Consider the following 66,329-nt stretch of genomic DNA (forward strand, 5'->3'; position numbering starts at 1 on the left):
GGTAGGAAGGAGCAAAGGGGAGGTGCTTGATGAGGTGCATATAGGGGAGGTGCATGGGGAGGTGCATGGAGAGGTGCATAGGGGAGGTGCATCGGGAGGTGCATAGGGGAGGTGCATGGGGAGGTGCATGGGGAGGTGCATAAGGGAGGTGCATGGGGAGGTGCATAGGGGAGGTGCATGGGGAGGTGCATGGGGAGGTGCATAGGGGAGGTGCATATGGGAGGTGCATGGGGAGGTGCATAGGGGAGGTGCATAGGGGAGGTGCATAGGGGAGGTGCATGGGGAGGTGCATATGGGAGGTGCATAAGGGAGGTGCATGGGGAGGTGCATAGGGGAGGTGCATGGGGAGGTGCATGGGGAGGTGTAAAGGGGAGGTGCATAGGGGTGGTGCATGGGGAGGTGCATATAGGGGAGGTACATAGGGGACATAGCGGAGGTGCATAAGGGAGGTGCATGGGGAGGTGCATAAGGGAGGTGCATGGGGAGGTGCAAAGGGGAGGTGCTTGATGAGGTGCATATAGGGGAGGTGCATAGGGGAGGTGCTTGATGAGGTACATATAAGGGAGGTGCATGGGGAGGTGCATAGGGGAGGTGCGTAGTGGAGGTGCATGGGGAGGTGTATAGGGGAGGTGCATGGGGAGGTGCATGGGGAGGTGTATAGGGGAGGTGCATGGGGAGGTGCATGGGGAGGTGCATGGGGAGGTGTATAGGGGAGGTGCATGGGGAGGTGTATAGGGGAGGTGCTTGATGGTGGGCTGGCTAGCTCTGTTGCAGGTCAGTGATCTTAATGTGCACGAAAATGGAGGAAGGAGCGATGCTGGTGCCATCCTTGGAGAGGAGATGAATGTGACGATAACCTGAGAACAGAAAACGACAAGAGGAAACATCGTTAGGCTAATTAAAGCAGCATAGCTCTCTAACTTTTTCGTGCCAAGGCCCCCCAAAATGATATATATTTGGGCGCAAACCCCCATCTGAAAATGTTTTGTGCCAGCCAGAAAAGAATAACGTATAAATGGCTAAAGTGGTTAAAATGATTGTGATACTATGTTAACTACTTTAGCTGGGGACAGCTAAAGTAGCATAAAGGCAGTGTGTACTGGTCTCACCTTGCTGAATGCAGCATAAAGGCAGTGTGTACTGGTCTCACCTTGCTGAATGCAGCATAAAGGCAGTGTGTACTGGTCTCACCTTGCTGAATGCAGCATAAAGGCAGTGTGTACTGGTCTCACCTTGCTGAATGCAGCATAAAGGCAGTATGTACTGGTCTCACCTTGCTGAATGCAGCATAAAGGCAGTATGTACTGGTCTCACCTTGCTGAATGCAGCATAAAGGCAGAGTGTACTGGTCTCACCTTGCTGAATGCAGCATAAAGGCAGTGTGTACTGGTCTCACCTTGCTGAATACAGCATAAAGGCAGTGTGTACTGGTCTCACCTTGCTGAATGCAGCATAAAGGCAGAGTGTACTGGTCTCACCTTGCTGAATACAGCATAAAGGCAGTGTGTACTGGTCTCACCTTGCTGAATGCAGCATAAAGGCAGTGTACTGGTCTCACCTTGCTGAATGCAGCTGAAAGGCAGTATGTACTGGTCTCACCTTGCTGAATGCAGCATAAAGGCAGTATGTACTGGTCTCACCTTGCTGAATACAGCATAAAGGCAGTGTGTACTGGTCTCACCTTGCTGAATGCAGCATAAAGGCAGTGTACTGGTCTCACCTTGCTGAATGCAGCTGAAAGGCAGTATGTACTGGTCTCACCTTGCTGAATGCAGCATAAAGGCAGTATGTACTGGTCTCACCTTGCTGAATGCAGCTGAAAGGCAGCGTGTGGTCTCACCTTGCTGAATGCAGCATAAAGGCAGTGTGTACTGGTCTCACCTTGCTGAATGCAGCATAAAGGCAGTGTGTACTGGTCTCACCTTGCTGAATGCAGCATAAAGGCAGTGTGCACTGGTCTCACCTTGCTGAATGCAGCTGAAAGGCAGCGTGTACTGGTCTCACCTTGCTGAATGCAGCATAAAGGCAGTGTGCACTGGTCTCACCTTGCTGAATGCAGCATAAAGGCAGAGTGTACTGGTCTCACCTTGCTGAATGCAGCATAAAGGCAGTGTGTACTGGTCTCACCTTGCTGAATACAGCATAAAGGCAGAGTGTACTGGTCTCACCTTGCTGAATGCAGCATAAAGGCAGTGTGTACTGGTCTCACCTTGCTGAATGCAGCATAAAGGCAGTGTGTACTGGTCTCACCTTGCTGAATGCAGCATAAAGGCAGAGTGTACAGGTCTCACCTTGCTGAATGCAGCTGAAAGGCAGTATGTACTGGTCTCACCTTGCTGAATGCAGCATAAAGGCAGTATGTACTGGTCTCACCTTGCTGAATGCAGCATAAAGGCAGTGTGTACTGGTCTCACCTTGCTGAATGCAGCATAAAGGCAGTGTGTACTGGTCTCACCTTGCTGAATGCAGCATAAAGGCAGTGTGTACTGGTCTCACCTTGCTGAATGCAGCATAAAGGCAGTGTGTACTGGTCTCACCTTGCTGAATGCAGCATAAAGGCAGTGTGTACTGGTCTCACCTTGCTGAATGCAGCATAAAGGCAGCGTGTACTGGTCTCACCTTGCTGAATACAGCATAAACGCAGTGTGTACTGGTCTCACCTTGCTGAATGCAGCATAAAGGCAGCGTGTACTGGTCTCACCTTGCTGAATGCAGCATAAAGGCAGTGTGTACTGGTCTCACCTTGCTGAATGCAGCTGAAAGGCAGTATGTACTGGTCTCACCTTGCTGAATGCAGCATAAAGGCAGTGTGTACTGGTCTCACCTTGCTGAATGCAGCATAAAGGCAGTGTGTACTGGTCTCACCTTGCTGAATGCAGCATAAAGGCAGCGTGTACTGGTCTCACCTTGCTGAATGCAGCTGAAAGGCAGTATGTACTGGTCTCACCTTGCTGAATGCAGCATAAAGGCAGTGTGTACTGGTCTCACCTTGCTGAATGCAGCTGAAAGGCAGTATGTACTGGTCTCACCTTGCTGAATGCAGCATAAAGGCAGTGTGTACTGGTCTCACCTTGCTGAATGCAGCTGAAAGGCAGCGTGTACTGGTCTCACCTTGCTGAATGCAGCATAAAGGCAGCGTGTACTGGTCTCACCTTGCTGAATGCAGCATAAAGGCAGTGTGTACTGGTCTCACCTTGCTGAATGCAGCATAAAGGCAGTGTGTACTGGTCTCACCTTGCTGAATGCAGCATAAAGGCAGTGTGTACTGGTCTCACCTTGCTGAATACAGCATAAAGGCAGCATGTTGTACTGGTCTCACCTTGCTGAATGCAGCTGAAAGGCAGCGTGTACTGGCCCACGAAGTCGTTCTTGGACGTCTTGTCGTAGTCCTCCACCACGAAGCGCACCAGGGCCAGCTCTGGAGTGTGGATGGTGAAGCGCAGCGTGTCGTACCACACGGGGTTGAATCCTGGGGAAAATGACGGCCACAATGTCAGGCAAATAAGAATCGATTTTCAGTATTAACTGGTTGTAGGTGTAGTGTTGCAGTGATAAAAAAGTGTCATATTTGTATGTGCCACACTATTAATTTCAGTATTGATACTTTTATTTAAAGAGGTGGTGCCATGGTTTTGCACTTTTTCTGTTTTTCATGTGTCTGAGGTTGATAGAACTTCATTAAGCCCCCTGGTGGTGTTTTTATGGTGTTTTATGTCTTCTCTGACTATTTTGAGTTTCTTCCTGGAGGCTGAAACCTTGAGGGTCAAACGTGCCAATAGAAAAACAGCCCTTTAGTGACATAGTAAAAATCAACCCGATCGCCAGAGGAAACGTTGTCTTTGAACGTTTTTCAAATACCGTGCATAGACAACTGGAAAACCCGAAAATCCGTGCATAGCCGCCTCGCATCTCCCCCATTGACTCTAAACCATTTCGGAGGCGCGCAGTCTCAAGGGAACTGTCGCCACGTAAGGGACCACCGAGTGAGCTAAAGCGAACGAGTTGCCGTCCCGAACGTTGCGACGTTCCCTTGAGCCTACTCAGCGCCGTTTGAGTTACGTACCGATAGGCACAGAATCGTAAATTCTGTTGTGGGGACTGCTCTGCTTCCGGGTTTTTCCGGGTTGCAACTGGTTACGCCCACCGTGGGACTCGCCGTACATAATATGCACAGAATTTCAGGTTTTCTAGGCAACTATGCACGGAATGACATGCACTGGGTCCGTGCAATGTATACTAAAAAGGCTGGAGATCAGGTGTGGGCATGAGGAGGAGGAGGGACTAGGACAGGTGGGTGGTGTTAAGGTGGTGGAGGAGGTGAGAACCAGGTATACTTAATGAACCGGAGGCGTGTCCACATAAAAACATAATTTTAACACTTTTTGTACACTTTTTTTGAAAAAAATCTTCCTCCTAGTATAACCATAATACCTGATGATTATGTTTTAGGGGGGGGGGGGGATCACTGAAAATCACGGCACCCCGTCTTTAAGTAATCAATGTGAGTACTTTTCCCACCACTGAATGTACAATGTGTGTCTGTAAGTGACCACCGGGCCTGGTCGTTGTTGTTTATTTATTATACTATGTGTGTGTGTAAGTGACCACAGGGCCTGGTCTCTCCAGGTACCGTTGTTCTCCACGTATCTGGTCTCCTGCTTGGCCTGGTCCATGGGGACTCCGTGGATCTCCACTCTGACCAGCGGGTCCACGATGGAGTCCTCCTTAATGTTCACCTTCGGCAGCTGCTGCCCGCTTATCACCTTGGAAAGAAAACATGCACGCACGCACACACACACACACACACACACACACACACACACACACACACACACACACACACACACACACACACACACACACACTCCTGCTTTATCAGAGGAAATCGTCTTTGTGAACGGGTTACAGAGAATTGATCAGCAGTTCCCAAAACCTTTTCTGCATCGGCACCCCTTGTTAAAACGTCTTAAAACCGTGAAAGCATTATTTTAGATTTGAGCAAAAATTATATAGCAACGATTTAGAACAGTGGCTCTCAAAAATAGCAGATATACACGCTCGAGCTTGTGACTAAAACATTTTCTATCGATTAGTCACCCCATGGAGAATTCATATATATATTTTTTTTTGTCGCATTCCTAAGCCAATAATTTGATGACCAGGAGCGGTTCCGGTAGGAGACACAAAGAGTCTCCTTTGTATCACCTACTGGAACCGCTGCCTACCGGTCCACCGGTCATCAAATTATTGTTTTAGGAATGAGACAAAAACAAACAAATATCTATGAATTCAAGTCTCCATGGGGTGACTAATCCATAGGAAAAAAGTCATTTCGGGGGTGAACTATCCCTTTAAATGACTTAGGCCAATTTGTGTTTTGACTTAGACAATTATAAACCTTCTGGAGTAAAGCGGTCTTACTCCAGACCTATGGGCCAATTTAGTTTTGCCTAAAAGTCACATAAAAGTTTACCTGAATGTCGAGAGTGAGGGGCCGGTAGCCGTCCCGGTTCTGGGCCACCTCGGGGTCGAACCTCCTCTCGGCCCCCTGCTGCCTCGTGGGGTCGGGCTTCAGGGCGTCGGCCCCCTGCTGCCTCATGAAGTCGGGCTTCAGGACGTAGCCACAGCGGCCGTTCTGACTGAACAGGCCGTCGTTCAGGTCCATGCCGTCTCCGGCCGTCTGGAAGTTCAGCGCAACTACGGGAGCAACGCAAGGGCAGGAAGTCAACAAACCCACTAACATAAGAGAGAGTGTTCATCCTTTACAGCAGGGGTGATGCAACTTTGATGATGGAGAGGGGCCACTATTTTTCCACAATCACTCCAGAGTAGCCTCGGAAACCCATGCTTTTTTTTTTTGTTACAAAAGAAAAAAAGCCTGGGGGAGCCATGCAGGAACGATGGTCTTAGGACCTTGTTATCTCCTAACCAATCAGAGTGCAGAGGGGCGTCGCTCTAAATTTGGTGACGTCAGCGTGCTCCGGCGGGGACATAGATTGGTGAAGCAATAGGAAGCCCCGCACGAATCCGTGCGGCTGAGTTTGGATCCGCCCTTAAAGACCATCGATTGGGCTCGTTCTCTCAGTCTACTCCAGAGGGCCACATTGCATTATACTGTGGGGCCATTCTATGTCACACAAAAGTAGCAAAAATAGCAGATCTACAAGCTCAAAACGCGTCGCAGCGCGACGCGTTTTGAGCTTGTAGATCTGCTATTTTTTGCTATTTTTTAATTGGAATCCTGATTTTTTTTTGGCTATTTTTGAATTGGAATCCTGAAAAGTAAGATTTACATTTAATTTCAAAAGCATTTAGTTTAACTTTATGAACTTAAATACAAATACATTGGACATAAAAAAGACAATAGAATTTTAATACTAGTCATTAAGCTACTAATATAGACTGAAGTAATTAAAGCGGGTCATGTTTTGCATGTTTGGAATTGTAACAGCTGAAAACAATAATATATCAGTATTCCGTTATTAACCAGCGGGCCGCATTAAGTGAAGGTGGGGGCCGCATGTGGCCCCCGTGCCGCCAGTTGCCCATGTATGTTCTAGGATGGAGATACACTGGACTCTATCTATGGGGTTCTTCTTGGCAGGAGGAGATGCACTCACCGATTTGGCAGCCGGTGTTCCACAGCTCCTGAGGGTTGAAGTTGGAGGAGTCGGTGCGGAAGCCACTGGGGTAAACCCTGGTCAGCTGCCGACAGTTGTGGTGCACGAACTCTGCCCCTGGGGGACAGAGGAGGCACGTTTCATAAAGGCACGCTTCATAAACCGGACATGATAACATGTTTTTCTGGACTGTTTGGTGCTATTGTACTGGCAAAAAAAACAAAAACGAAAAACTTCTATAATGTTTATTGTCTGACACTGGCCTAACTTTTGGGTTTTAGGCAGGTCTACTCTACTCTGGGTCTATGTGTACAGGGCTAAATCAGTGCTATGCATCTTTAGTTTGACCGCAAGACTGCATTTATCCCACTAGAACGGTGGTTGTCAAACTTTTTTAGGCTCAGAGTTCCCCTGTAAACAACTTTTTCATCCACGGCACCCCTGAATTACACAGTGGTGGACGAAGTACTCAGATAATGTACCGTGCTTATGTAAAAGTAGCAATACCACAATATAAAAATACTCTGTTACAAGAAAAAAGCCTGTGTTCAAAATGTTACCTGAGGAAAAGTACCAAAGCATTGGCGTCAAAATATACTTAAAGTACCAAAAGTAAAAGTACTAATGTTTGAAAATAGCAGATCTACAAGCTCACAACGCGTCGCGATGCGACGCGTTGTGAGCTTTACACACTTAGTTACTTTACACCGCTGGAATTACAATTTTACTTTGTAGCACCTTACATTTATGTCATATTACGGTACATAAATTAAATATGTCAATCTTTCCCCATAAGTTACAGTATGTCACGAGGCAAACGTGAGAGAATATCAGCTTCCATTTAGGACAGATTGATTGATTTTATTCTTGACGTTTAACCACTTGAGCCCTATTAGCATCACCATTCTGGGGGGAACATTCACCAACGTGTCGCGCTGCAACGCGTTGTAAGCTTGTAGATCTGTGTTTGGAGAAGAGATTTGGCGTGACAGTACATTGAAAAATAACTCACCAAGTACAGTGCAACTCGGGTCTGTTTCATTCAGTATTGAGGGTCAAACTACTTCAAAAACTGTCAATCAAGTTCACAATCACAACACCAGAGGGAGCTCCATTAATCACGTCCAACCCAGATTTGGCTCAAACAAGGGGTTCAATTTGTTCTCCTGCTATGCCACGGACATGTGGAACGCCCTACCAACAACAGTCATAAAGGAGTGTGAATCCCTACTCTCCTTCAAACCCGCTCTAAAAGAGCACTTTACAGGTGGCTGCAATTCGAAACTGGCCCAAGTCAAAGCCTAGACTCCCCCCCGAACTGTTTACTGTACATATTTTTGTTTTTGTTTTCTAACTGTTTATCCCCACGGCGGGGAGACCCAGCCTAGGTCCCACGACCGTGCGGTGGTGGCGAGGTGCGGGGGACTGGATAAGGATAGGATAAGGATAATTCCTTTTAACAGGACGTTCATGAAAGTCCTTGCGGACTTGTTTCCAATGAGGGCCTGTGAGCAATTAGGGGTTAAGAGTCTTGCTCAGGGACAAATTTCATTTCATCGACTCATATGCTGGCGTGGCCTGGAATCGTACCTGGGGCAACCAGGGCCTCTGGCTCCCTAGGCGGGCTCACTAACCACTCAGCTATGGCCGGACTGAATCTTTTTCTTTTTTTTCGACCGGACTGAATCATAGGGGGACACAGTGTCTTAAGACCTGAAGCCGATTCTACAAATGTCTTCTAAATCCCAACAGTTTTCTGAAAAAAACGTATGTTTCTATATCAGTGGTGCTCAAACTTTTTCATGTCAAGGACCCTCAAAATGATATGAATTTGACCGCGGACCCCCATCTCAAAATATGTTGTTCCATGGACCCCATGGTGCCGCGCTACGAGCTTGTATATCTGCTATTTTTGAATAGCCCAAAGTGTAAAATAGTGTTTTTTTTAGCTCAAATCAAAAAAATGACACAGATGCGTCCCAGGTCGTAATGGGTTAATTAAACGGGCGGCGGCGCCACTGACTAGAACACACCATCTGTTCTGTTGCTAACGCAGCAGAGAGAAAGTACCAGAGAGACGACAGACAGAGTGACGTCATAAGAGGAACCCACCAGCCTCTTTGAGGTGCTTGCGGGCCTTGTACTCGGTGAAGGAGCAGATCTCGTAGAACTTGTTGTGGATGCGGGAGTGCTTGAAGCTGCTGAAGTGGACGCTCTTGCAGTAAACCACGCAGTCCGACAGCTCCTTGGCCAGGCCTTGCTTGGACTTCTGCTGGAGAGTGGGAGAGACACGCATCTGTGTCATTTTAACATTTATTTGGCTATTTTTGGGGGGGAAATTATGAAAATTTGGAAAAAACGTATGTTTCTATGTCAGTGGTTCTCGAACTTTTCCATGTCAATGACCCCCAAAATGATTTGAATTTGGCCGCGGACCCCCATCTCAAAATGGTTTGTTCCAGGGACCCCCCAGAACTCCAGATCGGAGTTAAAAATGTTCGCTTTAAAACATACATGTTAAAAGATTTGGCCAAATTTTCCCAGATAAAAAAACAAAAATCTGATCTACGAGCTCATAGCGTGGCACTCGGTGCTGCGCAATGAGCTTGTATATCTGCTATTTTTGAATGGCCAAAGAAATCTGAAAATGACACAGATGCACATGACCTGAGGCCCATTCTACTAAATGTCTTCTAAATCCTATTTTTTTTTTTTTTTTTTTAACTTACTGTATGTTGTAGAGGTGTAACGATATAGTAACTGCATCGAAAAATCGTTTTGAATTTTCAACGATCTACTACATCGATATGCAAACAGCAAATAATCAATTATAGCAATACTAAGTACTTTTAAGAAGTAAAAAAAGAGAAAGAGGGGTTTATATCCAGTATCCAGGTATTTATTTTTCACACAGAATTTTTGGGTAAATAAATAGTTACTATATCGATTTTAAATCATTGAATCGAATCGTATCGTTCTAAATGAACCTGTATCGTTCATGTATCGTATCGACTAAATCACTGAATCGAAACATATCGTATCGTTCTAAATTAACCTGTATCGTTCATGTATCGTATCGACAACCGAGTATCGTGATACGTATCGAATCGTTGTTAAAACGTATCGTTGCACCCCTAGTATGTCGCTATAATATCAGTGGTTCTCAAACTTTTTCATGTCAAGGACCCCCAAAATGATATGTATTTGGCCGCGGACCCCCATCTCAAAACAAAATGTGTTCCAGGGACCCCCAGAAGCAAAGATTTGAGTTAGAAAAGTTCGCTTTTAAAAAAGTGCATGTTCAAAGATTTGCACAAAAAAAAATAGCCAAAGTATAAAATAATGGTTATAGCTGCTAAAGTATAAAATGACACAGATGCGTCCCCGTATCGAGTGGGTTTAATTGAAAGGGTTAATTAACCCAGTAAGACCTGAGGCCGATTCCACAAGTCAGCAGTTCTCTAACTTTTACGTTATTCAAAACTATTCAAGGTTTTTCAAACACTTTCAAGACTTTTTTTTTATCTAAACATATCAGATGTACAAGCTCGCAGCGCGGCCAAAGTGACGAACTGTGAGCTTGTACGTCTGCTATTGTTTGTATAGCCAACGCTAAAATCTAATATGACACAGATGGCTCTCCCAGTTTTCCCCAGCCATTACAGGCTGCACCATTACAGGCTGCAGTCAATCAAATATTCAATCTATCGATCAAGATGTTTGTCCAGCCGACTGGGGTGTGGGGGCGTTTGAGATCAGAAAGAAAGGCTCGGTCAGAGATTCCAGACCAGCGTTCACTTGAAAACAAGGCAGGTGCCTCTTCGTCATAATCACTGACATATTGTATAACTTCTATTCATTCATCATAGACGGATGACATTTTCTAAAGCTTGCCACAAGGCATTTTGCTCGGCTGCATTACGTTTCCTACATGAACTAAGAATGATGTACATTTTGTGGCGCAACTGGGTTGCTCTTGTGTTTACATAATATGAACATTAAACATAAAAATGGAGAGAGAGAGAGAGAGATAAAGATCTTGTCAAAACAAAGCCATAGCTGCTACTGTATGTCCACAGAGTGGATTACGCTCTTGGACACTGTGTTGTGTGTGTGTGTGTGTCCTCCTGGACACACACACACACACACACACAACACAGTGTCCACAGAGTGGATTACACTCTGTGAACACTGTGTTGTGTTGTGTGTGTCCCCTCCTGGACACAACGTTATGGGAAGTAAGACTCTAACCCAATCCTAAAAGCAGGCTGGTTGCCAAAGCTCAGAGGTGTCTCAGAGGGCCCCGGGCCCCGGGCAGAACACCGACCGCGAGCAAACAACGGAAAACCTCATGGGGTTCCTCTCGGTTGATTGATTGATTGAATATTTTATTAGGCAAAAAATGTAAAACAGCACAGTTACATTTAAAATACTTTGTCTAACAGGTCCGTTCATAAAAGTCCTTGCGGACTTGTTTCCAATGAGGGCCTTGGTATTTAATTCATAGGCATATATAGTGGCACCACAGTTCAAATATCATTACAAAATAACCAGCCAAAAACAATATATAACACTATGTACAACAAAAAAAATAAAAAAGAGGGGAAAAAAAATATGTACAAAAACAGGGGGGGGGGGGGGTCTGCTGTCTAACGGGAAAATGGTACTACCTCCACCTTTGGCCTCCTGAAAGGTGATTTTTTAAGGCTCTTTTAAATGAGCCCAGCGAACTGCATTTTTTGAGGGATGGAGTTAGACTATTCCAATCCTGGGTGGCAGTGCTGTAGAAGGAGAATTTGCCCATGTTTGATTTATGGGTGGGTGGTACCAAATTGTTGTTAACGCTCCCTCTGGTATTGTGACTGTGGGTGTCGCTAACCTTTTGGAGGTATTTACTCAGATATGCGGGAATTGGGGGCATATCGGGCAAATTTGCATTTACAATTTTGAAGGCCAGTCCCATTTTTAGTTGTTTAACCCTGTCTTCCACCCTGAGCCAGCCTAGGCTGGCAAAATGGGTGGGAGAAAGGTGGGTCATGGGCCCCAATCCGAGGAGTAGCCGAATCAGTTTGTTTTGGGAGGTTTGAAGCTTAGTCTTCAGTGACACTGAGGTGTTGGAGTACCAGGAGGTGCAAGCATAGTCAAAAAGTGGTTGAATCAGGGCCCCAGAGAGGGTCCTGAGGGCCTGAGGGTTGACAAAAGAGGAAACTCTGCCCATAAATTTGGTTCTCTGGTTTACTCTTTTGACCACCTTTGTAGCCATGCTATCACCTGTCAGGTATTTGTCAAGTACACAACCCAAATAGGTAATCTCTTCTTTGCTAGAGATAATTGTGTCATCGACTTTGACCTTGAAATCATTTACATCCATCTGTCTGAGGGAATGTTTGGTCCCAAAGAGAATGGATTCAGTTTTCCCAAGGTGTAGTGACAGTTTGTTATCGGTAAGCCAAGTACGGGTTCATGAAAGTCAATCAGGCTGCAGTGCAAGCAGTGGTGAAAAAGTAACTAAGTACATTTACTCAAGTACTGCACTCAAGTACAATTTTGAGGTACTTTTATTTTGCTGGAGTATTTCCGATTTTCAATACTTTTACTTCTACTCCACTACATCTCAGAGACAAATATTGTATTTTTACTCCGCCACAATTATTTGATAACTTTAGTTACTAGTTACTTTGTAGATTTTGATTATCATTACAAAACCACCTTATATGCAGTATAGCCTACATACTTTGGCAATTTGAAAATAGCAGATCTACAAGTTCATCACGCGTCGCTTTGCGACGCGTTGTGAACTTGTAGATCTGCTATTTTCAAAGGATTTTTATACATTTCACACATTAGAAAACTTGTAAAATGGGACCTTCTGCATAATGAGTACTTTTACTTCTGGTACTTGAAGTGCCTTTTGACACCAATACTTTTGTACTTTCACTCAAGTAAGTGTACAAAAGTACAAAACTCTGCACTTTCACTTGTAACAGAGTATTTCTCCATTGCAGTACATTGATACTTTTACTTTCAGTAAAATAAAAAACGTGAGTACTTTTTCCACCACTGTCAAGCTGCCCCGTACAAGACTTTTCCATACCCCCCCCCCCCCTCCCAGACAGCCACGGCCAAAGTCACTTAAACCCGTGGCCAAGGGCACTGCCGAGCCCATTCACGTCACTTTCAGAACCCGATGCCCGGCTCGGCCGGCTGGCCTCTCCTGACCGTGTTGACATGCGGTCCCAGCAGGCAGTGTGGCGTTTCACGCCCTTCTCAGATGCCTACTGAATAATCATGCATCTAACCGGCACCGCTGTTTCGTTTACACGCTCCGGCATGTCGTCGTCGTGTTGTTGACGCTGTCGCTATGCAGCAAGTTCTGCCTTTTTTTTGTAGATTTATATAACATCGGAGTTAAAGGAGTAGTTTCACCACAAAAAAAAATGACTTATGTTCTATCAATTACACACCCCATGAAGACTTGAATTCATGGCGATTTTTTGTTTGTTTTTTGTTGCATTCCTAAGCCAATAATTTGATGACCGGGAGTCTCAAAGAGTCTCTATTGACCGATGACCTGGTCATCAAATTATTGGTTCAGGAATGAGACAAAAAAAAAAAAAAAAGATCAAGGCTTCATGGTGTGTGTACTTCATGGTGTGTGTACTCCTTTAATGGTGTGTGTACTCCTTTAAGGCTACTGGGGGATGTATGGAGGAACTTGGTATGTGGGAAAAAATCGATTCATACTCGAATCGAGATTCTAATGTTGGACGATTCAGAGTTGATTCTCATTTTCCAAAAACCCACGTGGCAAGTTATGGGCTGAATTGAAGAAAAAAAAACATTTTTGAATCGAGATTTCGAGTTGAATCGAGTTTTTGAAAGTTTTTTTTTAAACGATTGACGATTCACAGCCCTACTTGCTATGCTCTGCTGAAAGCAACAGAAAACGGAACGAAAGGACGACCACACATTTGATCGGAACGCTTCTCAGATTCACAGCAGGTCGGCGGCCAGAGCCAAACGACACGGAAAACGGTTCCGTCCGTCCGTCCTTAACGGGCTCGTCTCGGGAGTTTGAACACCTGCTTGGTAGCGAGCCATCCAAAGTGGCCGGGGCTGGTAATCCGTCACCTTTTTGTCCAGTGGAAAAGGCTCTTGCATGAGGCCCGTCGTCTTCTCTCTCATCCCCTCATGAAAGATACATGACGGTGACAGAAAGGCCATCGGCGAGCAGACATGGTGGATGTTAGATGAGCCGATCTGTTTACCGTGTGCCATACGAGCACGAGTGGTGGAAAAAACGTACTCACGTTATTTTTTTTTACTTAAGTAAAAGTATCAATACTGCGATGTAGAAATACCCCTGTTACACGTGAAGGTCCGTCATTCAAAAATGTCCTCGAGTACAAAATAATTTTAAATATACTTAAAAGTAGTCAATATGCAGAATTTCACGAGTTTTCAATGTATACACATCTTTTGAAAATAGCAGATCTACAAGCTCACAACGCGTCGCACTGAGCTTGTAGATCGGATATTTTCAAATAGCCAAAGTAAATATAGGGTTAATATAGGGCTGAAGTGGTTAATGTATGTTTTGTAGTAATGATCAAAAACAGCAAAATAACTAACTAGTAAATAAAGTTTACTTAAGAGAGAGCGGGAGAGAGAGAGAGAGAGAGAGAGAGAGAGAGAGAGAGAGAGAGAGAGAGAGAGAGAGAGAGTCAGAGACAGAGACAGAGACAGAGTCAGAGTCAGAGTCAGAGACAGAGAGACAGAGAGACAGAGTCAGAGTCAGAGTCAGAGTCAGAGACAGAGTCAGAGTCAGAGACAGAGACAGAGTCAGAGACAGAGACAGAGACAGAGTCAGAGTCAGAGTCAGAGACAGAGACAGAGACAGAGTCAGAGACAGAGTCAGAGTCAGAGTCAGAGACAGAGTCAGAGACAGAGACAGAGTCAGAGACAGAGACAGAGTCAGAGTCAGAGTCAGAGACAGAGACAGAGACAGAGTCAGAGACAGAGACAGAGACAGAGACAGAGTCAGAGACAGAGACAGAGTCAGAGTCAGAGACAGAGACAGAGACAGAGTCAGAGACAGAGACAGAGACAGAGTCAGAGTCAGAGACAGAGACAGAGTCAGAGTCAGAGTCAGAGACAGACAGAGACAGAGTCAGAGTCAGAGACAGAGACAGAGACAGAGTCAGAGTCAGAGTCAGAGTCAGAGTCAGAGTCAGAGACAGAGACAGAGACAGAGTCAGAGTCAGAGACAGAGACAGAGTCAGAGTCAGAGTCAGAGACAGAGACAGAGACAGAGTCAGAGACAGAGACAGAGACAGAGACAGAGTCAGAGACAGAGTCAGAGACAGAGACAGAGACAGAGAGAACGAGAATGAGAGATGGAGGGAACAACTGACAGGCATGGATGGTAATAGAGAGGCTGACAGACAGACAGACAGATCGTCCTTTTTTCTCTCTCTCTCTCTCTGTCTTCTGCGTGTCGTCCTGTATTTCTGCCACATGAGAGGGCCAGAGGGCCAGAGGGCCAGAGGGCCAGAGGGGCCAGAGGGCCAGAGGGCCAGAGGGGCCAGAGGGCCAGAGGGCCAGAGGGCCAGAGGGGCCAGAGGGCCAGAGGGCCAGAGGGGCAGAGGGGCAGAGGGCCAGAGGGCCAGAGGGCCAGAGGGCCAGAGGGCCGGGCTGGGCGGGGCCGGGCTGCAGGAGAAGGTTGTGGGCACGGATTCCTGGAATGTGACACCTGATCTGAACGGCGCTAATGGCAGGCAAAGAATCACCTCATTTGCTAAACACTGAAGTGCTATTACTTATTACTGCTCACCCATCATGAAGCCGAGCTCAACACTACTTTATTCATCCCTGAGGGGGAGGGGATTCATTCTCTGTGTTTGACCCCCCCCTTAACACCTTTACCGCCGGGCCCGTAGTTCTACGGGCCGTTAAATCCAACGGTTAAGCGCCGAGCCCGTAGTCCTACGGGCTGCGGTCTTTTCGCGCATGCGCGGTCCGGGTGCACTTTCGGAATTTTTTTGATCCACTTCCGTTTCCGGTTTGATGACAGGAAATAGAATTATTTGGGATCCGGTTTCGACGATCACGCCCGCTCCCATTCTACAGACGAAACTGAAACTCAATTCTCTTCCTGTAGTTTTTTCTCCTCGCATTTCACTGTTTAACGTAATCCGCTCTAACTCAAACATGGATGCCCCGTTTGACACGCGATCTTCACTGGGAGATACAGGGAGATCTCGCGGATGTAAACAGACCGTTCACGGCTCAATCTTAAGGATTTTAACAAGATCTATGGCGACATGAAAAAAACAAAAAAACAACAAAAACACCTTGGCACTGGTGAGTACATTATGAGATTAACCTCTGGCGGTGGATGTGTTAAAGGGATAGTTCACCCCCAAAATGACTTTTCTATCGATTTAGTCACCCCATGGAGACTTGAATTCATGGATATTCTTTTAGTTTTTGTCGCATTCCTGAGACAATAATGTGATGACCGGCAGCGGTTCCGGTAGGAGACACAAAGAGTCTCCTTTGTGTCTCCCACCGGAACCGCTGTCTACCGGTCCGCTGGTCATCAAATGGTTGGCTTAGGAATGAGACAAAAACATACCCATGAATTTAAAGGTAGGGTAAGTGATTTAGTTTGGTTAAGATAAGTGTTAAATAGCTCTTTATTCTGATAGTACTCATTGCTATAGAGTGTTTGTTCAGTTAAAGGAGTCTCCCATGTCTCTCCAGCTCTTTATTAAACAGAAAATGCATTTTCAGTGCTCTCTCCTGATTGGCTTAAATGTTGTCACCTACCTGAAAATGTACATATATTCTGTTTACTAAAGAGCTGTAGAGACCCCTGTGACCCAACAAACGCTCTGTAGCAATGATTACTATCAGAATAATAGTACTTTAACCTTTTTAACAACAAAAAATTAATTACCAAAAAATATTACCCTACCTTTAAGTCTCCATGGGGTGACTAATCGATAGAAAAAAAGATTTTTTTGGGGTGAACTATCCCTTTAAGGCTCCTTTAACAGTTTAATCCCCTGGGGCTTCACCCAGCCTTCCCACAGCAGAGCGATCAGGGGTTACTGTATGTGTCTTGCACAGAGACACCTCCACATTGCCGAGGCCGGGAATCGAACCCGGGACCTTCTGCCTTCAAATACAAATATCGTACCTTTACATTATTTGAAAACTGTAGTTACTAGTTACTTTGCCGATATAAATTATTATATTATAAAACATACATGAACCACTTTAGCCCTGTTTTATACCTACGCTATTTGAAAATAGCCGATCTACAAGCTCACAACGCGTCGTATCGCGACGCGTTGTGAGCCTTTAGATCTGCTATTTTCAAACAATTTAGTACTTTTACTTTTGGAACCTTAAGTACATTTGGATACCAATCATTTTGTACATTTTGAATTCCGGACTTTTACTCGTAACAGAGTACTTCTACGTTGCAGTATCGATACTTTCACATAAGTAAAACATCTGAGTGAGGTGGAGTTGTTGGGGGTCTACAGACTCACCAGCCTGTGCAGAGAGGTGGAGTTGTTGGGGTCCCTGGGCTTGCGGCGGACACTCCCGCGCTGGACGGTGTCGTCGTCGGTGTCGGGACCCTCGTCCTCGTCGCTGACCTCCGTGGTCAGAGAGTCGTCCACCGTCCAGTCGGTCAGGCTCTCCTCCAGACCGCCGATCTTCTTCCCCTTCAGCAGGATCTTCCCCTTCAGCTCCTGGAGGGGGCGATAGAGGGTTTTGTTTCGTCAAACAGACTATACTAGACCAGTGGTTCTCAAACTTTTTCATGTCAAGGACCCCCAAAATGACATGTGTTTTGTGTGCGAGGGAGTTTTCAAAAATATCTGAGCTTGTAGACCTGCTATTTTTGAGAAGCCAAAGTATAAAATAATGGTTAAAGTGGTTAAAATGATTGTGACGCTACATTAACTAATTTTGCTGGGGACCAAAACAAAATTTTGTCACTAGATACTTTGTAGATTTAATTTTAGATTTTGTAGATTTCATAATTATTGTAATTATTATTACAAAACATACATTAACCACTTCAGCCCTATTTAAACGTTGTTGGCTATTTGAAAATAGCAGATCTACAAGCTCACAGCACGTCACGATGCCACGCTTTGTGAGCTTGTAGATCTGCTATTTTCAAATGATTTTTTATACATTTTACACCTTTGAAGACTTGTGAAATGGGACCTTCTGCGTAATAAGTACTTTCACTTTTGGCACTTCAAGTACATTTTGATACCAATACCTTTGTACTTTTACTCAAGTAAATTTTGAATACCTTACTTTTACTTGTAACAGAGTATTTTTTACATTGCAGTATTGATACTTTTACTTAAGTCAAAAATGTGAGTACTTTTCCCACCACTGCCCCTAAGCGTGTATAAGTTCAATAAGGAATATCTCTTTGAATCAACTTGATCTCCCCTTTATTGAAATGGAGACGTAGCAGGCCTGTCATATTCTCTCTCTGGGCACGGCAGGAGTGGAACCATATTGTGGTTGTTTAATAATTCAAGGCCGGTGTCATTTTAGATTTGAGCTACAACCATTATTTTATACTCTGGCTATTAAAAAATAGCACCGAGTGGCGCGCTATGAGCTTGTACTGTAGATCTGCTATTTTTTTTTCTTAAATCGTGAACATTTTGTGCAAATCTTTGAATATGTATGTTTTTAAAAGCGAACATTTGTAACTCAAATCTTTGCTTCTGGAGGGGTCCCTGGAACAAAATGTTTTACAAATGTTCTCTTTAAAATATTCAAAGATATTTCAAAAATAACAGATCTACAAGCTCATAGCGCGGCCATATGTTATTCGTTGCCGCAGGTTGTCTACCTCTGCTCTAAAGAAACGATTATTATCAAAATGTAGAGCTTTAACCTTTTAACAAAACACTTTTTGTTTTTAAACAAAACATAGCACTTAAGGCGTCTTTAACAGCTTACGCCAAATATTACCTATTCTATCCCACGGGGGAAATTCAGGCACCGTGCCTAACGTAGCAGGCCTGTCATATTCTCTGGGCACGGCAGGAGTGGAACAATATTGTGGTCGTTTAATAATTCAAGGCCGGCAGTGTTGCATGCATTGCACACACAGATCATATGACCCAGGGGGCTCTCTCTCTCTCTCTCTTTCTCTTTCTCTCTCTCTCTCTGGAAGGCCGTGGGGAGAAAGTGAAGGTGTCCTCTGGGCTCTAGCTCTGCCAGTACACCCCCCCCCAGGGACCCTCTGCTGAGCGGCCAGGCGGAAGACAAGAGTCCATTAACTACTTATAAGGCCCCACACAGTATGCTTTGTTGACTGGGGTGTTCCCATATGCACCTGTACTGTGCTCCCTCCTTTTTTATACATTTGCACGAATGATTTGGAGCACATTTGGGTCTAGACGTGCTTGTCGTATGAAATGTGCAAGAGGCTAACTGTCTAATCTATGAGTGTGTGTGTGTGTGCATCTTTCACTCAAGCGGGTTGATGATGTAATTTGTCTATGTGTGGTCCAGCTCTATGGAATTTATTGAATGCATGTGCAAATAAAAAAAACAACTTAATACATCAAAACAATATTTAATGTTTTATTTGCACATGCATTCCATAAATTCCACAGGGCTGGGCCACACTTGGACAAATGAAATGACATCATCAACTTGCGACGGGCGTTGTCCCGCTTGAGTAAAAGATGCACCATTTCTGAAACAACTAAAATATTTAAAGTGTTTCTAAATTTTTAATTTGAGTTATAGAGGTCAATTATAATGCATGAAGGCTTATTTGGCTTATTAGCCAGGGATAGCCGTTTAAACTAATCCTCTAGGGGGGGACCCCCCCCCCCCCCCCCCAAAATCATTGGGGGGTCCACACAGCTGCGCTCACCTCAGGCGAGGGCAGGGCGATGGGGGGCTTGCCGTCCAGGGTGCCCGTCAGCAGCTTGTCGCCCAGGATGTGGGTGAGGTGGCGGGCCATGACTCTCTGCTGCTCCACCCCACAGTGGTTCTCCATGGACAGGATGACCGGGTACTCTGACACCTGACACGGCATAATGGAAGGACACGGTGTGTGTGTTTGTGTGAAGGAGAGCGCGTGCAGTAACTCAACACTGGAGCGGCTCTACTATCACAGGGGGGGCAATACCGGGACAATACCCCCCCCCCCCCCTCCCCCCATGCTCTGCATCCGTGGGTTCCACTCGGCCGTTGGAAGAAGAAGTACTCCGTACTCATGTGGCCCCATAGTCACTTCTTTTCGGCTGGTTTTCCTAGACCTGGTTTGCTTGTTTCTCTCACAGAATCTGGCAACGCTGACTCCGGTTTTGGCACAGAGGTATAATATAACTAGAGGGCGGATTGCCCCGCCCCCCAGCTATCATTTCAATGAATGTGCTCAGTGGCGTTTTGAAGCACCCAGAAGTAAGAATATAGGAACCAATATGGAACCAATATGAACCAATGGAATCGCTCCATGCGTCGTGACGCGTCAGTTAGCATGCGCACAAAACGGGAGACGCACGCGCAGTAGCATTTAAGTGCATTCTCAGATTTGAGCTTGTAGCTTTGTTCAAAAACTATTTTTGAATAACCCAAAAAAACGGGGCTTAAAGGAATAGTTCGATTATTCACCCCATGCAGTGTTTTTGTCTCATTCCTAAGCCAATAATTTGATGACCAGCTGACCGGTACGCAGCGGTTCCGGTAGGAGACACAAAGGAGACTCTTTATTCTGTCTCCTACCAGAACCGCTGCCGGTCATCAAATTATTGTCTTAGGAATGCGACAAAAAACAAAAAAATACTTCAATAGGAAAAAGAGTCATTTTGGGGTGAACTATGCCTTTACGTGGTAATATATGCTTTGTAATAATAATCTAAATCAGCAAAGGTTTTTTAAAAATGATTGTGAATTAAAAAAGTATAATATTTGCCTCTGAGATTGGGAGTGGAGTAGAAGTATAAATCATCGAAAAATACTCAAGTAAAGTAAAACATGAAACATTGAACCCAAGTACAGTCAGGGGCGGATTTTAGAAGTTAGGGGCTCCAAGCAAAGCTCAGGTTGCCCCCCCCCTGCGCGAAAAAACGATCTGGGAAAATGTTTTGTTTTTTAATTATTTTTTTAATTAATGTATTATTATTTTTGCCCTCAAAACATTAAGTCAGGTGTCTTTGCGCAATTTCACGTTGTAATGTATCTTCATGAGATTATAAATAAAGATATATATTTTTTAAAAGCCTCGGGGCTCCACGCAAGTGCATGGTCTGCGTAGTGCAAATATCCGCCCCTGAGTACAGTTAGCACAGTGGTTACTTTCCACGACTACAGTTCCACTCAGCCGGGCCGACAGACAGACAGACAGACTGACAGGACGAGAGGGGGGGGGTTTACGAGGCCACGGTATTCGACCGCAGACAATCGCGCGGACATTGGCGGTGAGCCCCGACACGCACGTTGGAGCTGGCTGGCAGCCGCTCCGCCTTGGCACGGCGCCCTGCGGCGGATCCATGGCGAGGTCGCTCAGCCATCCGAAGTCGCTTATAATAAGCAACACTGCATTGCTGATTGGCAGGGCCAAGCTGTCAGATAATGCTGTGGCTGTCATAGGGCGGTCGTACTCCCTTACACATAGACAGACAATGAGACGCTGAGTGCTGTGTTGTTACGGCAAGGCAGAGCACAATGAAAGCACAAACAATCACCATGCCAGCGTTTGAGAGGATGTCAAACTAGCCTTCATTCTCAATGCAATTGATTTCTCCCAAGTCATTACAAAGTAGAAAAGGTGCAGGTCTCTCCGCCAGGTCAGGTAGGTTATTGTGGGGCAGCAAAGTCAGATCCGTCTTTTTTTTATAAATATATTTGTTGGGCTTTTCTGCCTTTTTTATTGATAGTATACAGCAGGGGTGATGCAACTTTGATGATGGAGAGGGCCACTATATATTTCCACACTCACTCCAGAGGGACACACTGCATATACTGTCGGGCCATTCTGTCACGCAAAAGTAGCAAAACTAGCAGATCTACAAGCTCAAAAAACGCGTCGCAGTGCGACGCGTTTTGAGCTTGTAGATCTGCTATTTTTTAATTGGAATTCAGATATACAGTATATATTTTTTTAATTAGATGTTTTAATTGGCTCCCCCAGAGTTAGTGTGGAAGTGTCCTTGAGCAAGACGCTGAACCCCTAATTGCTCCCGATGAGCAGGTTGATGCCTTGCATGGTTTCCTCCTCCATCGGTGTGTGAATGTGTGTGTGAATGGGTGAATGTAATGCACAATCTATGTAAAGCGCTTTGGATAAAAGCGCTATATAAATGCACCATTTACCATTTACCCTAGGGGACACGGGGAGAACATACAAACTCCACACAGAGAGGCCCCTTCACCAACCCCACCACTGCTACCTTGAAGGCGTAGTTTCCCAGGGCGGTGACCACGTCCTTGAACAGGATCTTGGTGGTGAAGGTGTGCCCGTGGTACACGATGGGCTCCCCGTTGGCGCCGTCCCAGCAGTCCACCTCCACGCAGCGGCAGCCTCGTTTCAGAGCCCTGCGCAGTGGTGGAAAAAGTACTCAAATGTTTTACTTAAGTAAAAGTATCAATACTGCAATGTAGATTTAGAAGTAAAAATGACTTGAGTAAAAGTACAAAAGTACAAAAGTATTGGTATCAAAATGTACTTAAAGTACCAAAAGTAAAAGTACTAAACTGTTTGAAAATAGCAGATCTACAAGCTCACAGTGCGTCGCGATGTGATGCGTTGTGATCTTGTAGATCGTCTATTTTCAAATAGCCTATGTATAAAATAGGGCTAAAGTGGTTAATGTATGTTTCATAATGATTTATACTTGCAAAGTAACTAGTAACTAAAGTTTTCAAATCATTGTAGTGGAGTAAAAGTACAACATTTGCCTCTGAGATCGATGTAGTGGAGTAGAAGTAAAAGTATAGACAATTGGAAATACTCCAGTAAAGTCAAATTACCTCAAAATTGTACTTAAGTGCAGTACTTGAGTAAATGTATTTAGTTACTTTACACCACTGCGTGATGATGCCGGAAGGACACAGCGTGTTCACTCACTTCAGAACAGTCTTATGGGATTAACATGGATTTATTATTCATTACGTTAAAGGGCCGCAGTTAGAGTGATATTGTTTTTTTTTGTTAAAATAAGCGTTTACCCATTAAAACCGGGGAAAACATCTTTGTCCACTTTAAGCATTATTTTATACTTTGGCTATTCAAACGATAGCAGATATACAAGCTCATAGCGCGTCACTTCGTGCCATGCTATGAGTTTGTAGTTTTTTTGAAAAATCATAAATGTGTGCACATCTTTGAATATATTTATTTTACATTTTTTGTTTTGTTTTTTTTACTCATATCTTTGCTGCTGGGGGGTCCCTGGAACAAAATATTTTGAGATGGGGGTCGGCGGCCAAATACATATCATTGTGTGGGTCCTTGACATGAAAAAGTTTGAGTACCACTGATATACAGTAGCAACGTAGGTTTTTCAGAAAACATTTAGAAAACATCTCCGGTGTTAATATGGGTTAAAGACCTCTACATTCTGATCGTAATGATTTGTTTGTTAAGGGAAATTGGAAGTGACACAAGGAAACGAGCTGTCAAAATTGGAACTGAACAGGAACACTATAAATGTGAAGCTGATGAATGGCTATGCTCTCTCCTGATTAAATAGAGAGGGAGGCCCCTGTGTTACTGAACAAACACGCAATAGCAATGATTACCAGTGTTGTAAAAAGTACTCACATCTTGATCTTTTACTTAAAGGGCAAGACCACTTTGGTAGAGGTTCGGGTTGTGTAGTTACCTTGCCATGATGTAACTCCAAAGGTGGGCAAGAAATAAAAAATAATTGCTCCATTGATTAGAAATTGATAATTCAAAATATGCTCCTCATTGACTTACATTGTACGGTAAAACTGCTCTCAAAGTCACTCTTTTAGCACAAAAACGAACGCAAACAAAGTTGATTCAGACAATATAGAACATCACCACACCCAGTACTGTTTTTTTTTAAATAAAATTGTCAACTTCCTGTTGATTTTGCCATTTTTAATAAGTAGAAAACCCGGACTGGATCGGCGGATCCAGATCCAGATCTTCAAATAGTAAAATCAACAGGAAGTTCACATTTTTATTAAAAAAACAAACAGTACTGGGTTTGGTGATGCTCTATATTGTCTGAATCAGCTATGTTTGGGTTCATTTATGTGCTAATAGAGTGACTTTGAGAGCTGTTTTACCGTACAATGTAAGTCAATGAGGAGCATATTTTGAATTATCAATTTCTAATCAATGGAGCAATTATTTTTTATTTCTTGCCCACCTTTGGAGTTACATCATGGCAAGGTAACTACACAACCCAAACCTCTACTAAAGTGGTCTTACCCTTTAAGGAAAAGTAGCAATACCACGATATAAAAATACTCTGTTACGAGTAAAAGGCCTGTGTTCAAAATATTACTCGAGTAAAAGTACAAAAGTATTGTCATCAAAATATACTTAAAGTATCAAAAGTACTAAAATGTTTGAAAATAGCCGATCTACAAGCTCACAGCGTGTCGCGATGCGACACGTTGTGAGCTTGTAGATCGGCTATTTTCAAATAGCCTAGGTATAAAATAGGGCTAAAGTGGTTAATGTATGTTTCATAATATAATAATTTATATCTGAAAAGTAACTAGTTTTCAAATAATTGTAGTGGAGTAAAAAGTACAATATTTGCCTCTGAGATGTAGTGGAGAAGCAAAAGTATTGAAAATTGGAAGTACTCCAGTAAAGAACAAATACCTCAAAATTGTACTTAAGTAATGTACTTGAGTACATGTACTTGATTACTTTCCACCACTGAAATGGATCAAATCATTAGAAAAGCCTTACTTGATGTATCCCTCCACACTGCTGTGTCCCCTGAGCTGGTCCTCCATCAGGTAGGTGTTGTGGGAGGAGGAGATGAAGTAGTCGCACAGCGGCCGCGTCATGTCCTGGAAGACGCCGCTCCGCCGCGGGTCAAACACCGAGCCGTCCGGCGAGCCCAGGTACATCAGGAAGCCGTCGAAGGTCATGGCGTTCAGCAGCTTGGCTGAAAAGACGTCACACAGAGAGAGAGAGAGAGAGAGAGAGAGAGAGAGAGAGAGAGAGAGAGAGAGAGAGAGAGAGAGAGAGAGAGAGAGCACCATTTAGAACAGGGGTGATGCAACTTTGGTGATGGAGATGACTACTATATTTCCACACTCACTCCAGAGGGACACATTGTTGCATAATTATACTGTCTCTACGTATTTTAACTTTTCTGGCTTTTTTTGTATGACACACAAAAGTATCCAAAATAGCCGATCTATAAGCTCAAAACGCGTCACGTTTTGAGCTTGTAGATCTGCTATTTTTGCTATTTTTGAATTGGAATCCAGATTTCTTTTTGCTATTTTTGAATTGGAATTCTGAAAAGCAAAATGTTTTATTTAATTTCAAATGCATTTAGTTATAAAATACAAATACACTGGATGTGAAAAAGACAATAACATTGTAATACTAGTCATTAAGCTACTAATATAGACTGAAGTAATTAAAGCAGGTCATGTTTGCATGTTTGGAATTGTAACAGCTGAAATCAATAATATATCAGTATTCCCATATTAACCTGTGGGCCACATTAAGTGAAGGTGTGAAGGTCGGGCCGCCAGTTGCCCATGTATGATTTAGAACCTCTACCTCCGCTGTGTAGCTCCGAGATGAGGTCCCACGCAGCTCGGTGCCGTTTGAGTGGGACATTTTTGAATATTTTCCACTATGCTTGATTCTTACCCTTTTCCGCGCATCGTATCCAAAAAGTAAAGGTCTTCTGCACTGCTCTCAGATGTTTTAACTTCTAGCGGCAAAGAAAAATCGAAGTGACGGGTTGAAATAAGCATTTAAATGGCTTAAAATGTCAGCCTGTGGCCATGTTTTCCCAATGCAATCTTACGGGAGCAGTACTGCACATGGGAACGGGGGTTGACTGGCCACAGGCTGACATTTTAAGCAATTTAAATACTTGTTCCAACCCGTCATTTAGATTTTTCTTTTCCCCTAAAAGGTAAAACATCTGAGAGCAGTGCAGAAAACCTTTACTTTTTGGATACGATGTGCGGAAAAGGGTAAGAATCATGCATAGTGGAAAATATTCTAAAATGTCCTGCTCAAAAACGAGCTAAGAGGGACCTCATCTCGCAGCTATAGCGGAGGGAGAGGTTCCGATTGGAGCTAACAGAGAGAGAGAAACAGTGGTGTAAATAGTACTAATATTTTGTTTTACTTAAAACGATAAAACGATGGCTCCTTAACGAAAAACAAAATGTATAATGACAAATCTCCCACCCCTTTACACCTGTAAACCTGTGAAATGACAATAAAAGTTGATTCGGAATTCTGATATTGTGATGATAAAATATTGTTTTCAGTTTCATTTTTCAAACATTTTTTCAAAAATAAAATTGCTCACAATGCATCAAATTTAGAAAAAACAGGGTTTAGCAGTTATACTTTGCATCACCATATTACAATATCCGCAATCGCAGACAATATCTAGTCTCATGATATTAATATATGGATATATTGCCCAACCCTATTAGTTACCACAATGTGGTATTTTTCACAGTGTAACTGAATATATATATAACAAAAAATAGACATGGGCTGTGTCCGAAATCACTCTCACATTTCACTACTCCCTGTCCCTAGTGTTGCCAGATTTCACAAGAGAAATAAGCAACCAGGTCTATGAAAACAAGCCCAGAAACAAGCGACTTAGGGCAAGAGCACTTTAAACCTATATACATCGGCTATTTGAAAATAGCTGATCTATACGACGCATCACGCATCATGAGCTTGTAGATCTGCTATTTTCAAAAAGAATATCTTGAAAAAAAAGTCAAATATTGTGGAACGCTTTTAAAACATTTTAAATACACACGTCATGTATTGGGGCGTCTTTGTTTGAGAACCACTGGTTTAAACAGCATTAGAAAGCAAGCTCAAATAAGCAGCTACACCTTTAGAAACAAGCCCAAAGAACCCCCAAGCGACTTTACAGAAAAAAACAGGCCTAAAGTCGCTTATAATAAGCGAACATGGCAACACTGCCCCAGAGATCAATGTAGAGCTGTGATTCTCATCCTGTGTGGGCTGTGAGGGCATCACAACTGGGCCCCAAAATAATATTGGCAAAAAACACTACGATTTGAAAGATATTATGACATTAAGATAAAATAAAAAAACACAGAAAATTTATTTTCATTGTGATACCGGTAATAAAGAGCTTCAAACAGGTTGGTTCCACTGATCCAAGACGGGACAACAATCGATCATTAAAATAAACATGCTCGTGCACTGCCGTACAGTGTTGCCAGATTCTGTGAGAGAAACAAGCGACCAGGTCTAGGAAAACAAGCCCAAAAGAAGCGACTAAATACCGACTATGGGCCACATGAGCACTTTAAACATATACATCAGCTTTTTGAAAATAGCAGATCTACAAGCTCACAACGCGTCGCGAGCTTGTTTTTGTGCGATTTTCAAGCGCAGGCCCTGATCCAGACAAAGAACCACTGATGACTATGAGGACTATGATCGTCTCTGTCCAAAACTGTTACTTTTCAGGATTCAAATAAAAACAGTATCAAAAGTAGCAGATCTGCTACTTTTGGCGCTTTCATGTGACGCTGTAGTAATGATCAAGTAGGGCTGTTAAATTTACGAAAAAAACACAAACAAGTTAAAACATGGAGATAGAGGTTTCTGCCCGAGAGCAATGGTATAGTGAACTCATCTGTGAGATTAAACGGATCGTTCACCCCAAAAAATGACTTATTTTCTATCAATTACCCCATGAAGCCTTGAATTCATGGCGATTTTTTGGTTTTTGTCGCATTCCTGAGCCAATAACTTGATAACCGGCGGAAAGATGCTATGGTCTCCGGTAGGAGACTCAAAGTTGACACTTTGTGTCTCCTACTGGAGCCGCCGCCGGTCATCAAATTTATTGGCAAAAACAATAAAATATCTCCATGAATTCAAGTCTCCATGGGGTGAAGTGGGGGGTGGGTGGAGCCCCTTACTCGTCCTCGGTGTGCTCGGGGATGCCGGTGGCGACCAGAGCGGCGCGGTACCGTGACAGCACACTTTGGATGCTCTTCACGAAGCCCTTGGACAGCGGGAAGAGGGGGAAGCCGGTGTCTGGGTATCCGCTGCGCCCGGGAAGGACGCTCTGACTGTGACTCCTTCTCCGCTTCTCGGTGGACTCGTGGAGCTCCAGCCAGACTTCGAGACGGTGCGCGAAGCGCCAGCCACTCGTGGAGAAGTGCTCCCGGATCTCCTGGCCGAAGACCTCGACGGGGGACTGCAGAAGCTGGGTCATAGACTGAACCAGCTTGATCAGGGCCATCTCGTTGTAGCAGCGGCTGTTCTCGTAGCCTTCCTGCAGGCCTCGGTCGCTGTCGAAGCCCGGCTCGTTGTAGTAGGGCTCGTTGACAAGGATCAGGCCTTGTATGGAGATAAGAACCTGCAGAAGGCTAGACTTGCTGGTCCATCTTTCAGTGCCCTTGCCAGTCCAGGTGCCCAGCAGACTGACACAGACCTTGCCATCGTCGTAGAGGTTGGGGTTGAGGGCACCGCTGCACTGGGACAGGTAGTGGAATTTGGGCGGTTCCGTAGGGTAGACTTTGTCCAGCTGGATGTCAAACAGGAACAAAGCGTCCTCGTAGGGTGTGCGGCTTGGACCTTTGATCAGCGCAGAGAATATATCCATGCGATCCTCAAAGGTTTTGACCACGATGCCGTCGGGCAGGGAGCTGGCCAACATAGCCATCTCTTTCCTCACTGTGCTGAAGAACTTCTTAGGCTCTGCTGGCTGGAACTCCGTCTTCTTAAAAGTGTGCGTGTCTGGTGCCTGCTCCAGCACAGAGAAGGCCTCACCCTTTGCATTGGTGGCGACTCCAGGTTTTCCCCCGCTCTGCCGGCACAGTACTGGTGTTTCAACGGGCCACTCAGGACCACCGATTGGTGTCTGGAGTTCCGGCTGGGGGTGATCCTCCCCGGTTTTCTCTACTTCTGTTTCTGCTGCTGCACTACTGCCTGCACCTCCCACCACAGTGGTCTCCATCTTCTCCTCTAAGGGGGCCACATTGTCCAGTGTCTTCCTCAGGTTCTCCTGGAGTTTCATGTCATCCATGAGGCACTCCTCTGTGGGTTTTTCAGGCACAGCGGTCACCACGTTGGTGGTGGATGCGGGTTCAATGGGGGTGGGTGAGGTGGCCAATCCGCCAGAAAACAGTTCTTCCATTGTTGTCATGTTTATCCACTCCTCAGTGAATGGGCTACTGCTGGCCTCCTCTATGGAATCTTCATCCATGGATTCTGACTCCACGGACTCATAGTCTGACTCCACCAGGTCAGACTCCACGTTGTCTAGGTGCTGTAGGTGCTGCGGTAGGACAAGGGACGTGGAGTTGTCAACCCACACCACCTCCACTTTGCTGCTCACGTCCACCCTGGTCACCTGACCTACTGAAGTCTCGTTGGCATTGGTCTGTCCGTCCTCAGAGTTCCATATTCTGACGACAATGTCGTTGGTACGGAAGTGGAAGTCTGGGTGCTCCGCAATGTCGTAAACACTCACATCCTCCTCCTCGCCTATCACCTCCAAATCATCGCTGGAGGAGTTGAGTTTGAGCCACTTGAGATCGCACGTCCTGCCTTTGTGATCGCCAGACTGGATCACTCCATACACTGCTGGGTCTTGAGAGGCGTGAGGTCGCTTGTCAACAACCAAGTTCCCTGGAAAGAAGTCATGACTGTCATGGCGCTGGACGGGGATGAGGTTGTTGGATCGGATCCCCTTCTCCATCAGACCATCCTTCCAAGTTACGTCTGCTGATGTCTTGGTGGACACCACCTCCACTGTCACCCTATCTCCAGGCCTGAACTCACGGGATAATTTAGTCCCCTTCTTCTCGTGCTTCCTCTTCAGGCTGCGGATGGACATAGGGCTGCTCCTCTTGCAGTCGGTTCCCAGAACACCGCTCTCAGAGGAGGCCGTGGAGCTGGCAGAGGAGGTCAGACAGCTGGTGTTGTCGGTGTCCTCTTCAGCGTTGTCATCGGCATCCTGCTCCCCGGACCAGCCATCAGCAGGGTGCTGGGAGTCGTGAAAGGTGGATTCCACTGGACCGTTATTGTTGGGATCCTCCATCTGCACTGATTCATAGGCCGCCTCAAGTTCCTCTGCAGAGTGTTTGTTGTCACTTTGTGTGTCAGCATTCTCAGTCGTCTTTTCCCCTGAATCCTCCTTGGACATTCTTTTCATCTTCTTGGTCACTGAGTCTTTGGACGAGATAGGAGCACCTTCGGGTCCTTCGCAGGGGATGCGTGTGGCATCTCCCTTAGCAGGGAACATGTAGAGCGCCCTCTGTCCCAGCTGCCTCTTCTGGGTTTGGTTGTAGAACCCCAGACGCCGCAACCTGCAGACGTTCTCCTGCGTTATGGTGGAGGGAGGGGGGTCGACGCTACTGTCCGCGCCTTTGGGGGAGAAGCTTTTGGTGATCCACGTCACCTTCAGCTCAACCACCTTGACCTCTTCGACCAACACCCTGAACTTGCACTTCTTGCTGAGGACAGGTTTGACCCCCGACAGCCACTGTACGCCGTGGAAGACTTTGGCGGGACCGACCAGGACCTGACCCGGGTAGAAATCGACCTCGTCGAAGAACAGACCCGAGTCGCCGACGCGAGGATAGACGTCGTGCAGCGACGTTTCCGCCTCGTCCACACTCATGGAGCACCTGGCTCCGTTGGACATCTTGAGGACGATGTGATTGGTCAGGTCATACACTGACCCCAGCCAGGAATCACAGGCTACATAGTCACCATACTTGAAAGTGCACATGTGCTGGAGGTCTTTGCTGCTGACCGGGTACAGTACACAGTTGGTCCCCATGAGCTTCACTGCATACTCTATGTCGACGCTGATCACGACACCGCACTGGTTGTCGCCGGAGTTTGCCCGTCGCACGATTTCACTGACGCCTATAGATCGATCTTCGAGATTCAGCTTGGTCTCTTTGACGATGTCTTGCTTTGCTCTGTCAGGGTACCACTGGACGCGCACAAAGCCTTTTCCAAGGGGCCGACTCTTGAACCCGTAGTTGGGATACGGAGAGTCTCCGCGGTCGCCGCCACCTCCTCCATCTCCTCCCCCTCCTTCTCCTCCTTCTCCTCCTTCCCCTCCTTCCCCACCTCCTTCTCCTGCGCCTCCTGCGCCTCCTCCTACGCCTCCTCCTCCTCCTGCCCCTCCTCCTTTTCCGTTGTCGAGGTCCGAGTCAGAATAAAAGTCGTCGTCTGAATGGTAGAAATAGTCTTCTTCGCCGTGGATCATTTGCACGACGCCGAACCGGACGGACCCTTGATGCCGCCCCGAAACCAGGTCGTTGTTGAAGAGCAGCCGCTGAGAGGAACCGCCCGCCGCGGGAGAGAGCGCCGCGGGCCGAGGTTCGGATCCCACGAGGGCCGTCGCCGCCGAGGTCGGTGCGGCTGCTGCTGGACGTGCTGCCGTCGAATCCGCTTCTACGGGCTCCGCCATATTTACCGCTGCTGTTGTCCGGAAGGCGGGGCTATAGTTTGTAATGCCAGTGTCCGTCTGATCAAAGTACTGGGATGCTAGTCTGGAGCCGCGTGTAACTCAATATTTGGACAAGTCCGACGTCATCGACATGACGTCAGTACTTGGAGGCGGGTCTCGAGTCGTGTGGAACTCCATATTTGAGCCACAGACTTTTGTCTTGTTTACGATTAATGACGCTTTTATCCAAAGCGACTAAGTGCATTCAACATAGGTAGGCACGAAAACTACTAATCACCGGAAGTCTTAAGTGCATTCTCTTCTATTAGAGAATGCACTTTTCTCTTCACTATTGTACAATGAAGTATACTGTATAATGCAGAGCTTTGATTTGATTCGAAATGTTTATTTCGAATAAAGCAATTTTAAAAACAATATAACAAATGAAAAAAAGGAACTCAGAATAACAGTAAATTAAAAAAAATGCATATTCGAGAAAAGGAGTGAGAAGAGGCATAACGTTTTGCTCCCATCCCTTCTCCATCAATAATAAATATCAATAATAATCTATAATAAATACTTATCTATCTGTGATATTTATACATATATTACATACCTACACAATACACTTACATACATACAGTACGGTATTCTAGTAGTAGTCTAGTTTTAGTCGACTAAATCTACAGTTGATTTAGTCAACTAAAATGTATTTTTGGCAGGCCTTGATGGTGTCGTATTGCATCATTTATACTTAGCTGTGTGCCAAAAATAGCCGATCTACAAGCCCACAACGCGTCGCTGACAGGGGCGGATTAACCCTTCGTGGTGCCTGGTGCATGGACCCGGTTCGGTGCCCCCCGGGAGCGTTTTGTCAAGGGGGGGGGGTGATGCGCGCCGTTTTTCGCCGTTTATTTCGGCGTTTTTCGGCGTTTATTTTTTTTTCACTCTGTTTGGTCCCCCCCCCCCCCCCCCCAAGGTTGGTGCCCTGTGCTTCAGCACCTCAAGCCCGTTGGATAAGCCACCACTAGTCGCTGACACGGCTATTTCCGGAGTGCAACACACACGCGCAATAAGATAAAATGACTCGTGCATCTCTTCTCCGCTAGTCCCACCCTAACATTTTTATTCGTTGACGAAATTGTCAACATATTTAGTCTATTATTTTAGTCATCATAGCTTAGTTTCTATTTAGTTTTAGTCAATGAAAAAAAGGTAGTCGACAATTCTTGTTTCCTTTTAGTAGAGTTTAGCTTTAGTCGACATGATGAACACTGCTTGCCTTATATCTCACCTGGCCACGGATTAAAGTTCTCAGTCGCCCCAACTGATTTCAGTCCATAAGTCAGCTCTCTTTCCCAGGTGTTTCGCCCAGGTGGGCCCCAAACAGTGGGTCGGGACCCAAGTGTGGGTCACGTGACGGACCCATTTGTATGGGTCGCGACTCGCAAGTTAAACGTTTTCTTTTTTTACTTCTTATTTGAAAAATATATATATATTTGAAAAGATTGTCAATTTATTTTTAAATTTTTTCTCCATTTATTAAATTCCATTTAAAAATACATTAAAACAAATACATGTAAAAGTAGTGAAAATAGCCGATCTACAAGCTCACAACGCGTTGAGCAGCAAAAAGTGCCGATCTACAAGCTCTCAACGCGTCTGCGACCGCACAAAATGTCATCGGTCGTGAGATTTTTGAGTGGTACCAACCACTCCTACACTTGACCGTGTGTGTGTGTCTGTCCGTCCGTCCGTCCGTATGTTTGAGCACGGCCTCAACAGCTGCAGCTGATTGCAACACAAAGATGCAACCAGTTACACTAATTAACTCATCAAAGGCACCACTCTCTTCACACTGGGTGTGATTTTTTAAATGTTTTTTGCTTGAACCCATACCTGTGTCAGAGGGCTCGTAGAGCTGGATGAGCGTCTTGGCGTACTGCTGGACGTCTGGTCCCTCCAGCTGCTCTCCGCGGAGGAAGTCCTCCAGGTCCCTGTGGCTCAGCTTCTGTCCGTCCCCGGAGTAGTCCTGGAAGACCCGCAGCGCGTCCTCACGCTGCGTCAGCATCTTGTAGAACAGCACGAACTCGTCGTCCTCCAGCGTCCCCGACTGGGACTTATCGGCCATCTGGGGGGACACCCGTGGGGATACAGACAGACGTAAGGGTTTTTGTGACGGTTATTCAGACTAATCGATAATAAAAAAACCACTCTCACAGTGAAGAGACGGTGCGTGTTGTGCTGGTGACCCTCACCGCCAAGAGTGGTGAGAGTCCAGGGTTCCCAAACCTTTCAGGCCGCGACTCTGCAATATAATCATATTTGAACTGGGGACCCCCCATCCTGACAAGCACTTGGAATGGCAGGCGTTTACAAGTCTAGTTTGACTCGGTTCCACAGATAAATGTTGTGAAAATAGCCGATCTACAAGCTCACAACGCTGTCGTGAACATTTTTGCAAATCTATGAATTTATATATTTTTAAAGCAAACATTTTGAACTCAAATCCTTGCTTCTGGGGGTTCCTGGAACAGAATATTTTTAGATGGGTGTCCGCGCCCCAAATACACATCATTTTGGAGGTCCTTGACATGATAAAGTTTGAGAACCACTGATTATACAGTAGCAACATACGTGTTTCAGAAAACTGTTAGGATTTAGAAGACATTTGTAGAATCGGAACCTCAGGCCTTAATCGGTTAAAAAGGTCTCCAAAGTCATTAAATTGTAACTTTTTATAAATGTGCAGATACCCTGTGTACACTTATAAACTGTATGTTGGTTTGTTTACTGTTGAGTGAGAAAACAATGTTGCACATTAAGCTAATCATCTGGGGACCCCACCCCCAAAATAATTTGGGCGCCACTGGTGGTAGCAGTGGTGGAAGAAGTACTCAGATATTTTACTTAAGTAAAAGTAGCAATACCACAATATAAAAATACTCTGTTACAAATAAAAGGCCTGTGTTCAAAATCTTACTTGAGTAAAAGTACAAAAGTATTCGCGTCAAAATATACTTAAAGTACCAAAAGTAAAAGTACAAAAATGTTTGAAAATAGCAGATTTACAAGCTCACAACGTGTCGCAAGGCGACGCGTTGTGAGCTTGTAGATCGGCTATTTCCAAATAGCCTATGTATAAAATAGGGCTAAAGTGGTTAATGTATGTTTTATAATATATAAATTTATATCTGCCAAGTAACTAGTAACAATACAAATACAATATTTGCCTCTGAGATGTAGTGGAGTAAAAGTACAAATATTGAAAATTGGAAATACTCCTGTAAAGTAAAAGCACCTCAACATTGTACTTAGTACAGTACTTGAGTAAATGTACTTTACACCGCTGACATTAAGCTAATCATCTGGGGACCCCCCCCCCCCCCAGAAATAATGTGGGGGCCCCCCTCTGGTGTTCTAGTGCGTCTCACCGTGAACAGGCGGTGTGCGTGGTGCTCGTTCATGTCCACGTTCATCATCTTGAGCAGGTCCCGCACCTCTTTGAAGTTCATCCTCCCGTCGTTGTTCTTGTCGGCCTTCTTGAACCAGTCCCCGATCCATCTGGGAACGCCACTTAAGGACTGACTGACTGATTCATTGATTGATTGATTGATTACGATTGATACATTGGTACAGTTGCACACCAACATCAAAAAGATTAAAAAAAACGCAATAAAGCTAAATAGTTTATTTCCATTGTGGTCCTGTAAAGGGATAGTTCACCCCAAAATGTCTTTTTTCTATCGATTAAGTCACTCCATGGAGACTTGAATTCATGGATATTTTTTTAGTGTTTGTCTCATTCCTAGGACAATAATTTGATGACCAGCGGACCGGTAGGAGACTCAAAAGTCAAAAGCAAATAAATATCCATGAATTCAAGTCTCCATGGGGTGACTAATCCATAGAAAATAAGTATGTTTTTGGGTGAACTATCCCTTTAAATTTAAATGTATGTGAATAGTGAGAGTAAATATTTTTTAAACATTCTAACAAGACAAATCTTGTAATAGGTGTCCCCGGCACACTTTTCAGATGAGGGGGGGGTCCGTGGCCAAATACGTATTAATTTGGGGGTCCTTGGTTCTCAAAGTGGGGTCCAGGGGGTCCCCTGCAAATTGTGTTAATACAGCATCACAGAAAAACCCCGGTTTCCAGTCATCGTCTGTCTATTTAATCACCCCCCCAGAGTCAAATGCAAAAGTGAAAAACGCTGGGGGTGCTGTTTTTCCTTTTTATTTGACGATGGGTTCCCAGATTGGGGGGGTCCTTGACACGAAAAAGGTTGAGTACCACTCCCTTTACACGATGTTCAAGCGTTAGTACTGCTAGGTGTGTGTGGAAGGATACTGGTCGAGCTTCTCCCACTCGTCCATGTTCTCCAGGTTGTAGATGAGCTTCCTCATGCCCTGGATCCAGGACTGGGCCTCCTCGGCCGACTCGGCCACGAGGTCCAGGTTGGCCCGCCGGCCGCGGAACACCAGCGTGAAGCAGCGGTCCGCCGGGAACTCCTCGGCGATGCTGAGGAGAACCTCGGACTGGTGGCCCTCCCTCACCGCCTCCACCTCACTGACCGAGACTAGACAGAGACACACGCACACGCAGGCACGCGCACACACACACACACACACACACACACACACACACACACACACACACACACACACACACATTTTGGATATGGTTTTGTAGTGATATGACGTAAGTGATTTAAAGGGATAGTTCACCCAAAACATTTTTTTTCCTATCTATTAGTCACCCCATGGAGACTAGTACAGATCTAGACAGATCTACAAGCTCACAACGCAGAGCTGCTATTTTCAGCATGCAACCAAGTGTAAAATCAGCCATTACGACGCCATCAAGGCACCGGCAAAATAACATTATAGTCGACTAAATCAACTGTAGATTTAGTCGACAATAACCTTATGATATTTAGTCGACTAAAACTAGACAAAAAATGAAAACATTTCAGATGACTAAAATATGACTAAAACTAAATGGAATTTTATTCAAAAGACTATGACTAAAACTGAATCAAAGTTTGCAGTCAAAATGCCCACTGCCCTGTGCTTACACGTGGCGTGTGTGTTGCCGGCCTTCTTGGACTTGTACCAGATGGTCATGCAGTCGTCCTGCAGTCTGAAGTAACGCTGCTTCTTCCAGCTGCGAGACTTCACCTTCCTCATCACTGTGCCCACCAGCATGGACTGGAGGTTATCGTCTCCCTGGATACCTGCATGGGAGAGAGACATAGAGTGAGACAGAGAGAGAGAGAGATATCACTGTCCCCACCAGCATGGACTGGAGGTTATCGTCTCCCTGGATACCTGCATGGGAGAGAGACATAGAGTGAGACAGAGAGAGAGAGAGAGAGAGGTATCACTGTCCCCACCAGCATGGACTGGAGGTTGTCGTCACCGTGGATATCTGCATGGGAGAGAGACATAGAGTGAGACATAGAGAGAGAGATATCACTGTCCCCACCAGCATGGACTGGAGGTTGTCATCACGGCGTGGATACCTGGGGAGAGAGACACACTCTGTAGAGCTACAAGCTCACAATGTGTCGCAAAGCGACGCATTGTGAGCTTGTACAGTAGATCGGCAATTTTTTGCCGAAGTATTCTGTTTAGATAGAAGAAGTGGTCACAGTACAGTTGTAACTCAAGACTAGAAGGTTTACTTAAAGGGCAAGACCACTTCGGTAGAGGTTTGGGTTGTGTTGTTACCTTGCAATGATGTAACTCCAAAGGTGGACAAGAAATCTAAAAAATAATTGCTCCATTGATTAGAAATTGATAATAAAAAATATGCTCCTCATTGACTTACATTGTACGGTAAAACAGCTCTCAAAGTCACTCTTTTAGCATGTAAACAAAACGCAAACAAAGTTGATTTAGACAATATAGAAAATCACCAAACACAGTACTGTTTTTTTTATATATATATAAATGTCAACTTCCTGTTGATTTAGCTATTTTTATTAGGATAAGGAAACCTGGACTGGATCCGTGGATCCGGATCCTCAAATAGTAAAATCAACAGGAAGTTGAAATTATTATAAAAATAAATAAATAAGACTGGGTTTGGTGATGTTCTATTTTGTTTGAATCAGCTTTGTTTGCGTTTGTTTATGTGCTAAAAGACTGAGAGCTGTTTCAGCGTACAATGTAAGTCAATGAGGAGCATATTTAGAATGATCAATTTCTAATCAATGGAACAATTATTTTCAATTTCTCGTCCACCTTTGGAGTTACATCATGGCAAGGTAACTACCCAACCCAAACCTCTACCAAAGTGGTCTTGCCCTTTAACCATAACACTCAAACATGCAAACACATGGCATGCACACGCACACCCATGGAAACCTCACACAAGCTGAAGAGAGGAGTGAGATTTCCCTTCAATCCAGAGAGGCAGAAAGTCCATATAATGAATACATCTCCAAGTTGGACTGGACTCAACTCCTTTTTGTTTCTTTTTCTTTCTTTTCACGCTCTCTACTTATAGTTGCCTGGAGTCACCCAGGGGTCTGCACTAGGCCCTCTCCTTTTTTGTCCCTCTACATAAATAATCTCAGCCGAAAATAGCCGTTCTACAAGCTCACGACGCGGGTCAACGCGCCACGTTGTTAACTTGTAGGTCAGCTATTTTTTGCAGAATGTTCGCTTTTGTTAAGGGACGCGCCACTTTTTTTCCCCCACACATTTGTTTCCATTACATATGGAACCAAATGTTCCACTTTTAATGGAACATTACGTCTGTGTGTGTGTGTGTGTGTGTGTGTGTGTGTGTGTGTGTGTGTGTGTGTGTGTGTGTGTCATCCGAACGAGGAGACTGCACTAATTCCCTAAACTTAACCCTTTACCTTAACATAACATCATTAGTTTGTTTACTATGTGCTGTGTTGCTGAGTTTGAATTTATGGCTTTTATGTGTAACTTTGTGAAGTGTCTCCATGTGAACACCAGGAAGACTAGCTGTTTATATTCATATATATTTATATACATTTATATGTATTTATTGTGTGTGTGTGTGTGTGTGTGTGTGTGTGTGTGTGTGTGTGTGTGTGTGTGTGTGTGTGTGTGTGTGTGTGTGTGTGTGTGTGTGTGCGTGCGTGCGTGCGTGCGTGCGTGCGTGCGTGCGTGCGTGCGTGCGTGCGTGCGTGCGTGTTAAAGTATGTGTTGAATAGCTATTCCTGCAGTAATCATTGCTATAGTGTTTGTTCAAAACGTCTCTTTAGTAAACAGAAAATAAATGTTCAGGTCACAATAACAGTTTCATCTAATAAGGAGAGAACACAGGCTGAATAAGTGATATCGGAACTGATGGAAAAACTACATGAAAGCTGATAAATAGGTTCTCTCTCCTGATTGGATTAAATTGGTGTCCCATCTGAAATGTTATTTTCTATTTTTCTAAACAGCTGGACAGACATGGAGACCACTGTTACTGAACAAACACTCCATAGCAATGATTACTATCACATTATAGAGACATTCAACACTGTTACTGAACAAACACTCTATAGCAATGATTACTATCACATTATAGAGCAATAACCTTTTAACAAAAAAAAAGCTTTTTAGCAAGCAAAAACGTTATAATTTATCCCTTTATCTTACCGTAACACAGGGGTCTTCAACAGGGGGTCCGGGACCCCTAGGGGGTCCTCAGAGCTACTACAGGGGGTCCGCCGAATCTTTGTGTGATATGATGTTTTTTTTTTTACATTAACCACTTGAACCCTAGCATCCCTTTTCTGAGGAGAACTTTATCTACAAGCTATCTATGAGCTTGTAGATCGGCTATTTTTGGCAAAGAGTTATAGGTGTGTAGAGGGAAAAAACAGCAGCAAAAGTTTATCTGAAACACAATTTTATACAATATAGAGGGGGTCCCGGCTTCATCTCTCGCTCAGCTAGGGGGTCCTTGGCCTGAAAACGTTGAAGACCCCTGCCTTAACATAACCCTAACTCTATCCTAATTCTAATGCCCAGCCATAGCCCTATTTAACCCTCAACTTTCTACCCTTATGAGGACACTGCAAAGCACACACACACACACACGCACACGCACGCACACGCACACGCACATGCACACGCACACGCACACACACGCACACACACACACGCACACGCACACGCACACGCACACGCACACGCACACGCACACACGCACACACGCACACACAGACACACACTCTGATGTTTAGACTAGGAAACAGCTTAGCCTACTTATCCTGGATCAGCCCAGCCATTAGCAGGCGGCAGGCGGCGGTTGGCTGGTTATTTTTAAGTGAAAGTGTCCTAAATTGGACTTTAAATAAGCCAGGACGACACAGTGACAGACTGTTGAGTAACACTTACGCATGCCACTCCCGGTGGAAGCCATTTGTAGTTCTGTCACTCCTCTGCCATCTGTGGAGAACACAGAAACAGGAGCGTACAATGAAACAAAGCCACCCCACACACCACTTAAACATTATATACTTCACAAGTAAGACGCGCGAACGCGGTAAGCGAACGCAAAAAAGAAAAAAAAGAATGAAAAAAAATACTTAAAAAAAAGTAAGCAATAAAAAAATTAATACAAAAAAAAAATCTGCGTTAAAAGGAGCATCTTAGAAAAATAAAAATTCACAAAAAAAAAACTTTGAATGTTTTTGAACAATTCAACAAAGTGTTTGAAGTGCCTGTTTCACCCACTTCCGGGGGGCGGAGCCAAAATCCGAGCCCGAAGTATTTGTTTGTAGACCCCCACTTAGGGGGGGTAGAAAAAGTTTGGGAGCGATTCGGGCACTTTTCATTTAACATGGGGTTTCAATGGGGAGTTTTTAGGAGCCTTCTCCGGGGCGTGGCTTCCGGGGGAAGGGGCGGGCTTAAACGCAACCTTGACAGGTGTGTTCAGTTTTCAAAGACCTTTCATTTGATGTATGGTACGTCTAAATTGGACATTTACTTATCTCAGAGGAGCTGCACACAGGCAGTGCACACAGGCAGTGCACACAGAGACACAGACACAACCCGAGCACGGTTCGCAATCAGTTGACCGGGGGGTCCCACAGGGGGCTGTATTAGGTGCCCTATAGTTCATTCATTCAACCTTTATTTAAGATTCTCGGAGAGATCATTGAGGGAGACCCTCATTTACAACGATGCCGAGATTACACACATATAGAAAACATAAGGGGTGCGTTTGGAAATGCGCACCGGGAGCGCACTCGCCTATTAGTTTGTATTGTCCAGTGCGCTCAGTGCTATATTTCCGAACGCACCCAAGAACAACAAAGAAAAATGATAATGTTGACAACAAACAGTTACAACAGTTGCATGTTGAGTGTTGACAGCAATCACTGGCAAATAGTGATTACTGGTTCTGGGTCGGGACATGATTTTTTCACTTGACTCGTCTTTTAGTTCTACTGGATCTCTTCTCCACTAGATCCCTCACTAATATTTTAGTCTAGTTTTTATTTGTTGACGAAATTGTCAATATATTCAGTCTTAGTTTTAGTCGTCGTAGCTTAGTTTTTATGTCGTTTTCGTCAGTGAAAGAAGGTGGTCGACCAACATTTTTCGTCGTAGTTTTAGTCGACGAAATCAACACTGATACAGGGGTGTGGGGTTTGAATCCGTCGCCCACTCCACGTGTAAGCACAGCCACCCAATCTCAGGGCGCACACTCTAACCACGAGGCCACTGAGCTGTGAGGGGGGGGGGGGTCCCCAGATGACAGTAAAGTGACAATTTAAGGACGTTAAATGTTTTAATATGTAAAACTAAACTAATCCAGTCCATTACTGCATCAAAACTAATCAACAAACTATACTATAGGAACTGGTCAAACATTGGCCAGATTGTCAAATAATATAAGAAAGAGGCAAAAAATCGTGAAAATAGCCGATCTACAAGCTCACAACAACGTGCGAGCTTGTAGATCGTCTATTTTCACAATATTTCGCGGCCTGAAAAGGCTGAGAACCACAGACTGCTCCTACAGTATTCTCTTTTACACCAAATCTCTTCGCCGAAAATAGCGGATCAACCGATTGCTACTATTTCCCACGAATGTTCGTCCCAAGATAGGGACGCTTGAGGTCAAAGGTGCTGCTAGTGGTTAACGGTGCTGTGAGTGATATGTTTTGGTTAAAACAAAACCCTAAAGCTCTGTGTGTTTATCCTATATCCTTTAAGAGTTCTCTCCTGATTGGATGGAATTGGTATCCCGACCTGGAAATGTATGTTCTATTTACTCTATTACTCTATAGAAACACTGAACTATGAGTACTATCCGAATATAGAGCTATTTAACTCTAATATTAAAAAATAGCAGATATACAAGCTCATAGTGCGGCACTGAGTGCCGCGCTATGAGCTTGTAGATCTGCTATTTTTTGGAAAAATCATGGAAAATGCTGGGTCTTTGAATGTATATATATTTTTTGAGTTTTTGAAAAACTTATGTTGCTTTAATTTCTCAAAAATTATATGTATTTGGCCGTGGACCCCCATCTCAAAATATGTTGTTTCGGGGACCCCCCAGAAGTTATCAATGACACACTCCATGAAGGCAGCCTTGAATTCAACTAAGGAGATTGTTATGTTTTTGCCGCATTCCTAAGCCGATAATTTGACCATCTCCGGCAGGAGAGAGACCGACCAAAACAAGCTCCTTGAACTCCTTTGGGTGAACTAGTTCTTTAAGTTTCATGTTCACACGTTACGAAACCACGTCAACGTGAGACGCTGGAAAGAGAAGCAGGTTGACACGCAAAACCTCCCCCCTGCATCAGAGAGGAGAACGTGCAGCCCTGTTTGCATAATCATTATCCTCTCTGTCGGGTGGAGACCTCATGTGATGTGTCCAAAACTGTTACTTTTCAGGATTAAAATGCAAAAATAGCAAAAGTAAGCAGATCGTGTCTGGGGTGGGGTCTGCTTCATCTCTCTCTCAGCGAAGGGGTCCTTAGCCTAAAAAACCTTGAAGACCCCTGCCTTAAAGGAGTAGTTCACCCCCCCAAAAAAAGTCTTATTTTCTATCAATTACACACACCCCATGAAGCCTTGAATTCATGGGGATTTTTTTAGTTTTGGTCGCATTCCTGATCCTAAACCAATAATGTCATGACCGGTGGAGTCGACTCAAAGAGTCTCCTATACTGAGGGGAAAGGAACTGGTTGGAATAACGTGTTCCTTCCACACTCTACGTCCTACCGGGGAAACTCCCCCCTGTCAGGCGACAAGAAGGTCAGTTGGCTCTCATGCATTCATTCATTCATTTGTTTATTTGGACAGGACAATGCATATTAATGAACGTCAAGACGTAAATACACCGGATTTAGCAAAGATGCTAGTTTTCATCCGCAGTCCTCACAAAGAAACAGACATACAAACAGAGGGATACATTTGCAGGAATACATAACATTACATTGGGAAACATTACATTGGGAGACAGTGAATTCATTGGGGACATTATAGACAGACAAACATTAAGAAAAAAAAAGGGGGAGGTAAGTTGGGGGGGGAGGAGGGAGGGGATGGGCAAAAAGCACTTCTCGATGCCATGCCTCATTGTGAGGCATTGTTAGCCTGGTAAACCCTCCCTCCAGAAATCTCATTTCTATTTGATTCCAGGAGTGAGTCTGGCCTGATCCGCCTTTCTGCAATATTGGCTGTGCTGGAGTTGGGCGGGAGTAATACCGTTGACTGACAACCCCTTCAGCCAATGATAATTTTTCCCCTTCAGCCAATCAGCAGTTCACCAGTCTTAATGTGACGCAACGAGACTTTTGAGACAGCCATACCCAAAATGGGTTGCCTTATTCGGATAGAATGGTGTCACTGCCCGCCCCTACCGGTTCTCTAAATTTTTATTTTTAAATAGGCTTTGTCATGATTAATTGACCACATATATGAAGTTAAACAACTAAATTCTATCCAAACGATATCTTATAAGTAAATTCCGTGCCTCAAAATAGAAGTTAGAGAGCTTTTTGAAGTAAAAAAATAGCGGAGAATTGGCCGCTCAAGAAAAAGATGGCTGCCGTTCGTGTTTTGGGCTCACTCGAACTCGGCACCTGATTGGCCAACGTAAGCTGTCAATCACAGAACAATGAGCGACGACGCTGATAGGCTCGGCCGTTTGGCATACACAGCCAATATTGCAGAAAGGCGGATCAGGCCAGACTCACTCCAGGAATCAAATAGAAATGAGATTTCTGGAGGGAGGGTTTACCAGGCTAAGGCATTGTATGGAGCGAGTGAAATTGAATTGCATGCATTGAAGGAGGCATGAGCTCGGCCCTGGCCTCCCTAGGCTGGTGGGGGGAGTGTAGCGCCCAGGATCACTTAGAAAATTGGCACCGGGTGAAAAATAAGGGTTACAAAATCGCGGGATAAAAATTCCTACTGTGTCTCCTACTGATGTATGACCCGGTCATCATAATTATTGTCTTAGGAATGCAACAAAAACTAAAAACAAATCTCCATGAATTCAAGGCTTCATAGCGTGTGTAATTGATAGAAAATAAGTCATTGGTTTGGGTGAACTACTCCTTTAAAGTGATACATATAACCACCTCCATGGCCTGAAAGAAACGCTGTTTTCTCAACACTTCTTTCTGACAGTAAACATCACCACTAAAAGAACCGTTCTACACACACACTATACAGTGTAGACAGATTTTGTAGATTTTATAGACAGATTTTGTAGATTTTGTAGACAGATTTTGCAAGAGAAATACGCAAGGCCTACGAGAACAAGCCCAAAAGAGGCGACTATATCAGTTTAACCACTTTAAACCTATATATACACCACGGCTAAATAGCACCATTTACCACCATTTAATCTATATCGTCTATTTGAAATGAGCCGCTCTATAAGCTCACAACGCATTGCGATGCGTTGAGCCCAAAGTCGCTTATAATAGGCGGACATGGCAACCGTGACACCAGACTGACTGATGTTGGACCCTGTTGTGTAGGGGTCTGTCTCTGTAGACATGAAGCATCAGCAAAGCCCTTTGTTCTGCTCTCATCCAGGCCTGTCCCGCTCTCTGGGTGACACACCCACAGCCAATCAGGACCCTGTTTAACCTATTAAGACCCGGGAACGCATCCGTGTCATTTTAAGATTTCTTTGGGCTATTAAAAAATAATAAAATATGACTTTTTCTTCCTTGAATTTTTTTTTTTTTTTTTTTTTTTTGCACAAACTTTGTGCAAATCTTTGAATATAAATATAATATATAAATATGTTTTAAAGCGAAAATTTTTAACTCCGATCGGTGCTTCTGGGGGTTCCTGGAACAACATATTTTGATATGGGGGTCCGCGGCCAAATACATATCATTTTGGGGGGTCCTTGACATAGAAAAAGTTGAAGCACCACCACTGCATATAGCAACATATACTGTTAGGATTTAGAAGGCCTTTTTAGATATGTATTTGGCCGCGGACCCCCATCTCAAAATATGTTGTTCCAGGGACCCCCCAGAAGCAAAGATTTGAGTTAAACATGTTCGCTTTAAAAAAATATATATAGTCAAAGACTCATGCACCAATTTTCACGATAAAAAAAAAATAGCAGATCTACCAGCTCATAGCGCGGCACTCGGTGCCGCGCTATGAGCCGGTAGATCTGCTGTTTTTGAATAGCCCAAAGACACCTAACAAAAGGACACACAGATGCGTTCGCGGTCTGAATGGGTTAAATCTCTAGTGGCATTCTTTCACGCTTGCATTTTTTTAATTTATTTTTTTCATGTCTCTTCCACTTCCTGTTCTAACACCCTGTCCCAGTTCTACCGTTCTACAGCCACTAAGCCACACTAAGCTCTCTCCCCAAAGCTCTGTCTCGCTTCACCGCCCTCCTTTCACCCACCATGACCCCATCATATATACAGCGCCGGGCGGGGGCCCATGGGACCCCGTGACCGTGTGTGTGGGGGCCAATGGCAGGGCTAGCTTGCAGGCTAGCAGCTATCGATTGTTTTCTAATAGCGATTGTTTTTCTAACGATTAAATTGGTGGTATAAACACAGTGGTGGGAAAAGTACTCAAATGTTTTACTTAAGTAGAAGTGTCAATACTGCGATGTAGGAGTACCCTGTTACAAGTTAAAAGTCCTGGAATTCTAAATTTACTTGAGTAAAAGTACAAAAGTATTGGCATCAAAATATACTTAAAGTACCAAAAGTAGAAGTACTATAATGTTTGAAAATAGCAGATCTACAAGCTTCACAACGCGTCGCGACGCGTTGTGAAGCTTGTAGATCGGCTATTTTCAAATAGCCTATGTATAAAATAGGGCTGAAGTGGTTAATGTATTGTTTTATAATATAGTCATTTATATCTGCAAAGTAACTAGTAAATAAAGATTTTCAAATAATTGTAGTGGAGTACAAGTACAATATTTGTCTCTGAGATGTAGTGGAGTAGAAGTAAAAGTATTGAAAATTGGAAATACTCCAGTAAAGTAAAAGTACCTCAAAATTGTACTTAAGTACAGTACTTGAGTAACACCACTGACCCATGACCGTGTGGGCCAATAGCAGGGCTTGCAGCAGCTATCGATTGTTTTCTTAGCGATTGTTTCCTAATGATTAAATGGTGGTAAATGGGAGCATTTATAAAGCGCCCGCTATACAAAGTGCGTTAAATTCACACACCGATTGGCTGGAGGGAAACCATGCAAGGCTCCAACCTGCACAACGGGAGCGGTTAGCGGTTCAGTGTCTTGCTCAAGGACACTTCGACAGTAACACAGTGGCAGCCCAGGATCGAACCGGGAACCGCTACTTTGTCCCGGTGTTGTGCAAAACATCGAGAAAAACGCATCACATTGTGAGCTTGTGGATCTGCTATTTTCACTATATTTTTTAAGAAAAAAAAAGAAAACTCAACATAGGGATTAATTATGAATCAATTATTTTATAAAAATTATCGACTATCAATTAATCTTCATAATCAATTAAATATATTAGTCTATTCTAATCTATTAGTACCGTTGCACCCCTAGTTGCCAATTCCTGCATTAATTGGGACCTATTTGAGACTGCTCCGGCCATTTATGTGGGTGGTCTATTCTCAAAATCATGTTGTTTGCAACTTGTGGTGATGCTGTTCCAAATGTCTGTTGCTCTTAGATTATTATAGCGCTGTAATAATGTTGTCCCCTTTTAACACATTAAATCCTAGTTTTCTGAAAAACTTATGTTGTAACATCAGTGCTTCTCAAACTTTTTCATGTCAAGGACCCCCACAATTATCTAAACAATATGTTGTTCCAGGGACCCCCAGAAGCAAAGATTTGAGTTAAAAATGTTTGTTCAAAAAATGCACACATTTTCACAATTTTTCAAAAATAGCAGATCTACAAGCTCATAGCAGGACAAGAAGTGACGCAGTATGAGTTTGTTTATCTGCTATTTTTGAAGAGCCAAAGTATAAAATAATGGTTAAAGGGCAAGACCATTTGGTAGAGGTTTGGGTTGTGTATTTACCTTGCCATGGTGTAACTCCAAAGGTGGACAACAAATCAAAAATAATTGCTCCATTGATTAGAAATTGGTAATTCAAAATATGCTCCTCATTGACTTACATTGTACGGTGAAACAGCTCTCAAAGCCACTCTTTTAGCACATAAACTAACACAAACAAAGCTGATTCAGAGAATATAGAACATCACCAAACCCAGTACTGTTTGTTTTTTTAATAAAAATGTCAACTTCCTGTTGATTTTACTATTTGAAGATCCGGATCCGGATCCGCGGATCCAGTCCGGGTTTTCTTCTAAAGAAAAATAGCAAAATCAACGGAAAGCTAAAATTTGTATTAAAAAAAAAAACAGTACTGGGTTTGGTGAGGTTCTATATTGTCTGAATCAACTTTGTTTGCGTCCATTTACATGCTAAAAGAGTGACTTGAGAGCTGTTTCACTGTACAATGTAAGTCAATGAGGAGCATATTTTGAATTATCAATTTCTAATCAATGGAACAATTATTTTGTATTTCTTGCCCACCTTTGGGAGTTACATAATGGCAAGGTAACTACACAACCCAAACCTCTAACAAAGTGGTCTTGCCCTTTAAAGTGGTTAAAATGATTGTGACACGTCACACTATATTAACTGCTTTTGCTGGGGACCCCCTCGAACCCCCCTGGGCCACTGGGGGTCCCCGGCCACTTTGAGAACCAATGTGCTATATATGTTTTTTTTTGCTTTCCCGGATATAATGGGTTAATGTTGCTGGGTATCGTCAATGTACACATTTATACGTCTGTGAAATTCAGCCTCTGCATTTAACTCTTCCTAACTATTAGGAGCAATTATCCACTTAAACCCTATATACTTAGTAAACTAATACTATGGTTTAACTAATACTTAGTTTACCGGAGTTGGCTCTGTAATTGGTCGGCTCTTTTTTTCCCTCTACGCCAAATCTCTCAGCTGAAAATATCCGATCTACAAGCTCACACAGCGTGGTGATGCGATGCGTTGTGATCTGTGGTGAATGTTCCTGGGTTCATGTTGCATTTCAGGAACAAGTGTTCCTATCCATCCATGTAGTGATAACTTTAGAGTCACAAGCTCTTGTAAATACATACAACAACTCAAAAATAACCAATATACAAGCCCACAGCAGCATGTTACAATGTGACACGCTTGTAGATCGGCTATTACTTTTGTGTGAGACTGTAGTATGACTTATTATTTTACAAAAAAAAAGTTGTAAACGGATATACGAGGTTTCTGCCGACATGGGACTTTTATACAAATAAAAACAAACATGAAAGGTCAGTGGGAGTCGTCTTGAACTTCATTGAAAACAAACTAATGTTATTCTTGTTTTGAACTACCGGTATTCAATTATAAATGAACAACAGGTGGTACAACTAAATAGTTTTACCACTCCGCAAAACCATATGACATCATCCTCCTGTTCACTGGATGCAACCCCCACCCCCTTTCTCAAAGAGGTTTTAGACAGTGTGATTGGTGATATCTTAAAGATTGTTAACAGACTCACTTAAAACGGCTGTATAGTCAGGCCCTTATTACTCAAGAAACACAACCTCGACCTCTCTGTGCTGGGTAACTATATACCCATTTCTAATCTGCCTTTTCTGGTCAAGGTCCTAGAAAAAAGGATCTTCCAATTAGAAGTGTTTCTACAGAACAAAAAGATGCATAACAAATTCCAACCTGGCTTCAGGAAAGGTCACAGCACAGAAACAGCACTTGTGAAAGTAATGAATGATCTTAGTGTGTCCTCTGACAATAAAAATGTATCCGTCCTCCTGCTCCTTGACCTAACGGCTGCATTTGATACAATTGATCATACCATTTTAATGCAACGCCTGGAGTACTGGATAGGTTTGTCAGGCACGGCCTTGTCTTGGTTTAATTCTTACCTAACAGGCAGAAGCTATTTTTCTCAACCTACAGTAGCCGACCTTGATTCAGACAAACACGACATCTGCTCTGGTATTCCACAGGGTTCAATTATTGTTTTTTTTTAAATATTTGCTCTGTAGCACTTTGAACTGCATTCATGTCATGAAAGGTGCTATATAAATAAAGTGTATTATTATTATTATTATTATCATTATTTACAGTGGGTTAATTATGTGGGATTGAAAGCATGGTCACTGGCGGTAAAAGTCCAGCAAAGTCGTGCAGTCGAGTTGTAAAGGCAGCAAAGAAGCTTCTATGCAAAACTTTCCATTTCATCTTATAGAACCTCTCTGATAGCAATAGGAACATTTGACTTGAAAAGCATAATTGTATACTGTACAGTGCTCACCTTCATGTTCTCTTCCTTTACCTGTGTTTCTGACTGTGAAGTGTTCACAGATATCAGTGATGTAAAGTAACTAAGTACATTTACTCAAATACTGTACCTACTGTAAGTACAATTTTGAGCTATTTTTTTTTTTTTACTTTACTGGAGTATTTCCAGTTTTCAGTACTTTTACTTCTACTCCACTACACCTCAGGGGCAAATATTGTACTTTTACTCGACTACAATTATTTGAAAACTTTAGTTACTTTTTTTTATGTTATTATATTACAAAACATACATTAACCACTTCAGCCCTATATACATTTCGACCTTTTGAAAATAGCCGATCTACAAGTTCACAATGCATTGTGAGCTTGTAGATTTGCTATTTTCAAAAGATTTTTAGACATTTTACACATTTTGAAACCAATACTTTTGCACTTTTACACAAGTAAATATTGAATTCCAGACTTTTACTTGTAACAGAGTACTGCTACATTGCCGTATCGATACTTTTACTTAAGTAAAACATGTGAGTACTTTTCCCCACCACTGTTACATCACAACCATGTCCAAAACATGACCTAACAACAAACTGTACTCTCATATTTTCAAAGTTAAAGGTAGGGTAAGTGGTATATATTTTTTTGTTAAAAAGGTTAAGGTACTATATTGTGATAGTAATCATTGCTACAGAGTGTTTGTTCGGTCACAGGGGTCTCTCCAGCTCTTTAGTAAACACAATATAGTACATTGTCAGGTAGGTGACAACATTCAAGCCAATCAGGAGAGAGCACTTAAAATGCATTTTCTGTTTAATAAAGAGCTGGAGAGACATGGGAGACTCCTTTAACTGAACAAACACTCTATAGCAATGAGTACTATCACAATATAGAGCTATTTAACACTTATTTTAACCAAAGTAAATGACTTACCCTACCTTTAAACCAAGCAATTCACTCAGACTCACACTCGTTTGCTTTGTTGTCGTTGTTGTTTTAGATTATTCTGCTATATAACCCTGACATTGGAGACGACCAAACATATGTATGTAACATACTCTCTTCCGTTACCATGTCCAACTGAGACGTGTTACACCAACACATCGACTCTGTCCAGTAGAGAAACCTCACATGTCCAAAACTGTAATTACTGTTCAGGATTCAAATTAAAAAAATATCCCAAAAAGTAGCAGATCTACCAGCTCAATACGAGCTTGTAGATCTGCTGCTTTTGTTGCTTTTTTGTGTGACGTTGTAAGTAATGATCGAGTAGGGCGTTCATTTACAAACAAACACAAACGGTTAGAATATGGAGATACAAGGTTTCAGCAGTGATATGCTTCACCATTTAACCCATTAAGACCTGGAACTGTGTCATTTTTAGATTTGAGCTAAAAAGCATTATTTTACACTTTGGGCTATTCAAAAATAGCAGATCTACAAGCTCATAGCGCGGCACCGAGTGCCGCGCTATGAGCTTGTAGATCTGCTATTTTTGAAAATTCCTGAAAATGTGTGCAAATCTTTGAATATATATATTTTTTAAGCGAACATTTTTAACTCAAATCTTTGCTTCTGGGGGGTCCCTGGAACAACATATTTTGATGGGGGTCCGCGGCCAAATACATACCATTTTGGTGGTCCTTGACATGAAAAAGATTGAGCACCACTAATATAGAAACATTTGTTTTTTCAGAATACTGTTGAGATTTAGGAGACATGTAGAATCGGGTCTTAATGGGTTAATCAAACTGTGTCTATAAAACATGACCCAACAAGTCTATGTCCTATAGTTCACATTGTCAAACAAAGCATTCAGCCTGGTTTTCCCCTTTCGTTTGCTTTTTGTTTTTATATAAATCTATTCAGCGGTGGAAGAAGTACTCAGATATTTGACTTAAGTCAAAGTAACAATACCACAATATAAAAAATACTCTGTTACCAGTAAAAGGCCTGTGTTCAAAATGTTACTCGAGTAAAAGTACAAAAGTATTGGCATCAAAATAGACTTGTGGAGTACCAAAAGTAAAAAGTGCTACAGGCTCACAGCGCGTTGTGAGCTTGAAGATCTGCTATTTTCAAAAAAGCCTAGGTATAAAATAGGGCTAAAGAGGTTAACGTAAGTCTTATAATATAATCATTTATATCCGCAAAGTAACTAGTAACTAAAGTTTTCAAATAATCCTAGTGGAGTAAAAAGTACAATATTTGCCTCTGAGATGTAGTGGAGTAGAATTAAAAGTACTGAAAACTGGAAATACTCCAGTAAAGTAAAAAATCCTGACAATTGTACATAAGTACAGTACTTGAGTAAATGTGCTTAGTTACTTTACACCACTGATTCAATGCTATTATTATACCCTTGAAAGTAGAGTTGACCCAAACTAAAGCAAGTGAAAACGCAGAATAGCCACAGTAGAAGCTCTCTCTCTCTCTCTCTCTCTCTGTGTGTGTGTGTGTGTGTGTGTGTGTGTGTGTGTGTGTGTGTGTGCGTGTGTGTGTGTGTGTGTGTGTGTGTGTGTGTGTGTGTGTGTGTGTGTGTGTGTGTGTGTGTGTGTGTGTGTGTGTGTGTGTGTGTGTCTCACCTGTTGGAGGTTCATCCTGGTCTGCTGTTGGCTTGGCTGAAGCAGGAGAGCTAGAACTCTACAGAGTGTAAACCCAGCCAGCAGACAGATCCGTGTCCGTCTGTCTGTCCGTCCGTCCGTAGCCTACTGTCCGTCTGTCCTTCTGTCTCCCTCCTCCTCCTCCTCCTCCTCCTCCTCGTTGTCACCCTGGACAGAGACAGAGACAGCTGACCTGCAGTCAGCACGGCGTCACTCTGCTCTGTGTGTCCCTCCTCTCCTCTCCTCTCCTCTCCTCTCCTCTCCTCTCCTCTCTCCTTCCTCCTCCTCCCCTCCTCACCTCCACCAGTGGTGGAAAAGTTACTCAAATGTTTTACTTAAGTAAAAGTACCGATGCTGCGATGTAGAAGTGCTCCGTTGCGAGTAGAAGTCTGGAATTCAAAATTAACTCGAGTAAAAGTACAAAAGTATTGGTAACAAAATGTACTTAAAGTAGCAAAAGTAAAAGTACTAAAATGTTTGAAAATAGCCGATCTACAAGCTCACAACGCGTCGCGATGCGACGCGTTGTGAGCTTGTAGATCTGCTATTTTCAAATAGCCTATGTATAAAATAGGACTAAAGTGGTTAATGTATGTTTTATAATATAATGATTTATATCTGAAAAGTAACTAGTAACTAAAGTTTTCAAATAATTGTAGTGGAGTAAAAAGTACAATATTTGCCTCTGAGATGTAGTGGAGTAGAAGTAAAAGTAGTGGAAATTGGAAATACCCAAGTAAAGTACAAACACTTCAAAATTGTACTTTAAGTACAGTACTTAAGTAAATGTACTTAGTTACTTTTCACCACTGCCCATCACCAGCCTGTCACTGGAGGGGACACCTGTCTCTCTATCTCTCTCTCTCTCTCCCTCTTTCTCTTTGTCTCTCTCTCTCTCGCTCCCTTTCTCTTTGTCTCTCCCTCTCTCTCTCTTTCTTTCTCTCACTCTTGTTTTTTGTCCTGTCACTGGTAACAGCTGTCCCTGTTGCGAAAAGGAGCGTTCAGTCGATGACACGCCTGTCATCACATAAAGGTATTCAGGTATATGTACTTTGTCGCTGAAATGTAAACATTTCCAATGGAAACACTCCAAAGTAGGAATGCACCAATATATCGACTACATATCGGTATCAGACGACATTTGCCACTATCGGTCACCGATCAGTATCGTCAAAGAAATATAAAAAATGTATAAAAATGATTGTTGTTTTTTTTTGCTGGTTAAAGTTACAGGAGTTATTAGGAGGCAATTATGTTGTTGTTTCTGCAGATTCTGAACAGTTATTTCTTATAATGAAGATGTATTTGTTCCCCTGGCACTAAAGAGGGAAATAATAACACCCACATCTAAATAAACTAATATCGGTATCAGTATCGGCTATCGGCTAAAGTCATTGTGTCGCATTTGATTATAATTCTTGCTTTTCTTCTTCTTCTACTTAGGAAAGCATGTGGTCCTGCATGTCTCCTCTAGTCGTATATATATATATACTGTACTTACAGTAAAGTTGTGTTTGAAACACTAAAGAACACTCAGATGGAACAAGTCGTCCGCCCCGCGGGGACAAAACCCTGAAACGAAAGCCACGGTCATCATTAGACAAGTACCTTAAAGGGACCCATCGCTCTCATTAAACATTCAGTGTCGCTCCGCCATCCATCCATCCATCCATCAATCCATCCATCCATCGGCCACGCTGGAACCAAACCGCCCGTTTTGAAAAACGTAGAATTAGGCCACACCCCTCTCTCTCTCTCCCGTCCGCCTGAGTGACGTTTTTAAAAAATGATACCGTGGACGGCGGCGGCGTACTGTATCAGAACCGGCTCGTTTCTCCGGGCCGCTGGGTTCAAGCAGAGGCCCGGGTCGCTTTCGGAGGGAAACCGGAACGCTCGTCCCAAAACACAGTCGCCCCCCCCCCCCCCCCTAGCGGTTCTTGTATTCATTTTACTGAGGTTAAAGTTCTATCAATTACACGCCCCATGAAGCCTTGAATTCATGGAGATTTTTTCGTTTTTGTCGCCAACAATTTGATGACCGGCGGAAAGATGCTAATGTATCCGGTAGGAGACTCAAAGTTGACACTCTTGCCATGTCATCAAATTATTGTCTTTAGGAATGCAACAAAAACTTAATAGTAATTGTAATTGATAGAAAAAAAGTCATTTTGGGGGTGAACTATCCCTTTAAGTTTAGGATTAGGTTTAGGCATAGTTTTACTGAGGTTAAGGTTAGGAATAAGGTTAGGTTTAGACATAGTTTTACTGAGGTTACGTTTAGGAATAAGATAAGGTTTAGACATAGTTTTACTGAGGTTAAGGTTAGGAATAAGATAAGGTTTAGACATAGTTTTACTGAGGTTAAGTTTAGGAATAAGGTTAGGTTTAGACATAGTTTTACTGAGGTTATGTTTAGGAATAAGGTTAGGTTTAGACATAGTTTTACTGAGGTTACGTTTAGGAATAAGGTTAGGTTTAGACATAGTTTTACTGAGGTTAAGTTTAGGAATAAGGTTAGGTTTAGACATAGTTTTACTGAGGTTAAGTTTAGGAATAAGGTTAGGTTTAGACATAGTTTTACTGAGGTTACGTTTAGGAATAAGGTTAGGTTTAGACATAGTTTTACTGAGGTTAAGTTTAGGAATAAAGTTAGGTTTAGACATAGTTTTACTGAGGTTAAGGTTATGAATAAGGTTAGGTTTAGACATAGTTTTACTGAGGTTAAGGTTAGGAATAAGGTTAGGTTTAGACATAGTTTTACTGTGGTTAAGGTTAGGTTTAGACATAGTTTTACTGAGGTTAAGGTTAGGTATAGACATAGTTTTACTGAGGTTAAGGTTAGGTTTAGACATAGTTTTACTGAGGTTAAGTTTAGGAATAAGGTTAGGTTTAGACATAGTTTTACTGAGGTTAAGGTTAGGTTTAGACATAGTTTTACTGAGGTTAAGTTTAGGAATAAGGTTAGGTTTAGACATAGTTTTACTGAGGTTAAGGTTAGGAATAAGGTTAGGTTTAGGCATAGTTTTACTGAGGTTAAGGTTAGGAATAAGGTTAGGTTTAGACATAGTTTTACTGAGGTTAAGTTTAGGAATAAGGTTAGGTTTAGACATAGTTTTACTGAGGTTAAGGTTAGGAATAAGGTTAGGTTTAGACATAGTTTTACTGAGGTTAAGGTTAGGAATAAGGTTAGGTTTAGACATAGTTTTACTGAGGTTAAGGTTAGGAATAAGGTTAGGTTTAGACATAGTTTTACTGAGGTTAAGGTTAGGAATAAGGTTAGGTTTAGACATAGTTTTACTGAGGTTAAGGTTAGGAATAAGGTTAGGTTTAGGCATAGTTTTACTGAGGTTAAGGTTAGGAATAAGGTTAGGTTTAGGCATAGTTTTACTGAGGTTAAGGTTAGGAATAACTGGTGGCGACCGTTCCGAGGTCGCCGGATTTGACCCGGGGCGAGCGTGTTTTGGGGCGAGCGTTCTTGTATTCCTTTCGGGTTCACTTGAAGACAGCCCCGTGTTGGATTACTAACCCTCGCTCATGAAACTTTTATCCCGGCACTTTACTTCTTCCAGGGGTCAGAAAGTAACAGAGTACATTTACTCAAGTGCTGTACTTACAAGTGCAATTGTGAGGTACTTTTACATTACTTGAGTACTTTTTTTTATACTTTATACTTCTACTCCACTACACCTCAGTGGCAAATAATGCAAATTTTACTCAACTAGAATTATTTGAAAAAATTACTTTAGACTATTATTACAAAACATGCATGAACCAATTAAGCCCTATTTAATACTTTTCTATTTCTATTCTTGTCTATTCCAAAATAGCAGATCTACAAGCTGAGAAAAAGAAAAAAGAACTTTCATAAGGAAGTTATGAGTAGCCTACTCCTTATTCTGAATAAGGAGTAGGCTACGTTTACTTTTGGGACTCTTAGAACATATTATTTTGCACTTTTACTCAAGTAAAAATTACTTTTACTTGTAAAGGCCAGTCCACACCAATGCAACTATAGTCGCAACTGCCTTTGAATATAATGGTTGCAAGGAGTTGCAATGGTGTGGACTGGCCTTAAGTAAAAAATAAAAAGTGTTTAGCTGAATGAGGACAGAGGTGTGGACAAACGTTCAGACGTCAACCTCAGGAAAATGGCCACAGCGCAAGCTATACAAGACCATGTGTTACTGGGATGGATGTAAATGCAGCTTTTTTCTCTGCTTCAGTGAGAAGTTGTGTGTGTGTGTGTGTGTGAGCTCAAGTGCGCCGTTTCTGAACGCTCATTTTCTTCTATTGTGTTCAACTTTGCTCCCCGTTCACGTTACCGACGCATCAATAATCCACGCTGTTAGGCAGCTCACGTTCGCCGCTCAGGTTTCACAGGCCGAGCCAGAACACAAGTGTGTGACAGTGTGTGTGTGAGTGTGTGTGTTCCTTTTACTCCAATCATAAATAGTCAAATGGAGACCAGTGGTTCCAAAACTGGGGGGGGGGTCCCTAATTATATATTTTTTTGGGGGGTCCGCAGATGATACACTATGTATAAGTGTATACAGGGTATCTGCACATTTCTAAAGTGCCAATTTAAAGGACAACTTTGTTTTAGATTGTAATTAAAGTAAATACAAGATGAGTGTTAAAAAAAAAAGTGTTTTTACACAATAACCCAGCGATTTATTTATTATTATTTACAGTAGCTCTTCTAGCCCCCAATAACTCACATCTGGCCATCAAAGACCACAGGACCTTTTTTATTGTGTAAAAAATACATATTTAGCCACTGGACAGAATGCCTCCGCCCACTGTAAAAAAAGTTGTGAAAATTGCTAAAACTATAGAAAGCAGTAAATGAAAAAAAAAAAAACACTCATCTTTTATTTACTTTAATTACAAGCTAAAATATAAACCTTGGTTGTAAAAAAACAAAGTTGTCCTTTAAGGACTTTCTACAATAAACTAAAAATAAACTAATAATGAGACCATATACGTCAAAAGGAGCCAACAAACGATACTATAAAAACATGGTCAAACATTGGCCAAATTGTGAAATATTACCAAAGAAAGAGGCAAACTTTGTGAAAATAGACGATCTACAGGCTATGTATAAAATAATGGTTATAGCTAAAAATCTAAAATGACACAGTATGCGTTCTGGATTGAATGTTGACTGCCATTGACGTCAGTTGGTGTTTTCGCACAAATACAAGTTACAACTCACACATTTAGCTCTTATCCAGAGTGAGTTATAATTGTGACGTCGTACACACGTATGACATCAGGAACTTACGAGGATCATGGCGACATGGGAGAAGCGCTCATATGTTTGACAGATGTTCGTCCGGGAGAATCTTCTGTAGAATGAACGTTGCTATACCTGCAAAGTGTAAAAACATAATTTCCTCAGATTTAGAATCAGGTTGTAGTTAGCCTGGGATCAATAGCTTTTTCGGGTTTGTGATCCGGTCGGGAGCGGAAGTAACCCTACGTCACCGGGCGCGTCATCTGCGCGTCATCAGGTGGCCGGAAACGCAAATCCGGAAATCCGGGAAAATAGGTCCATCCGCGGGCCTACCTAATAAAATCCTTGATGCGGTTTAGTTTAGCTTATTTTTTTGAATATAAATGTGAGTGTACTTCCGGAGACTATTTAGCGTCTGTATTATCCCACGGGGAAATTCTATTCCATTTAAATAGGGATTGGGGAACCAAAACAAAGCGCCTCCGCAAAACCGGATGGGCAAAATCCAGAAAGAGATTTATTTAATTTTTTTCAGTAGGCGTGGCCTAGACAGGTCTTTAAAGGGTCTACACCATGAATTTTTTTTTTTAAAATTCAGTCATTCCTTCTCATTTCATGGATTTCCAGAATGGGCGTGTCTGAACAGGCGATCTCAGAATGGAAATGTTTCTGATGTCACAAACATTAATGATGGCAAACCCAATGTTAAATGAAAAGTGCCCGAATCGCTCCGAAACTTTTTCTACCCCCCCTAAGTGGGGGTCTACGAAGAAATACTTCGGGCTCGGATTTTGGCTCCGCCCCCCGGAAGTGGGTGAAACAGGCACCTCAAACACTTGGTGGAATTGTTCAAAAATGTTTTTTTTCGATTTTGTATTTTTCTTAGATGCTTCTTTTTATGCAGAATTTTTCCTTTTTTTAATTTGTTTTAAATAATTGTTTTAAATATTTTTTTTTATTAACAGACAGAATTGCTCAGTAGCCCCCCCCCACCTGCCCAAGAGGACGTTTTGGTATTGCAGCTGAAAGTGCTGTATAAGCCAGAGACAATTGACTTGGGATGAGTATATCTGAGTGATGATTTAGGCTCAAACCTTTTGAAAAAGGTTTGAGGGACATACACCATATGATATTAAATATCAATTTTTTTTTTTTAATTCATGGTGTAGATCCTTTAATAACGAATACCAGGCTTTCCTCCGAGGTGGAAAGACTGGTGACGCGAGGTTAGGTTGTAGTAAGTCGTTTTCGGTCATTAGCTCATGTGCAAATATGACTCTTCGTACAACAAAACAGCACGAAACAGCTAGACCAAAAATGTGTAGGCTGTAGCCTTAAAGCGGCACTATGTAACTTATTTCAGACTTGTTAAAGAACCATCTCATTCTAATCTGGATGGGCCAAAACATGGGTTTTGGTCTGACCAGTGTGAACACAGCCTTAGAGGAGGGTAAGTGAACAAGTTACCTTTTTAGACGGCTCACTGCCAGACGCCATGATACGAAGGCACAGCGGGATGACCCCTAGTGGTCAATCGGTTTTGACCAGAGCACCTACAGTACAGCACACAACACCACCCACACGTTTAGAACATAATACGTGAACACATGGTCACCAACACACCGTCACAGAACGTGTCTAATGGACCGGGCCTCTAGTGCAGTTTTTCATGCCAAGGACCCCAAAATGATATGTATTTGGCCGCGGACCCCCATCTAAAAATATTTTGTTCCAGGGACCCCCCCCCAGAAGCAAAGATTTGAGTTACAAATGTTCGCTTTAAAAATATATATATTCAAAGATTTGCACACATTTTCAAGATTTTTCAAAAATAGCAGATCTACAAGCTCATAGCGCGGCACTCGGTGCCGCGCTATGAGTTTGTAGATCTGCTATTTTTGAATAGCCAAAGTATAAAAGGTCATAATTATTCTGATGCTATATTTACAATTTTTTTCTGGGGACCCCCTGGAACACACTCAAGTACCCCTGGGGGTCCCCCGGACCCCACTTTGAGAACCAATGCTCTAGTGACTCTGCCTCTATTAAAACTGGGAACCCCCCATCCTGACAAGCACTTGGAATTGTAGGCATTACATTTAGTTTGACTCGGTTCCACAGATAAATATTGTGAGATCATCCACTGGTCCACTGGTCATTATAATATCTATAATATCTAAGCTTTTCTTTTTAAAGATATTTTGGGGGTCTTTTTCTGCCTTTATTGATAGCACCGATGAATTGAATACACAGGACACTTAATGGAAACACACCTGGGTTATCCTTTTAGCACGCTTTTGTATAAATCTGTGCCACCGTGCCTTGTTTTTGCACACTGTTAATATAATCCAATCAATTAAAAAAGAAAAAAAGTGTAGAGTCACAGGAAACAGGGAGAGAGAGACAGGGAGTTGAAACGCAGCAAAGGTTGGGATCGGGATTCGAACCCGCGACACGCACGCTGTCAGGCTTTAGAGCCTACATGTGATATGCGCCCGGACCGCTAGGCCTGACTCCTAGTGACTATAGTGACATGTTCTTACCAATGATTCCTAGGCTGGTGAGGTGAGGCGGAGGGACTCAAACCAGGAACGCAGATCTGTAAAACATCACACAGCAACCAGCAGGCACACACGTACATGTAAGGTTTATGACACAATAATCCCAAGAAATACACAGTTGCATTTTCAAGACCAATGTTTGCTATTATCTAGGTTGCAATGTTATGTATTTTGGTTGAATAGATGGGAGTTTGGTTTAATCAATAATCATCATTGAGGGGAATTTGAGTATTTAATCATGAGAGAGAGAGAGAGACTAATCACTAAGCTGCAGCCAAGCTGTAGTAATAATAGTTAGTATACAAAAAATAACACATTTATTTGTATTTCATCACACACTTCTACCTGTTAATAAAACATCAACTAAAACAGGAAAGCTGCATAGTGCAGCTTTAATGTATTTGTATGATGTGTAAAATAACTTTGACCATTAATGTATTTCTATGTGTAAAACGACTTTACCATTAATGTATTACGTGTAAAAGGACTTTATCATTAAGGTGAATCTGACGGTGAAACATGACTTGGGAACAAACTCAATGTGAGTGAAGCCTCTTTCACATCATATCAGCGTAGCAGCAAAAGCCCTGCTTCTCTGGATGTGTTCTAATATGTTCGATTGACGCGACAATGTGCCGAAAGCCAACATGAAAACATTTGGGTAGACGTGATAAAAAAGGGTTTTATATGGCTGCACCGTCAACCTGTCACTGTGTCACTGCATCCTCTTATCTGTGTTATTTACCTTGCAAAACGCCAACATCTCTGCAGCTGCTGTACTGTATGATACAGGGCTTGACCCATTCATACCGGGAAAGTGTCACTTTACATTTCTTTGGCTATTAAAAAAATAGCAGATCTACAAGCTCATAGCGTGGCACAGAGTGCCGCGCTATATGTAGATCTGCTATTTTTTTTTTTTATCTTGAAAATGTGTGCAAATCTTTGAATATATATATTTTTAAAGCGAACATTTGTAAAATATTTTATTCCAGGGACCCCCCAGAGGCAAAGCTTTGAGTTTAAAATGTTCGCTTTAAAAAAAAAATATATATATATTCAAAGATGTGCACACATGTTCAAGATTTGTCAAAAATAGCAGATCTACAAGCGCCGCGCTACGGGCTTGTATATCTGCTATTAGATGCGTTCGTGGTCTAAATGGTTTTAAAGTGATATTTGTTTGGGTGATAACTTGCTTAAAAAGGTTAAAGCACTATATTCTGATAGTAATCATTGCTATAGAGTGTGTGTTCAGTAACAGGAGTCTCCCCGTCTCTCCAGCTCTTTAATAAACACAAAATACATGTTCAGGTGGTCACCATTTAAGCTGACTTGAAATGGGACAGCCAGGTAGACTAAATGTTGACCTACGCCAATAGAAAGCTTTTAGTGTGTGTGGCGCGCGGGTGGCGCAGTGGTAAAGTCACTGCCCGCCACCACAGAGGTTGTGAGTTCGAATCCACCGTGGTGCATCCGGCTTTGTCGAGCGTCTTTATACGAACACAATTGGCGCGTGTTCGGGGGAGAGAAGCTGGGCTACTAAATTATATACAAAATTAAATTAAAAAAAGAAAGCTTTTTGTCCTACATCATGTCACCTGAAGAAATTTGGGGTCCAAGATCCTGAATTGGTTTCGATCTACTGGAGAGTATGCAGTCCCAGTCTGGCACAGTTACTTGTTACCAGTTACCAGACTAAAAGACTGGAAAGAGTTCAGAAACGGGCTTGTGCAAAATCATACTTGGCCGGAGGTACTCGGTGTATTATACACAGTGGCTCTCCGCAGCCTCGCACCGTGCACCCTAGCAGAGAGGGCGCACTCAACTGTGTCTCGACTTTGCCAGGAAGCTGTTTTGAGTCCAACTTCAGAAAGTGGCTACCCCGCCTCAGGAAGGAGATCTCTCTGGTCGCCAAACAAGGAATGGAGACGACCTGGACACTCTAGCAGGCCGAACCGAGAGATACAAGAAATCACCAATCCCATACGACGTGATGTGCAGACTCTTAAATGACAGTGGATTTTAGATTTGTGTTTTAGGTTATTAGATTTTTAGATAGGCAATGCATTTTTTAGATTTGAAGCGTTTGAAGTGTAATAATTCAGTGTTTTTAATGGCACATTTGGCGTCTTTTTAAACATAAATGGCACCAACCACCAAGGCACCAACCTGCTCATCGGGAGCAGTTACGGGTTCACTTCAGCGTCTTGCTCAAGGACACTTCCACACTAAATCTGGGGGAGCCCGCGATCATACTGGGAACCTTCTCAGTTCCCATCCATCCGGCCGCTGAGCCACTGCCGCCCCTGTTACTATCATCTGAGATCATGCTGAATAAACAATAAACAAAAAAAACAAGGTCAGCTATTTCCGTATAGATATAGTTAACCTGTAGCCCTTTACCTGTAGTAGTGCAGCTATGGTGCCACAGCATGGGCTGTGAGGTCGGGCACAGATTCTCGATTCTCGCTGAGCTCCAGGAGAGCGTTATTTTCTCTGGTCTCTGGGCTGGACAGCTCATTGATCCACTGGTAGATCTGCTCTCTGTCCACCTGCACCAGTGCGCGCACACGCACACGCACACGCGCACACACACACACACACACACACACACACACACACACACACACACACAACAATGGTGTTCAGATTAATTATTGGGAAAGCATCGATAATTTTTTATTTTAACCATTATCTTATACTTTGGCTATTCAAAAATAGCAGATATACAAGCTCATAGCGCGGCAGTTGGTGCCACGATGAGCTTGTAGAGCTGCTATTTTTGCTTCTGGGGGATTCTAAATGATATGTATTCGGCTGCGGACCCCCGTCTCAAAATTATTGTTCCAGGGACCCCCCAGAAGCAAAGATTTTTGTTAAAAATGTTCGCTTTAAAAAAATATATATTCAAAGATTTCACGATTTAAAAAACTGAGTGCACTGAGTGCCGCGAGTATAAAATGATTAAATATCAGTAATTTCTTTGTATATTTAAGTTATTTGTCATATACGTTTCGATTAGAAGCCTAAAAGGCAAACAATAACATTTAAATGTTGATTCATATGTTCGCCGAGCTGTTCAATGCCAAAAACTATTAAATCGTTAGTCGCAATTATTTGTATGACAAGTAACCGTTAACTTAAATGTTGTAACCGTGACAACCATACACTTGTAGTTAATTTGTATGAGACTAATTAAAGATGTTACATCATCAGTCCCTCACCCTAAAATACAACATGATTCACTCTACAGCAGTGGGTCTCAAACTGTGGTCCAGGGACCCTCAGGGTTCCATGAGGGGTTTCTAAATGGACCCTTACATGTCTGTAACTCTGAGAGTGTACAAATGGAACCAAATGGACCCTTACAGGTCTGTAACTCTGTGTGTGTGTGTGTGTGTGTGTGTGTGTGTGTGTGTGTGTGTGTGTGTGTGTGTGTGTGTGTGTGTGTGTGTATGTGAGAGTGTGTGAGTGTGTGTGTGTGTGTGTGTGTGTGTGTGTGTGTGTGAGAGTGTGTGAGTGTGTGAGTGTGTGTGTGTGTGTGTGTGTGTGTGTGTGTGTGTGTGTGTGTGAGACACGCTGCCCGCTTCTTCTCCTTCTTCTGGGGTTATAATATGTGATGCTTCCTTCCTCATTCTCTTCTTCTCCTGCTGTAGTTCAGGGCAGACTAGTCGCCACAATGGAGTATTGCTGCCCCCTGCTGTTACTGTCGGTTTACTGCTCACTGTTATCTGACCTGACAGAACCCTATGACTGGTTGTAATCTAGAAATTAGAAAACAACAGTGGTGTAAAGAAACTAAGTACATTTACTCAAGTACTGTACTTACTTACACTTTTGAGGTATTTTTTACTTTAGTGGAGTAATTCCAATTTTCAGTACTTTTACTTTTACTACTCCACTACATCTCAGAGGCACTTTTTACTCCACTACAACTATTTGAAACCTTTTGTTACTTTGTAGATTTTGATTAGTATTATTAACTGCTTCAGCCCTATATACATTTAGGCCATTTGAAAATAGCAGATGAAGCTCTCAATGTGTCGCATTGTAAGCTTGTATCTGCTATTTTCAAGGATTTTTGTACTTTTTATACATTTGAAAACTTGAAATGGGACCTTCTGCATAATGAGTACTTTCTACTTTTGATATTTTAAGCACATTTGGATGACAATACTTTTTTTTAAAACTTTTATTCGAGTACATTTTGTGTTCTGGACTTTTACTTGTAACAGAGTGCTTCTATATTGCAGTATTGATACTGTTACTTAAATAAAAATATGTGAACAGTAGTACTTTTTCCACCACTGTCTATGATGCTTCAGACATAAGAACACTGTCTAATAAAGGCATGGTAATAACTCAGTTAGTCCACACGAGGGCAGTCTTATACCTTAAACATCACATCATGACCAAAAAAGGTATAATTTTCACACTATATTCAAAATCCGTTTAGGTAGCTATGTAATCAAATACTCTAGAGAACATAGAAGAAAACTAAATCTCTAGAATAAATGAATTAAATTGCTCTTTAAGAGTAGCTAATATAAACCATGTTGTAGCTACATCCAGTGTTTCAGCAGTTTTGCTTGGATATTGTCTTTAATAATTTTGGTAGCATGTGTGTTCTATTTTAATTTTTGTGAGCTTGTAGATCTGCTATTTTCAAATGGCCAAAATGTATATAGGGCTGAAGTGGTTAACGTATGTTTTGTAATAATAATCAAAATCTACAAAGTAACTATAGTAACTAAAGTTTTAAAATAATTGTAGTGGAGTAAAAGTACAATATTTGCCTCTGAGATGTAGTGGAGTAGAAGTAAAAGTATTTAAAATTGGAAATACTCCAGTAAAGTAAAAGTACCTCAAAATTGTACTTAAGTACAGTACTTGAGTAAATGTACTTAGTTACTTTCCACCACTGCCTAAATTGCCCAGTTAAATAAGCTTATCTAATATTTTATATATTAATTCACAACAACTCTAACCTATCACATATACAACTATTAGTCAATGGGTTTTATTCGTCCTCTAACTCTGTTAATATGCAGTGCAGTAATAATTACTATTATTAAATGTACTGTTATATATATTATTATTATATATTATATATATAATAATAATAATTATTATTATTATAACATACATGAAGTATTATTATACTATAATATATACACTCACTGTTTTGTTATAAATATAACTAGTGAAGTCGCATGGTGGCACCGGATTTCTGCTGGTGTTACACCGAAATCCGTGACCCATCTATGTGTGTTACTGGGGGTCGCCACATACAATGGGTGTGTATCTCACTATGAAAGACAAAATGCAAAGAGAAGCCTCGTGTAAATGTACTTGGTTACGTTGCACCACTCGTTAGAATGGCATTGTTTTTTTTTGGTAAAGGTTGATTTCAATGGCAGAGATCGATTGCGAATATTGCATCACAAACAGCACTGGCGTCACACAATTCTACAGGACACAGGTTGCGACGCTACGCTTGCACTGTGTTGTGTCTCTCAGCACATTGAACACAAACCTCATTAAAATGAAGCAGAGATCCGCTGTTCATATTGTAAGTATAAAGCCTATGAGTCTTTAAATGTTCTGTATTATCACTATGTAATATAATATGTCATGTAGTACATGTTGCCTGAGCCTGTTTTAATGCTATCATCTACATGCATTTCATTATTTATACGTTTCATTTTTTATATTTTATATGTTTCATTATTTATATGTTTTGTTATCACTGTATGTAATATGTCATATGTATGTAATGTGATACATATGTATGTTGCCTGCTATAATTATATTATACATGCATTTCATTGCAAGAGGAGGCCACAATGATGATGTTTGATTGATTGAATACTTAATTACCGCCCAAAAAAGGATAGAAAGTACAGTTCTTTATAATTTAATTTAATTTAATTTAATTTAATTTAATTTAATTTAATTTAATTTAATTAATAAATGTTATTGTATACATTTCATTTTTTATTTTATTATCATTTCTTAATATTGTATTATTTGCACTAAACTGTCAACAGGTCAAAACTCAACTTGTTTAATCATAACATTTTCAGAGGCATGATCCACATTAATTAGTATAAACACAGTGGTCTATACAGCAGGGGTCTTCAACGTTTGTCAGGTCAAGGACCCCTTGGCGGAGAGAGAGATGAAGCAGGGACCCCCAGGGACCCCCAGGGACCCCCAGGGACCCCCCCCCCCCCACAGTCCCCCACTACATTGTTTACATTGTGTTGCAGATTACACTTTTTCATAGGTTTCTTCATTGACTATCATCAGTGTTCTGTTAATTAATGTTTTTTTTTTGTGTTGGTTCATTTCAAACATGTAACCACTTCAACCTTAAATACTTGATACGTTATTAAGTACTTGATTTGCTCTTTTGCCCCCCCATACCAAACCTCCAAATTATGTAATAATTTATGTCGGCAAAGTAACTAGTTACTAAAGTTTTCAAATAATTGTAGTGGATTAAAAGTTCAATATTTGCCTCTGAGATGTAGTGGAGTAGAAGTAAAAGTATAGAAGTAAAAAGTAAAAAATATTCAACATTTTACTTAAGTACAGTACTTGAGTACATGTAGGCTACTTAGCTACTTTACACCACTGTTTACATGGTAGAAGCCATGGTTTGTAATCACTGGTCTTGAACAATGAGGTGCACTGTTATAGCATTCACATTGTTATAGCATTCACATTGTATTTTTTTTCCACTAATGAAGCTGTTTAACCCCACTCTGCCAATGCAAACAGTAACCTTCACAATGATAGAATCCCTTTAACATCACACACGTGGCAAAC

At 42.6% G+C, this 66,329-nt stretch overlaps 2 protein-coding genes across 2 annotated transcripts; both read right to left on the reverse strand.

Moving 5' to 3' along the window:
* Positions 1–759: 759 nt before the first annotated feature.
* LOC308080153 (1-phosphatidylinositol 4,5-bisphosphate phosphodiesterase delta-4-like) lies at positions 760–51,762 on the reverse strand (the record flags this gene model as incomplete). Its single annotated transcript, XM_080421931.1, has 16 exons — positions 51,678–51,762; positions 39,670–39,720; positions 36,375–36,533; positions 35,648–35,876; positions 34,729–34,858; positions 33,194–33,425; positions 24,586–24,787; positions 22,079–22,223; positions 19,558–19,710; positions 17,216–17,386; positions 8,733–8,889; positions 6,621–6,737; positions 5,474–5,697; positions 4,631–4,763; positions 3,320–3,469; positions 760–857 (listed from the first exon to the last, which is right to left on the reverse strand). The coding sequence occupies exons 2-16, from the start codon at positions 39,692–39,694 to the stop codon at positions 760–762; spliced, it is 2,325 nt and encodes a 774-aa protein (XP_080278057.1). The 5' UTR covers positions 39,695–39,720; positions 51,678–51,762.
* LOC308080154 ((E3-independent) E2 ubiquitin-conjugating enzyme UBE2O-like) lies at positions 27,797–31,315 on the reverse strand (the record flags this gene model as incomplete). The annotated part of the gene is made up of 1 exon (XM_080421932.1): positions 27,797–31,315. The coding sequence occupies one exon, from the start codon at positions 31,313–31,315 to the stop codon at positions 27,797–27,799; it is 3,519 nt and encodes a 1,172-aa protein (XP_080278058.1).
* Positions 51,763–66,329: the final 14,567 nt, after the last annotated feature.

The sequence above is a fragment of the Gymnoscopelus braueri genome (genome assembly GCF_963280865.1).
Source record: "Gymnoscopelus braueri genome assembly, chromosome: 24".
NCBI lineage: Eukaryota > Metazoa > Chordata > Actinopteri > Myctophiformes > Myctophidae > Gymnoscopelus > Gymnoscopelus braueri.